This window comes from Panthera onca, chromosome D3 (assembly GCF_046562875.1).
Source record: "Panthera onca isolate mPanOnc1 chromosome D3, mPanOnc1 haplotype 2, whole genome shotgun sequence".
NCBI lineage: Eukaryota > Metazoa > Chordata > Mammalia > Carnivora > Felidae > Panthera > Panthera onca.
The window spans coordinates 73,119,039-73,191,127 of NC_138350.1; the positions used below are offsets into that span (position 1 = coordinate 73,119,039).

General features: G+C 42.2%; 1 long non-coding RNA gene across 3 annotated transcripts; it reads right to left on the bottom strand.

The window, feature by feature from the left end:
- Nucleotides 1-12,153: 12,153 nt before the first annotated feature.
- Nucleotides 12,154-51,119, bottom strand: LOC144613944 (uncharacterized). Of its 3 annotated transcripts, none has more exons than XR_013551444.1 (4): nt 50,917-51,119; nt 46,211-46,294; nt 21,510-21,629; nt 12,154-12,274 (listed from the first exon to the last, which is right to left on the bottom strand). It is a non-coding gene; the product is annotated as an uncharacterized LOC144613944 (long non-coding RNA). The 3 variants fall into 3 exon arrangements; XR_013551443.2 differs by lacking the exon at nt 12,154-12,274 and adding an exon at nt 21,079-21,230; XR_013551445.1 differs by lacking the exon at nt 46,211-46,294 and having other exon boundaries at nt 12,154-12,297.
- Nucleotides 51,120-72,089: the final 20,970 nt, after the last annotated feature.

Consider the following 72,089-nt stretch of genomic DNA (forward strand, 5'->3'; position numbering starts at 1 on the left):
GAACTGGGACCTACAACAGCCTTCCGAGACGGGAGCAGGTAGGTACCAGAGAAATTGTGCTCTGTAGGAACCTGGCGGGTGAAGCACACCAGAACACGGAAGAGAAATCCGTATCTCCTCCAGTGTCCCTCCAACACCCTCTAGAACGACAACATTTAATACTGTGCCAGTTGGCAAAGAAGAAGTATTCACAAAGGCCGCCTCCGTTATTACAGAGCAGCAGGCTAAGAAGGGCATATTTTGAGCTAAGAGGTAATACATCAGCACTAGCACACTCGGTGTTTGTGAGTATGCCTTCAGTGTGCCGTGGCTCTTCATCACGGTTGCAAATTTCATAATTGTCCATTTCTCTATGCAACACCATAAATCTACCTGGAAGCCTTTTTGTAACCATTCATTCGACAAGTACTTACCGAGTGCCCTTGGTGAGTGCTGTGTTCTCAAAAATCAGGAGGAAAAGACAAAAAAATTATAATCCAAGCCATAAAAGATCGTACACTTGAAGAGTAAATGAATCAGGGGTTGGATGCAACGGGCTGAGCGCTCTACCAGAGGTATAGATGCCCGATGACCAAGCAGCACAGAGGAGAAGCTAAGTGTGCCCTGGAGAAGAGAGGATGGAGGGTGGTTACGGTTCTGAAGAGAAGGTGGCATCTTATTTGCATCTTGAAAGATGACTGGGAGTTTTCCAGGAAGACAGGAAGTGAAAGGTCCTCCCTCTGAGGGTACAGAACGTGCAAAGGGTCAAGGTCCTAAAAATAATGACTTACTGACTGAAGGGCCAGTGTTTCCAGGATGCTAGAAACTGCCAAGGTAGCTAGAAGCGAGATGGAAGGCCTTCTGATAAAAAAAAAAAAAAAAAATTAAAACTTGACTTTAAAGGTTATCCTTTCTCCATTTCCTGAAACGGTTTTGTTGTTTAGAGAAATTACTATTTTCATTTGTCTTCGTGGGGAATTGAAGACGGTAAAATTAAATCCTTTAGATCTGTACTTCCTGAAAGAAGCAGACTGAATGCAAAAAAGAACAAACACTACTTAAAAAGAAGTGACTTGCTCTGTTTTGTGTGTGTGGTTTTTTTAAATTCAAATGTGACTCTGGAGTGCAACCAACATAATATATTGGAGGATCAGAACATCTGAGCCACATCACTGATTAGCTTCTTTTCACCCAAACTGAAGGGGAAAAAATATTGATGAATTAAATAAATGACTCATTGAAAATGACTGAGCATGCAACATTTTGGTAAATGTGGCATGGCAACTGTTCTGAGCCATATTTTAATTTTGCACCACAGCAGAGGGCAATACAATTCCCTGGTTTTCAGTTTAGGATTTTAGAAAAGCTAATAAAGGTTTAGTGCTATATTATGGAGATCTGAGTTGCTGCCCAGCACAGAAGAAGAGGGAAGTCTCCAGATTGATTTTGATTGTTGGGGAAGATCCTGTTTTCTTGTCTTCTTGACTGCAGGAAACATGTGTGGTCTGAGCATAGTGAGACTGAGGGAGGGGTTCTTGCATCCAAAACTCTCACTTATAACTTTAAAGAGAGGTCCTGTAGCAAATCCTGTTCTAAGTCAGGTTAAAAATCCGGTGTTAGCTCTAACACTTGTACATGGCCCTTGAGAGACCCATCAAACTAGCTATAAAAGCTGATTAAGGTTCAAGGCTAGTTTGACCCATGGGTAGAGCAGGTAATCACTTATATAACCCTCTCTGCACAAAGAATTCCCCAAAAGCCTTGAATTCCCTGCTCTGTTGCCTAGCCTTTTACCATATTACATAATGTATTTTATAATATCGATTAAGTGATTGGGTTAACCTATTACCATTTCCGGAAATCCCCTGCAAACAGTATGTACCTCTATGATAGATGGTAATATCTAGTATTTATTTGGTACTTACTATTTCTTCCTATGTCTACATTATTAAAAACAATATACTCGTTTAGTCTTTTACTTTGGAATAGGTTTTTTCAGTAACTCTATTTTCCAGATGAGTAAATTGAAGCACAGAGAGATTAAGTAATTTGTCAAAAGTCATACAGCTAGTACACGTTGAAGCTGATACCTGAAGGCAGGCAGCTTTCACTATGCCAAGACCTTATATAGACCCAACACTTGCCACTAGAACCTTAATTAGGATTACATCATAGAGGAATGAGTGCTTTTATGAACTAATCACTGTTTTAAACATTTTAGATACATTATTTCACGTTCTCTTTAAATGTAATACTCCTCAAAGATGGGTAAATGTTCTATTTTGTAAAAGAGGAAACTGAGGTACAGTAAGATAAAGAGATGATCCCAAGATCACACGATTATTAAGGACAAGAGCCAGATTTAGGACCAAGGTCAGCCTGATTCCCAGTCCTGCAGCTCAAGCCAATTTCTCGGTTCTCCCAATCATTACCCACTCACTAACCCTCCCCCAATATATACTTTGGCCATACATATTCTTACTTTTACAAATTTTAGTAAGATTCTTAGAGCTATAGTTGGCAATATAAATGGAAGGGGGGGGGTGCTAAGAATTTTTCTTAAAGTCGTATTTGTATAGCAAACCCATTGTGTTTGGCTGAGCTGGAGGTGATTATGAAGGGTGGAGGTTAAGTGATCTGTTAGTGACACTATTTCCAGAATCTCTTTGCTTATCCTTTTTTTCCAGTTGAGGGCATTTCTCCCATGAAGCAATTTCGATCTCTCTACTCTTCCTCCTCCTCCACCATTTTGATAGCTATCATGTATGCAAAAAAAGAATAAAGAGGGGCACCTGTGTGGCTCGGTTGAGTGTTGGACTTCGGCTCAGGTCATGGGGCTCAAGGTTTGTGTGTTCGAGCCCCACGTCAGACTTGCTGCTGTCAGCACAGAGCCTGCTTGGGATTCTCTCTCTCCCTCTCTCTGCCCCTCCCCTGCTTTGCTTGCACTTGCTCTCTCTCTCTCTCTCTCTCTCAAAAATAAAATAAACATTTAAAACAGAGGAGAAAGAACCATTATTTTAAAATCACTAAGTTTTGGTGACAGCACTGTACTCTATAGATCTGTATCTCATGGATTCTGAAACATACAATATTATTCACATATTAATGCCCCAAAATTGGGATGCTCCTCACAATTCACTGTGTCTGATCATCACTGCTGGCCAGCCAGCAGTCATGACACAATTATCATTGTTCAGTTATTATTCTTTTGTTAATATGTTTTATTTCTTTATTTTTGAGAGAGGAGAAAACATAAGCAGGAGAGGGGCAGAGAGAGAGAGGGAGACACAGAGTCTGAAGCAGACTCCAGGCTCTGAGCTATAAGCGTAGAGCCTGACGCGGGGCTGGAACTCACAGACAGTGAGATCATGTCCTGAGCCGAAGTCGGTTGCTTAACCAACTGAGCCACCCAGGAGCCCCTTGAAGGAATGACTAGACAACTCCAACCCTTTGTTGACACTTTAGTCAGCAAAACACTTAAGGACCATTTGAACATGGATGACCATTTCAGCTGGTGTTTGAAAACCTGATGCCCAGCGTCTAAGCTTGCCCTTGAGTGAGATCATCACGGCTGAAATCCCAGATATAAGAGTCATTCGCTCTTATAGGACATAGGCTGCTTCAGCATTGCTCCTGCAGGCCCGGAGAAGGATATTGTAGGAAAAGCATAGATATCAAGATCTCTGATTCAGAGTACCACTGAATCAACCTCTTAGTGCCTCTGTATTTCCAGAATCTCTCTGCTTATCCTTAACTACGGGAAGGTCAGATGTGAAGAAGTCTAGAAATATGTAGCTCATTTATTTCTCTCATATTTCCCCTTTCATGTATGCCCAAGAGTCATATTTGATTTTTAACATTTATTTATTTATTTTGAGAGAGAAAGAGTTGAAGCAGGGGAGGGGCAGAGAGAGAGAGAGAGAGAGAGAGAGAATATCAAGTAAGCTCGGTGCTGTCAGCGCAAAGCCCAATGTGGGGCTCGATCCCGCAAACCGCAAGATCATGACCTGAGCCAAAATCCAGAGTCAGACGCTTAACCGACTGAGCCATGCAGGCGCCCCGTGTTTGATTTTTAAAAAGAAAGCCTATATCTAAATAAGTTTGAAAGAGCTCTTTGAATAAATAAATAAATAAGTAAATAAATAAATAAATATTCTAAGTAATAAGAAAGATTGTAGATTAATTGGCAATATTTTTCTCTTTTTAGTGAAACATTAAATAATATTGCCATTTACAGTAAGTTATATCTTAGATTTGGGGAAATAACAATGCCCCTCCCCTATGTCTCACACTAAGCCTATGAAGTAGTTTTATTGTTCTCATTGTTCTCTTTTAGAAGCAGCAGAGACTGCTCAGCTGGAAGAAATTAGACCCCATAGTCTTGCCTTTTCGTTATCCCAAGTGGTCTTTATGGGGTTTGGGGTCTGCCACTTACCAGTCTTGGACAAATCATTTAGCTTGCACAAGTTTCTGTTTCTACTTCTGTAAAAACACCAGCTATTTCACCGACTTGCCAGGAGGATTAAATGTGGCCAGACTTCACAAGCTTCCAAATCTGTAGACATGGCAGGCATCCTCCTTGCCGTGAATTAGCCTCTTCCCCATGGCAGTTCTCGAAATGCCTGCCTTTTGTCAGAGCACAGCCGGAGATGTTTTCTGGGTTTCTGTGCACGTACAACGGCAACTAGATGGTCAGCATTTTGAGGACAGGGATTTGTCGTTGGGATCTATTTGAACATTTATAGCATCCCATGCACATAGCTGGCACTGAATGGATATTTGTCTAAAGGAATAAAAAAGCATTTGAAAAGTTGTGAAGTGTTCAATGCTACTGATGTTACTCCCTGTGAACCTGTTGAAACAGAGGATAGGCTGGGAACAGCATATGTTGGTGACGATTTGGCTGCAAAAAGTGTGAGACTTTTTAATAAAACTGCACTAGACCACATTCTCTCCCATGATGATGTTTATGACATTTTAGGTAGCAGGAGAAGAAGACTCTGGAGAGAGGAAATATCGGCACATGAGACAGAACAAAGAGTTGGAAGAGCCGATTTTTTTTTTTTTTTTTACAGAATGCGTGGCCGTGAAAGAGTCCCACTTGCTGTGTGATACACGCCTTTTCATTGTGTACTAAGTCATATGAGACCCTGTAGAAGGAGCTTCTGTCCTTAGAAAGCAATTTCCAGTCAAGTTCCAAAATAATGTCAAATAAGTATCTTCTTAAATACATGTTTATGTATTGTAATTAACTTTAGAATCGGCGTTTCTAATCCCCAGTGCCTAAGAAATTCTCTGGTAGTAAGTTAGTTATTTAGGGAGGGGCATTCATTCTGGGCCTGTAAATTTTATTTAAAATTGAGCCGTCTTCCTGCTGTTTGCTTAACAGTCCCTGTGTTGTTTGCGGGAAAGCAATACATCTCCCTAAATGCACCTAACTCTGTACCAGCGAGTGAGTCGGACACAGGGGCCTCGATGTATGATACCGAGAAGAAATCTGTACACACGAAACATATGCCGACATTGCAGATTTTTTTTTTTTTATAGACAAGATGTATGTGCTTTTTCCTTCTAGAGCCCCTCCACCCAGCTTAACACCCATTCCACAGAGAGGGTGCTTTGAAGTCTGGGTGCAGGGACGAGGATGCTGAACACCCCAGAGACTCCCCAACGGTTCCCATGTGTGGAACGCTTTGACTCGGATTCATGCATACGGAGGCAGGGAGTAAAGATTTGTTTCGTAATTCTGATGAATTGCACGTCTGGGACCCCATGTGAAAGAGGGGAGCTGGGCATGAAATTTGATTTGGGGGATGCCCCCAAGTCCTGGGACCCCAAATCCTCTCTCTATGCTCTTGCCATGGCTTCCAAATCTCCTGCCAGGAATGTCATGCCTTTATATAAGGTCCTCTTGCCAAACACAAGGGACACAAAGGGCTGAGTGAAGATTTTATCAGTTAGTGTTAGTCCCCAGTTATCCTGAATCCGCTTCCTCTATAGTATCCCACAGGGCTCTTTGAATCCCATACATTTGAATCCCATACATCTAAGATTCCCATACATTTTTACACCAAAGTTTAAAATTAAAAATGATGTGGGATCAGGGGGCCATGCTCAAGGAGACCAACCCAGTTGGGGACAGCATCCCACCCTGGCCGCACATCCAGCTTCTCTGTGCCCAGGTGTGCAAGGGTGGGGGGTGAGGGGGGAGTACAACAAGAGGGAGAAAGTCAAAACAACAAAGACAATTCTATTTCTTTAACCACCGTAGCTGGCTCAGGGGGATTCGCCTTTTAGAAAGAACGATACACCCTTCGGAGGACTGACCCATCGTATCTTAATTTGAGCGGTGCTGCAACGTACGGTGAAGCGATGGGAATTCACATCACATGGGAGTAGGAGGGTCAGCCGTGACAGCAAATAACAGCCACACACAGCCCAGCCTACCTTCCCGGGTTGCAAAGCACACTGGCAAAACCAATTACGGCGGGCGGCGCCGCATTACAGAATTCAAAAGCTATAACCAATTGTTATAAAAAGAAAATTGAGCCACATGCTACGGGTTGCTGGTTCCCCCCCCCCCCCCTTCCATTAAATCATAACAGAGTATCTTTGGCCTAATGTCCCCTGTGAGACGGGTTGGGGTGATTTGTGTAGAAATTCTCACTTGACAAGCAGCTGTGAAAGCAAGCTCGCCGGGTTGACAGGCAGAGCAGAGCATCATCCACCCAATAACTCAGGAACAAAAAGCAAATCAATAGACATAATATTGCAAAACACTGCAGCAGGATAAACACAGCTCTCACATCTATTTGATTTTTCTCCCTCATCTGTCAACACAATTGAGAAGTCGCGCTTGCTAATTGTCTTCAATTGGCAGACTCCGCCGACTTTGACGGGACTGCGACACTTGGATGTCACAGTCGTTGCCGCCCGTGGTCGCCAGCCTGGCAGCCTTGCAAGCGGCCTCCATTTTGGGCGGGCTGCGTTCATCTGCACGACTTCTCTCTGTCTGGATGAGGCGCGCTCTCCATTATGCAGTTCTCATCATTAGCACCGACTGAAGAATCTGTGCCATGTTCTCTGTATCCAAAATATTTGAGGGAGGCAAAGAATCCCAGGAAGTCAATGAAAATGCGCTTCTATTGCCAGCTAGCATTTGCAACTGCCAGACTTCCTTGCATTCAAATTAGATTACCCAGCCGAGGAAGGACGGAGAGGGACCGGTTTCAAACCAGGCTTTCTTTTGTGACTAATTGGCTACGTTTGAAAATGAGTACATGATTTGCGCCCTGAGAGGTCATGCCCATCGGCTTCTTCGCTCACTCCATGCAGGACGGTAAGGTCACCAGCAAACTTTTAAAGTCCCCAGAGACAGGGACGGTGATGACTGCGTCCCTCCGCACACACCCAACACGGTGCTCCACAAACAGTTGAGGGCTGGCAGATCCTGGCCATACTGACCAAGGGGTGCTGGCACTACAGAGGACAAAGGAAACTGTCCCAGGAGCTGGTGGGCCTGCGACTTTCTAGGAGGAGGCCGTCCTCCGGGCTCCAACGCTCTAGATAGTGTCTGCAGAATGAATTCATCCGGTCTGCTTGGCATCGATTGTCCAAGCTGTCTTTGCCAAGTCCCAGGCAGGAGATCCCTGAGGTGGACAAAGTATGCCAACCTTACAGGTGAACCGGAGTGGGCAGTGCTGGCCGCCTTGGTGAGTAGAGCGGCTGTAGTCCATTCCACCCTTCAAAGACCTTCTCGGAGATTGCCAGGGGCAGTGCCAGGAGCTTCCCCTGTTGCCACGCCTGCCTCCTTCGCATCCCTGGGGTCACCAAGCAAGAACCGAATCTCCTTGGGTTTGCATATTGATGCCTTGAAACAAGCTGTCCTCTCTTGGCTACTCCACTGCTCTCTCCCAGGCACCTTTACCTTGCCTTATGATCTCAATCTCTCTCTTTCTATCTCGACCTACATATACGCATACACACAACAGATGTGCACACACGCACACACACACGCACACCTCTTTATTTTGGACAATTTCAAATATACCAAGTAGACAGGGTGTATCATTGAACACCATGTACTCCAACACAGCTTCAGGTAATATCAGCTCAGGGCCAACTTACTCCATCCATTTTCCCTCTCACACCTCTCACACCATTGCGAAGCAAGACCCAGATCTCATGTCATATTATCTATAAATAATTCGGGGACATATCTTTAAAAGGAAACCGAGTAGCATCTCTGAGAAACCTCACAGCCCACCGCACACGGCTTTGGACTCCCTCCTTTGTGCTTCCGTGATATTTTGCTCACTCTCGACTAGAACAAAATTGTTGTCTAGTCTGTTTCCAGATTGTCTCTTTTGCTGGATCGTGGAAGCCTGAGATCCTGGCCTCGCAGACAGAAGCTAGCTGAATTGTACTGTGTTGAATAGATCGGCACCCCTTCTGCCCACCACTGGCTACCCTCCCAACCCCTAAACCTCGTAGGCACAGAGGGGAGGGAGCAAAACAGCCCCCTTATTTCCCTTTGAGATAAACCATCGAGATATGTGAGGAGACAAATGACAGTGTGGTTTTTAGACTAGTTCTTAAGGGTTGTTTTTTTTTTTTTTTTTTTTTCTTTTTCCTAAACTAGCCATCGTTTTGGTGCCTGGCCTCAAAGGCTGTGGGAATCACCAGCTTCATTTCCCCACTTCCTGCAGAGGACCTCATGTTTTCACACTTCTGATCCAGGCACTGAATTTTCCTGCCAGAAAACACAGCTTTAGGTTATAAAATCACAGCCACTGAAACAAACTGCTGCCCATTTCCATCTAGATTTCTCAGCTGCAAAAATCATTGTTTTTTTCAGACAGTGTTTGTACATTTCATCAGTAAGTAGCCACCCTCTGCTTTCATTTTTGATGGTAAAATAATAGAGAGGAGGAAAAATGGTTTTTATGAGAGTATTCAAAGTTGTACATCGCAAGTCTGATTTCTAATTGTAATTTCCCTGGTCATAACCCTCCTTAAGTTTTAATACACGGTCAAATTACTTGGCTATAAAATCACAGAGTGAAGAACAATTTTGATACTCCATGTTAAAATAACCATTTTACAGAAGAAGCAGGAGAGCCAAAAGTGGATTTTATCTTAAGGTCTTTAATAGTGTCATTTTGTGGAATAGAAAAAGTTGTCATCAGACCTGAGACACCTGGAAAAAGAAAGAAAAATATTTTTATTTTTTAAAAAATCACTGATTAAAGATGTTTGCCCATAGGGCAATTACGTAGAGCAATGTGTCATAGAATGGAAATAATTTGATTTTGTGAGACCCAGGTTCTAGTGGTGAATGTGCCACAAAAGTAGCTCTGTGACCTTGAACTTACCACCTGAATGCCCTGGGTCTAGGGTTGCCAGATAAAATATAGGACAACTTCAGTTTGAATTTCAGAAAACAATAAATACTTTCTCAGGATAAAAGTATCCCGACTATTGCATTGGAAAACCTAACCTAAAAAAATATTTGTTGCTTATCTGAAATTCAGAGTCAGCTGAGATTTTCTATATTTTGATTTGTTCAATCTTGTGCTCAGCCTGGGTCGCATTATCTTCAGAGGCCCACGGTTCCTGTCTCAGCTTTTCCTTTCTGCCCTCCTTTATCCATTCACAAGACAAGATTTTTGCTAATTTGCATTTCACTGATCTTTGAGTTGTTAATCTTTAAATTGTTAAAGAAATATTATTTCTATTCCTTTATTTAATTTTCCAAAGGTGTTTTGAATTTATCATATTTCCTATGCATACGTCATCATTTTTGGATACAATCTCAGAATATTAGAATCTTTGCAGTTCAAAACAAATGCTCTCAGGTTATTTCAAGCTTTGTCAAACTGAAACCAAAGAAAGATCTAAACTCTGCCTGTCATTTTATAACCATTTTCCCTTTGGTAAACGTGGCAAGACTGCCAACCATCTTCCCGTGAACAGAAAGGAGAGTCAAGCCCAACAATTACTTGTAAACGTCATGGTTACTAAGAGAACATAAGATCCATGGCCAGAGTCTTGAAAAACCAGCTTGGCACAGCATTAACTGTTCTTTTATTTTTTTAATATTTTATGTTTATTTACTTTTGAGAGAGAGAGAGAGAGAGAGAGAGAGAGAGAGAGAAAGAGCACGAGTGGGGAAAGGGCAGAGAGAGAGGGAGACACAGAACACAAAGCAGCTCCAGGCTCTGAGCTGTCAGCACAGAGACCGCTGTGGACTCGAACTTAACAGGCCATGAGGTCAGGACCTGAGCCGAAGTCGGATGCTTAACCGACTGAGCCCCCCGGGCGCCCCAACTGTTCTTTATTTGCTATTGAAATCCGGAAGTTAATAGCTCCATGTTTTCTAAGTCAGTTTTACCTGAAAAACAGGTTAGTTGACATTAAAAAATACAAAAATTGCATTGACTTTGAACAAGTGAGTTTACATCTCACAGGTTATATATTCCATTCTTGGCAGCCTGCATTAGTTAATGCTTGAAAGCGAGGTATAAATATATAACATCCTCAGAAAGAATGAGTAGGAAAACATTTCCCCAAGACCTGATTTGGGTTTCCCCCATGATGGTATATTCCTTGTGATACTCTTGGGCAAAACATATCTTTAGTGTTTGTGCTTTTAATAAATTATAGAACACGTTTTTTTTCTCTTTGAAATCTCTATTTCTCACAAAGCTAATGAAAACAATATGGTATGGCTCTAATTATAATAACAAAATAAAATGTTTGGGATTCGTTTGGTCTTATTGAAGAGAATGTTATTGAGACATCCTTGATCTTGTATTGTAAAGATTCAAATGGAAATCTGAGCCTCATCAGGACAGGTGGCAACTAACAGAGTCTTTCCTGAATTCTTAGTTTTAATGATATTTTAAATTCTGCCGGTACCCCGGGCAGAGAAGGATAAAAAACAAGCTCAGTACTGATGGTGTATGAGTTAATGGCAGGGTAACTGATAAAATTAAACCTTTGCAACCTGCTGAGCTAACCTAAACTTGCTAAGCTATGAGAACATTAATGAGTAAGAGATCTTAATTAAATTGTTTGTAATTAACTCTCCCAAGAGTAAAAAGTGTAAAAGTAGCTCAAACTAAATACCTGTGGTACATGCTTGCAATAGACAAAGCAATTTCGACACAAATGATATGCATAAATACATGTAAAATATGTGTATTCCCCACGTATGTCTATGCCATACAAACGACAGTGATTTCTTTTCTCTTGCAATTCCCCTGAGCTACCGTTTTAGAATATTTGTATTAATATCTACCTGCTACTTGATGGAAATAATACATTCTGTCTTACCAGAGATAACTCTGAGTCCTAAGATGAACTAAGGATTCCTAATTAAAGGTATACCATTTTCTATCTAAATTTAACGAGAGGTAGATCGTCTGAAGACTGTAAGACAAATTTACACACTAAAAGACCTGGTTAGGAAGGGCCCAATGAGCAGTGATGTTTACAAAAGTATCAACATCATCTCGGGCTTTTCCACGGGATCAAGACAGCCATTCAGGTGACAGTTGTGCAGTCCCACTCTGGGGTGGCCTGGCATGACAGTCAGCCAGGTGGACTCTAACCCACTGAGCCAACCAAACTTAGTACACACCCTGTGTCGTGAATGGCTTATTCATGAGCCCAGGCATTGCATTAGGTGCTGAGATGCCAAAGTGCAAAAGACATGGCCCCTGGCTTAAGCATATTGCAATCCAGTGGAGTGATGGCACGGAGAGGAAAAAGTTTTGACCAACTGAATTCAATTCCATTTTTGTGGCTTTTCACATGTTCTTACAGAAACTACATTGCTTATTACATGAAAACTTATAAATGATGAAAAGCAAAAAAAAAACCAAAAGTGTACATGGGTATGTTTTAGGAGCTATAAGAGTCTAATGCACGTATTAATATTATGCCAGTGTAACCCAACTTATTCACACTGTCTTTGACCTTGACTCTGGCCGTGACACTGCCGTAGGCCAATGGCCCCCAAACTTGTGTAAGCCTAGTAGTGCCTTAAGAAATAGAATAGCAGACTGGGCAGACTGAGCTGACATGGGCCCCACTGTGCACTGCCTTTGCCAGAGTAAACTTCAAATGGCCACCGTCCCCACTGTTCAATGGGTCCTTCATTACCTTGAGGCTGCTGAGATCGCCGAACCTGTCCTTCCAAAGACTTGAGGGCCAATTGTGGCCCCGAGGAGTCACATCTGCTCCATTTATGTCATCATTACTCTTGATCTTGGAGCTGTCTCTGCATTACCTGCTGGCAGCAGTGATGTTAAGCTGAAAGAGAGAGTCCTCTGCAGAATACAAGGCACTATTGCACTAATCCAGGGACTGGCTGACTCAGACAGCAAAGGATGTTCAGCCAGCAGCTTCATTGCCCCTCTCTTCCCTCCACTTCCAGAGGTGAACCGTTTCCCTAATGCATTACATCCATCACAGGTGCAACTTTTCTCAGCTCCTGTTTTCTCTTAGCAGAGGAAGCTTCAAGGTAGGCTCCCTGCTGCAAAGTCACCTGATATTTTATTTACTTATACTTGTTCTCAACTTCCAAGAGACTTGCTTCTCTGGACACCTGCGCCCTCAAGTTGCCTTAAGCTTTCCTCCATTCCCAATTCTGAGATTCCAAAATCTGGTCGAAAGCCTGTGTTCACCCATGGCTTTATATTCCTGAATCATCTCACCTGTGAGCCTATGGTTTCCGAGCTCAAGTTTCAGATTTCTTTTTCTGTGCTTAGTTTATCTTTCTAAGAAACTCTGCCCCTTCGAACATTCAAACTTTGGCCAAGTTCGTTAATACCTCTAACCCTGAATTCCTCATCCCTGACATTGGAAAAAATTCTATTTCCGACTCTGTTGACTTGCCATGAATTTGAATGGCATCAAATGTGCACGAGGGTTGCAATGGCATCTGCCATATCGGCTATTCATATCCCCCATTCATGTCTTTTGCTCGTTTATATTTAGACATAGCTGTGATGATTAATATTATGTGTCAACTTGACTGGGCCTTGGGGTGCCCAAATGTTTAGTTAGACATTATTTCTGAGTATGTCTATGAGGGTGTTTCTGGATGAGATTGAATCAGTTGTCTGGGTAGAGCAGATTGCCCTTCCTGATGTGGATGGGACTCATCCTGTTCATCGAAGCCAGAGTAGAAGAAAAGGCCAAGTAGCAAGAATTCCTTCTCTCTGCTTCACTTTCTTTGGGGTGGGACATCTGTCTTCCACCTTTAGCCTCAGACTCAGACTGAAACCATAACATCAGCTCTCTTCGATCTGAACTTAGCCTGCAAAATTGCGTGATCCAATTCCTTATCACTGTAAATGTATTTTCCAGACTGGTGCCTCACTTTTGATCTCATTAATCCTGTGTTTGGACTTAGTAAGTTAAACATTTTTGTGTAGCTACCTATTTCACAAGGCTTCCTCTTAGCCTTCGTGGAACTGAATGAAGCAATTCTGCTACTTTAATAATGATGTCTCTAGTACACCTTCCTATAATTAGCTTCTAAAAGAGAACTTTGCCCAAAGATCTGCCCTCTGACTTGTTTTCTTTTTATAAATTTTATCTCAGTATAGCATATATACACATTTGAATCGTAAGCATTCAGCTCAAAACATGTTAAAGTGAACACACTTATGGAGCAAGCAATGAAATGAAATGAAAGAAATGAAAGAAATCAAGAAATGAAAGAAAACCCAGGATGCCAGAAGAATCAAGAATCAAGAAATGAAAGATCAAGAAATGAAAGAAAACCCAGGATGCCAGAAGCCCCTTGTGTCCCCATTCCAAAGGCAACCACTTTGCTGACTTCTAACAGTATACGTAACCTGGCCTGTCTTTGACCTCAATAATCACACAAGGATGCACTTCTTTGAGTCTGATCTCATCTACTCAGTGTTACCCCAGCGAGATTCAGCCATGCTGTTTGGAGTTATCGCCTACCAATGCTCTCTGCCTACTAGTATCCTCTTGAACAATAAGCCATGATTCATTAATCCGTCCACCATTGGTCAACTCTTGGGTTGCTTCCACTTCTCACTGTCACGTATGGGCCTGTTAAAAACAATCTTATAGACATCCTCTGTGAGCCTACATGTCCATCGTGGTCAGGTAACTCTAGCAGCGGAATTGTGGGCTTGTACAATGCTTCTGCATTTGTGTACCCTATTTCAATATATTTTGCTTTATTCCATTAACACTTATGTATTGGATTATCCTCTAAACATGAGTAACTTGGAGTTTTGTATCCCCACCTTTCTGCTCTCTTATGCACCAGCAGAATTATACATTGGTCATAAAAAAGTCCAGGTTCAAGTCTTTGACTACCATCCTTCCCCCTGCCATTGTGGACTGACCCTCCCATGGCCTCCCCAGGCAAAGGGGCATTATGTACAGCTGGAAGTTTGAACTCAGACACCCACCTAGCCTCCCACCTCTGGACCATATGTCAAATATAAAGATTAATTTTGTCCATTTATTTAAGGCCTGGGAGGGGAAGAAAAAAGCCAGGGTGAGACTCCCCCCACCTTCCCCACTTTCTGGAAGGCCCTGCCCTGGTTCCTCTCTGGGTTTCTAAAGTGGGAAGGGTTTAAAGATAGAATGGAATGCCTCCATAGCAGGGAAAGTTCCAACGCCTGCCTCACCACACCAGCTGCATGAGAGACAGTTCCAAGACAGAGACGATTCAAAGAGGAAACGGTCCTTGCATGCAGAAGAGAGAGCACTAACCACCTCACTCCTCCCTTAGCATGCTTACGCCAAATGCCTGAGTCTGCTTATGATTTTGACCATATCCGGGCTCCTCCTTGGATACAGAAGGAGGGGAGGGAAGCTCAAGTTTCGTGTGTTCCACCAACCCGGAGTCCACGTGTAATAGTTCTTATCCGGAACACCTTTAATCTAACATATGCAAAAACAAACCCTTATCTTTTCCCCCAAACCAAATTCCCTTTCAGACTTCTCAGTTTCTGTCAGCTGTAATATCATAATCATGCTGCTCAAAACCTTAGAAACCATCTCAGATTCTTTTCCTTTATCTAGTCAGTCAACATACATTTTTTCTTCTTCATTAAAACTGTCCATTCTTCCTCAAAACGCCTTTTGTGTCCACTTGATATTGGCTGTTAGCACCTCCCAACTGAATTATTACCAAGGCCTCCTGACTATTTTCCCAGCTCAGTCTACTACCCCACCCAGCTTTGCCACCACCTTAACATCCATCTTCCTAAAACGATGATGTCCTGACGTTACTTAGCTGACTACCCTGGAGTAATGGGCTTTTCAACTGAAAATGAGCAGCTATAATTTACATAATCAAATAGTTTTTTTTTTTCAAAAAAATATAGATGGGGTGCTGTTGAATGATGGAGTCTAGAAGAATCAAAACTAGGAAAACTTATCCCATTTTCGACTTCCAATTGATCAGTGCACTTTTGAGAACAGTCACAGTAGAACATTGCAGCTGAAGGCCCAGGCAGATGGCGGTGAGGTGAGAGAACAGAGATACCTTGTGGACAGCTGGAATGCAGGCTTGTGAGGACACGTGGCTGGTGAGTTTTGAATAATGCAGAAAAAACAAAATTTTCCCCCATGGGAAGCCCAAAATGGACAGTCTCTCCCTGCATCTCCTTAAATAGTACATGAGCTTGAGCACCTAATAAATCTCTCCATGCTAGAAATGGCCAGTTGAACTCATTCCCCTTCCTGTTCCTATCACTTATGGCCAAAGCTCACATAGGCGACCTAACCCCCAACCCACTCATTTCTGGTCAGTCTCTTTATAGTTCAAGATTCCCAGCTTCAACTTCTGTCTTTTTCACTCCTGTGCCATATTCCACCATATGTACACAAGCGTATTCACAGGACTCTACTAGGAATCCCACAAGGGATGTAAAATTCAGGCTGGCTTGACCAATCCTTCACTTCCTTCTTCTGTTTTCCTACAAATATAAGGTGAGGGCCTACTTTCTGCCACATTACTATGGATTTTTGTGAAGGCAAAATTAAACGTCATATAGTTCCTATCTTCAAGGAACTGACCTGCTAGGTGATGACTTCAGACTCTCTCTCTCTCTCTCTCTCTCTCTTTCTTCCTTTCTTTCTCTCACTCATTCATGCTCACAGGAGCATATGCACGCACACACACACACACACACACACACAATTATGATATTGGGGTTAAGTAACAATTGCATGTGATCTGTTTGTCTAGTGTACCTTGTATTATAGGGTTAAGTAAGTGGCAGAATGCTTTGGGTATAACAGGCCTCATTAAACTTAAACTTCTGCAAGTAGAGTCACTTTCACAGGTAATCCACACAGCCTGGGGACTAAGCAAGGTGGAGGAGGTTAGGAGCAGAGAGAGATGGGAATAGCAAATGGAAGGGCCGAAAGAGCAAACAGAAAATACAGCTCCCTTTTCTCACGCCTTTTGTTCATAGAGCTGATGCTTTAGGAGAAGTGTGCTCTGAAGGACACCAATTCTTCCAGAATTTTTGTTCTTCCAGACTACTCAGCCTGTCATTGAGTCTCATGTAGGCAGCAAATACAGCAGGTGAGGGCTTCCTTCAGGGCTGCCTTTAGGAGATACTGAAGGTGAGCATCTTTGGGAGGCTGCTAATTGCTGAAGCATGAAGATGACGGCTAAGACAAAAAACATCTGCCAGCTTGCTGACTTGTAAAGGGGTCCTGTCGACCCCTTCTCATCTCCATTTAGGCCTCCTGAGAGGTTCCTGGCATGGAGCTGGACACTGCATGGGCCAGGACTTTGATCTCTATGAATGTGGTTTCAACCTTAGAACAGGCAAATAGGCGGTTGTGAGTGTTTCTCAGGGGATACCTCACACCTGCCATCTCTGTCTGAGCCCTAGAAACACAGGAGTAGAGGGTGGCAAAAAGTTGAGATTTTCCTTATTTTCTCTATCACTCAAGAGGCGGAAAGGTAGAGTGTTAGTTGCTGGGTTTTTGGCCACACGTTATTTGATTAACCTCACGTCAAGAGCTGAGGTCTTTGAAGCCTCCCCTGGAATCTAGGTAGACCTCTGTGGTTGCTTTGACCATTTGGACTATGATGGAAATGATACTTTCAAGGTCAGGTCCTAAAAGACCGTGAGACTTCTACCTCATTCTCATGGGACACTTATTCTGAGGGAAGCCAGTGTCCATGCAAGTCTGAGTAACAGGCAGCCATCGTGCTGCAGATGCTACATGAAAGGACTTCAACTATCACTCCCAGCTGAGCCCCACTTTCCAGTCAAGCCACCAAAACGCCAGATACATATGGTTGTTCTGGTTCCTCCAGACCAGGCCTTCTGCCAGCGAGAACCACTTACGGACCTTGGTAAATGCCAAAAGGAACAAAAGAATCCCTCAGGTAAGCCCTGCTTGAATTCCTGAACTATAGAATCCAGGAGATATAATAAAATGCATGCTATATTAAGGTTCTGTGTTTGGGGATAGTTTGCTACACAGTGATTGTAACCAGCACAGAAATGTATGCAGTCTGGGGATAAGTGCCAAAAGTGGGGTTAAGGGTGCTCTGGGAGTAGGGAGGGAAGATTGTGTGTAAGTTGATGTTGCTGAGTACCATGATCTCTGCCTCCGTCCTCACATGGCATCCCCCTCACATGCATGTCTATGTCCAAATTTCTCCTTTCTGTACGGACACTAGGCATATTGCCACAGCTGGACTATATATTCTTGACTATAATGGAAAGTACTAATGCCTTGACTACCCCTCCAAAGAGATGCTGTAAGATTTAAATAAAGTAGGCAAACTCGAAGGACTATGTGCTGGGTGTCGATGCCTCAGTCTTCCTGCTCTTGTCCTGAGCAAGGCGGTTTGTGAGGTGTGCAGTGTGATGTCCCACATGCCAGGTGCTCAGCTGCTGTGCCTGTGTGAGGGTGTGGGCTGAATGGGAGTCTCGGTGGCATTTTGTGAGGGGATTTTTTTGGCTGGTGTTTCTGTGCTGCGTGGGCTGGAGCGCATTTGTGTTATTTTCACTTCCTACATTAGCAAAGGCAGGTGCACAATTATGGAGAACTTCATCCCTCCTTGTCTGCATAGGGGGTTTGTGTGTGGTCAAGTTGTTATGATTAAAAGCAGCATGCTGAACACAAGGGGGCACAAAGCAGCAAAGAATTCAACCCAGGCTACTTCCCTTGCCCTATTCAGCTGGGGCTTGGCAAGTCATGATGAGAAACGAGCAGCCACTTCTACACAGAGGCCCTAAGGCAGGGGTCTCAGTACCCAGAAGGCAGAGATGCCTGCCCAAATTCGTCATCTATAGCCTCGTCCGTCCTTCTCCCCTCACGCCCAGTGGACGCTTGACCCAGTGCCTCACAGAGTCCCAACATCTGCATTGTGTCCATGGCTGCCAGTGGGGAAATGTCTTGGGAAGCCTTCTCAGAGGGGCCTGAGTTTACAGAAAAAGCCCAGTTTTCCAGAAAATAGAGACATACATGACTTACTCATTTTGCAAAGGCCAGGTCGATTCTGAACCAGTGTCTACTGAAAGCCCGAGTAGAGGTGCGGACTGTGTTGAAAATCATTTCTCTTTAAGCATTTGTGCTTCTACATCTGAAAGCCAAATCTGACCATAGGAAAAAACTCAGCCTTAGTGAGGGCATCTCAAGTGGCCTGGGATGGGATTATGCCAGGAAGCCCATAGAACTCTGCACACTGGGACCAGAACTCCCTCGGGATTCATTGGAATTAGTTGAGGATTAGTTGAGGAATTAGTTGAGGATTATTCAAGGAATAATGTATTGAGTGACGTTCTCTGGGGCTACTATCTCAAAGCCCAATGAAGTAAAGGCCCATGATCCTGCTTCCAAAAAAGTCTTCTCACTAGTGACAAGCAAATGTACATTTCAGTTGCAGACTATACACTTGATTCAACCCCCACCCCCATGTTGATGGACATCCTCCCACAGCTCTATCCTACCCCTCCCCGTGCCTTTTCTATTCTCCTCTAAGATCATGTCCTCTCTTTTCACACAAGGCCAAGAAAATCCCTGATATGGGAGCTAGGTTTACCAAAGTATGTTCTGAGGTCGCCTTATATCAGAATTACCTTTCTAGGTGGGGAAGGAAATCAAAAGGCAGAGATCTCAGCTCTATCTTAAACTCATGGAAACAGAGTCTTTGGACGTGGTGTTCTGTTTAGGTCCTAGGTACTTAAAGGATGGTCCAAGGACCAGGAGCACCAGCAGCACCTAGCGCCTTGTTAGAAAGTCAGACTCTCTGGCTATACTCAGGACCAACTAAATTAGCAATTTCATTCTATCAAGACTCCCCAGGGTGAATCGCAGACACATTTATGCACATTAATGCTCAGAGGCCTATTCATTGATCTGACTCTTCATAGCCAGATTTGGGTTTCCTGCCTGACTTTTGGTATTAGTAGCAGGACAATAATTCAAGAAGAAGCACTTTAGCCAGTTGCCCTTAATTTCCATCTCCCTCTTATTTTATCTGGATAAAATAATCAGAGACTACAATAAAGGTTCTCTAGCCCCTAAAGAGTCAGTATCATATCTCCCCTCCCTGCATCCTGAAATTACCTTTGGTCTTCACATTTTCTGACTTTCAAAGCACAAAGCACCTTTTATTAAAGCACGAATAGAATTGTTGCCTAGAACAAGGCACCGAGCTTCATGTACTGACATAACTATCTGGCACCTCCTTTTGAATGCAGCCAGTGTTGTTTCTTGGTGCCTCATGCTAACCTTCCATTGCAACACTTACATATGGATAAAATATCTGTATGAAATGATAGAAAACCGATGATTCCCTCCAGGGAAGGAGGGAGGAAGTAGGTGGCTTTGGAAACAGGGGTGAGTGGCGTCTCCCTGTATTCCCATTTGTAACTGTTAGGGTATGAAGCTTTACAAAGAAAAGAAAAAAAAAATTTAAAGTAAACATGAAGCTGAAAAATCATCCTGTCCTTTAATTATCCTGTGCAAAGGCTACATAGTTGTGACTGTTTCTGGTGGCAAACCAACAGTGCTCACATGCCAATCAGCCAAACGTGTGTATCGATTAATGGATGCATTCTTGGAGGAGAAAAGAAAGCTGAAGACAGTGGAGGGAGAAAGAAAGGAAGAGAAGGGAAGAAATGAAACTTATCTCAGTACAAAGGAATTAGCTGGAAAATTAGGGGAAAAGCTGGAGGTTTAGGGAAAGTGCAATGCGTATGGTCTTCCTTTCTTCTCGCCCCAGCTAGCCCGTGTTCACCTTCTTCTAAAATCTCTGCATGATGCTCACAGGAGCAAAAATGTTCAGAGTCACCTGAGACTCATCTTCCTTGGGTGAATTCCCAAACGTTGCCCCAAATCACTGTTGGACATTTTGGAATTCACCGAAGTGGCCACAAGACCTTTAGTGAGAGTTTGACGGAGATATGGAATGATATGAGACATAGGACAGGAAGAGGGTGGAAGAAAGTTACTTTCGGGACCTTCTTGGAAGAGGTCCCATGCTCATGACTTCATTTTGAAATGGCAGGAAAAACAAAACACATTGAAACAGGGCTTCAGTAGCAGTCCCAACTCAAAACGGATGCACGGAGAGCTGCTGAAGTGTTCAAAATACTGCCAACTGGCACTTACATATGCAAATGAGCTACAAATGTGACGGTCCAAATTTTGGGTTATGTGTGCCAGGACAGAGGGGACAGAGGGAGCATGTGTCTATTTCGAGACTGCACCTTTTTTAGAAGCGGATTTCTACATTGTCAGCTTCCCTGAAACCATTATCTCACATTTTGAATTATAAACATATCTTTAATTCCATTGCCTGATTCACATTTCAGAGAGACTATCATGTGTATCTGGAGGATGTAATTGGTATCGAGTGCTATGATGTTGAACAACACTGTTCTCAACAATAGCATCTTTTTTTTTTTTAAAGATCATCAGGATCTGATCTGCTGGCAAATGCATTTGCTGAAAAGTATAAATGTCAGTAGACCCAGGGTTTAATGAGGACACACTAAGAAAGACGCACTATATTTTTATTCTCCTCTAGGAAAATCTATTATAGCATCTCAAAAATAAGATGTCATCCTCAAAGCTTCTTTTCTATCTTGTCTTCGCATGCGTGAGTTAACCCAGGACTAACTTGCAAAATGCGGGCTCCGTCTCCTCACTCCCAACTTGCCGCCATTTGTAGCCCTGCTCAAGTGGCACGTGGGGACTGGCTCTGCCTGGGGAAAAAACACAGCATCTACCCTCCTGCTGGCTGGGCACTCACCTCTGCTACCAAGGTCCCCCCCAAGCCCTGCTCACCCTGCCCTGAACCTGTCTTGCCCTTTCAGGTCTCCTGGCTCTCCAGGGTTACGCAGCTCTGGGATTTGCATCTAGCCTTTAACCTGGCATTTGTGTCCTGGTTCTTATCTGTATGCCCGGCCTCTGACCTGTTCCTGGCTTTAAATGTCACACTTCCTGGCCGCCTCGTTTGACCTGTGGACCTCTCGGTGACTCACCGTGCTCTCGGGGCTTTATGGTGCCAACTTCTTGCATCAGCAAAGTTGCTTCTGATTCTTCGAGCTGCATCCAGTTGGTGGGCACCCATGCCCTGTGTCATGCCCTCAGTTTTATTCAACCTAAAATTAGTAACGAAGATTTGACTGACACAGAACCTTCTTGCCAGTTGTTGTCCTCAACCCACAAACACTACAGAGATGTGGAAAGGCAATAAAATCTTCAGGTATAAGACGCTTCATAAAAAACTACACATAATGAATGTGTGCCATCCTACCTGAGCCGTGAACAAAAGTGGCTCATTTGGAGAAAGGGGAAGAGAGGAACCACAGGAGTGCAATTCTCCACTCAGAGCACACCTGAGAGCCAAACAGGTTCCAGAGCCTTCCTGCTTTCTCAACGCAACCTGTCTTCTCAACTTGAGCTCCCTTTCTTATCAAGAACCGGGCAGGGTCTGGGATTTTACCCCAGTCTAAGCTTATAAGTACTTGTTATCATTTCATGGCTGTTGGTAGAAGAATCAAGTCCCCAGGGACAGAGACAAAGGACTTTATCATTTCTGGCAAAAGCAGTTCCTGTTCCTGTTCCTGTTCCTGTTCCATGTGTTCCTGTTCTCACAGATACCCTATGCACCCCATGTCCCACACGGTAGTGCAAGGGCCCACTGTGGATGGCCGCACGGGCAGTGGGCCACAGTAGAGGACAGGAACAGAGATTGGAGGATTCACCTCTTGTATGGCAAGCAGCCACAAGCCTGCTCTGACCCCATACCTCAAGAATGCACACTGCAAACGCTTCGAGTTGCCCGGGGGGTCTGCGTCAGAGGTGGTCGGCACCTCGCCTTCTTGGCATTCTCAGCAAGGATGAGCCAGACTTCCAGGACCTGGGTTGAATTGCCAGCCCTCTCGCTCTTACCCCAACCACCTCCAGGTGTGCGGGCCTCAGGGCTCTGCCCTGCAGACAGTCTGTGCACCTGGATCCCAGGACACACTGTCCCCCAAACTTCTACCCAAGGAAAGTGATCCTTCCTCAAGCATCTCTGCAGAGATCTCTCCCCCCGACCCCCACCCAATGAAGCCTTCCCTGATTCCTCTTCCCATCTCTAAAGGATGCTTCTCCTACAGCTCAGATTATGTGCAACATTCACTTCTTGTTTGGGCATTAGTTGCATGTGTGTCTGACTCTCCTCCAGACTAGAAGGCCTGTGTGCAGCTCTGTGTCTCGTGTAAGCTCATGTGCATGTCAGATAAACCAAAATGACCAAGGGAGAGAAAAATGTTGAAATCCAAGGAAAAAAACTATAAAGATATATTAAAACCAACCACCGCCCTTTCGGATCTTGATTTCTAAACACCGTTCTATAATAAAAGAAACTAGAACCCCTTGGAGAAACGGCTGGTTCCAGGCCTGGGGCAGGGACAGTCTTAGATGCACCTGGAATATCCAGTGGTGTCAGAAGGCAAAGAAGTGCTCAGAAAGGATGGGGGCATGTTGGAAGGACTCAAGAGTCAAGTCAAGGAGCTCCAATGGCCACAGCCAGAACAATTTGAACAAGTAAAAAACAACAATATTGTATTATAACCCAAAATCTAAAAGAAATATCCATGAGTCCATATCGATAGAAATCAATGATTGAATAAACCAACACAAGGGAAAGAAGGGACAACTCTTTCTTATAAGAAAATTCTGATTAATAATGTAGAAAGAATGATCGTTCTCAGAACGCCACAGTAATAATGCTAATACCAGCATGCAACTGTTTAAGGAGAACCAGAATTCTGGCATAGTCTCCAAGTACCTCCCCCAAGCCATTTGTTACACACAAAGGGAAAATGATGGCTTAAGGTGGAGAAACCGAGCAGATACCACCTCACCTATGTGATCAACGGCACCTTCACCAGTAGCAAGACATAGTGACACACGCACCCCTGGTAGGATACACGGAGAAAGGCGTGTCACCTCTGCCATATTCTTTCCTCAAATACATAACTCGAATCTGTTCACAAGAAAAAAATCAGACAAACCCTAATTGAGGGACTTTCTCCAAAATACTTGACCAGTTCTCTTGAAAAAGATCAAGGCTATGAAAAGCAAAAGATTAAGGAACCATCACAGATTGGAGAAAATTAAGGAGACATGAGAAATAAACATAATAGGGTCTTTTGATTAGATCTTGGGGGTGGGTGGGATACAAAGGACATGGGTGAAATTCCAGTGAAGTCTGTTGTGAGTTCATAGTGCTGTTCCAAAACTACTGTCTCAGGTTGAATCACTGCGCCATGGTTGTGCAGGATGTCATTAGGGGCAACCGAAAGGAAGACCCATAGGAAGTCTCTATAACATATCTGCAACTCCTTTTTAAGTCTAAAATTATTTCAAAATTTTATTTTTTTATTTTTTTTCTTTCGTTTTTTTTTTTTTTTATTTATTTTTGGGACAGAGAGAGACAGAGCATGAACGGGGGAGGGTCAGAGAGAGAGGGAGACACAGAACCGGAAACAGGCTCCAGGCTCTGAGCCATCAGCCCAGAGCCTGACGCAGGGCTCGAACTCACGGACCGCGAGATCGTGACCTGGCTGAAGTCGGACGCTTAACCGACTGCGCCACCCAGGCGCCCTCAAAATTTTAAAAAAAAGTTTTAGGAAAACAAGTAGTGAGAACTCAAGGAAAGTAGCTAAGCACTTTACTTACATATATGAACTCCTTAATTTATACAACAACACTAAGAGGGAGGTACCTGTATTGTACCCATGTTATACCTGATAAAACTGAAACATAACTGGTCCTGGCTATTAAGTAATAAGGCCAGGATTGAAACCCAGGCTCCTGACTCCAGAATCTGTGTGCTTAGCCTCTTCAGGCAAAGCCATGTGGTTCTTAGGGACATTATTTTGTTTTTTTCCTCAGTGCTCTAGGCTCCAGAGTAGAGGTTATCAATAACTGAGAACCTACTTTGTTCTAAGCACAAATAAAAAAATCTCTGCAACCATTTTACTCCTTTGGGAGCCTCATTCCCATTTTACAGATGAAGAAACTAAAGCCCAGAGAGGTGTACCAGATACTATTTTTTGATAGAATAGTCTCTGCTTTTCTAAGGTTCCCCCCCTCCACTCCGTAGCCAGGTTCACAAAGTAAAAACCCAGTTTCCCAGTGTTCTGAGCCAACAGGTCCCACACTAGATTCTACGCAGGACAGGCCTTTGTGCGGGGTCTGAAGATGAAAAAGAAGAAGCCTTGTCCTACGGCTGCAACCCAGCCAAGGCGCAGGCTGCAGGCTGCAGGTGGGAGGTTCTGCCTGTGGCTTCCAGGCGGCTTCCAAAGAATCTCCCCACCCCCTTCAGATGAGTCAGCTGGAGTCAGCTTCTCCACAGCCCCGGTATTTACTGATATTTGTTTTCCCAGCCTCTAATTCCCTGTATGAAACTTTTTTGAAGTACCTAAGTTGGCTTTTGTTTTCCTGACCAAACGCTGCCTACGAATTTAAATGACTTTCCCCAAATCACACAGCTGGTAAGTAGCAAGGCTACATCTATGAATCTGCTCTTGTAACAAATATTTACTGAATACCTAAACTTTTCCAGTTCTACACTTGGAAGAGAGCCTTTCTTTTTAGCCCCCAGAAGACCATTTGGTTGGAAGTCTGACAATCTTCCTAGCTTTCCGTGTCTCTGTCCACTTTCACCCCCTGTGAATCCCGCTTCAAACCATATGAACAACTCTCTAGGGAGGACGCTAAATTCCATTCACCTATGAGCATCACCATGGCTGAAACCCATCTACTGCCTTTGACACTTTCAATCACCGTGGATTGAGCTGCATTTTACTACTCATCCCCTCTTTGGGACATATGTTCTTCTGCTTCCCCTCTTCCAGAACAGTATTAGAAACAATCATTCCTCAATTCCTGCCTATTTCTTTTTGCTGCTGCTGAGGTTCCAACACACATCATTGCCAAAGCCAAGTTGTTGATGACAGGCAGCTAACACCAAGTGCAATACTCACACAGAGGAACTTTGCAAGCTTTGCAAACTGTGAAGTGCTAATAAAAATTAATTCTTTTCTTTTATGGCATCAGTCACAGTCCAATTCTGTCACTAGAGACCTGGCTGAGAAAATGTAATTTAAAAGGAAATATTGACTTATTAATTAGTGTTAGGAAAGCATCAACCACAAGCTCAAAGTATTAATAGGCACGGGTCTGTCGTGATTCTAATTAAGCAATACCAGTGTTGCAGATTTCTGGTTTATTGTGCCAAATTCGACATAAGCAGCCATTTCTGGCTAACGCTACTAATACCCAGTTAATGTAAATGTTAGCCAGGTTTATTCTTCAACACGAACAGTTTTAGATTGAATTTGATAATTATAAAGCTATGTGGGAAATAATGTGAAGACGGGAAAGAGGAAGCAGAGTTGGAAGGAAGCACAAATTCACAGCAAGGACTCATCCCTGCTGTCCCCCGAGCCAGCTGTCCCCAGCCATAACAGAGTTTTGTGATGTCCAGAGGAAAAAAGACAGGATGGGCCACAGCAAGATGACAGAACACACATGCCTTGTCCAAAGAGGGTAACATCTGCTGAGCTCCAGCCAGAAGTGACTGGGCTGAAATGTGGGTCCGGCATGGCCAGACTTTCCAATTTTTCCAGAGAAGTTAGAGTCGGAAATATACATATACATATTTACATATATATACACACAAATTTTATATATAATATATATATTATATATAGAAATTATATATAATGTAGAAATTATATATATATGTGTGTGTGTGTATATATATATATATATATATATATATATATATAATCTTCTCTTTGAATGTTGACAACGAATCACATTTCATTAAAACAAATAAAACTGGGGGCGCCTGGGTGGCTCAGTCGGTTAAGCATCCGACTTCGGCTCAGGTCACGATCTCGCGGTGTGTGAGTTTGAGCCCCGCGTCGGGCTCTGTGCTGACTGCTCAGAGCCTGGAGCCTGTCTCAGATTCTGTGTCTCCCTCTCTCTGACCCTCCCCCATTCATGCTCTGTCTCTCTCTGTCTCAAAAATAAAATAAACGTTAAAAAAAATTTTTTTTTAAATAAAAAAAAAAACAAATAAAACTGGGCCTGTCACCTCTGATTTTCTGACTTCCTTGAGGTTTAAGACACCTACATATATTTAAAATAAGAGGACCTTGGGGCACCTGGGTGGCTCAGTCAGTTAAGCATCCACCTCTTGATTTCAGTTCGGATCATGAGCTCCTGGTTTGTGAGTTCAAGCCCCAGGTCGGGCTCTGAGCTGGCAACACAGAGCCTGCTTGGGGTTCTCTCTCTCCCCCTCTCTCTGCCCTTCCCCAGCTCATGCTCTCTTTCTCTCTCAAAGTAAATATAAAAATATTTTTTTTAAAAAAAGAGGGCCCTTAAGAGGAAGCTGGAAGAAGGAATCCTCCTTTCTGAAGCTTCCATTTGTTAAGCACCACATTAGTGTCAGGCTCTGCGTTATCGCATCTGTAGAAGGAAGCAACTGAGAATGGAGGTTGAAAAACAAAAGAGGGAAGAAAGGAAAGAAGAAAAGGCTTTGATGCCCCACTCTGTGCTAGGGGAGAAGGGGCGCTCTGGTGAGGACACGAGATTTCTAAGGCAGGCAAAGCGGCAGCCTCTTCCTGAAAACTTGGCTAGTTTGTTTATTAATTTATTTCCTTCACATGTTTGCTTTTATTTTTAGAATAACTGATATACTTGGAATCCTAATGTATCATCCCTTAGGGAATTAAAGTCTGCAGCTTCCTGGCTTCAAGTCGCTGATTAAATTTCAAAGGAGCTGGTCGACAGGTCTCATCTGTGTGTGTGTGACCCGGCGTTCTCGCCCCCTCGGTCTCTCGCCCGTCACCTCTGCCCTGCAGGGCTGTGACGACATGCACTGGAAGGGAGTGCTTGCAAACAACAGTCGAGGGCAGTTGGTGGTGTCAGTTCCCTGGAGGGGGTGGGGCATGTGCCAGCCTTCCAGACTTCTCCATTGCAACCCCGCTGGGGAGGACCCAAGATCTGTGCCTCCACGCTGCCAGCCCACTCTCTGCCTATTGTTCCCCAAGTCTGATTTCATACTTAATAATGGGGAGTGCATTCATTTTCCAGGCTGCTGGAGCGAAGTACCCCAAACCGGGAGGCCTAAACCACAGACAGCTATTGTCTCACTGTTCTGGAGGCTACTAGTCCAAAATCAAGGTGTTGGCAGGATCGGTCTCTTCTGAGGGCTGTGGGAGAGAATGTGTTCTGTGCCTGTCTCGTAGCTTCTGGTGCCTCGCTGACAATCATTGGTGTTCCTTGATGTGTGGAATCGGCGCCCCAATCTCTGCTTCAAGTCCACATGGCCTTCTCCCTCTGCTCATGTCTCTGTGGCCAACTTTTTCCTTTTCACTAGGATATCATCCTATTAGATTAGGGCCCACCTTAATGACTTTATCTTTTTTTCTTTTTTAATGTTTATTTATTTTCAAGGGAAAGAGACAGAGAGAGAGAGAGAGAGAGAGAGAGAGAGCATGAGTTGGGGAAGGGTAGAGAGAGACACACACACAGAATCAGAAACAGGCTCCAGGTGCTGAGCTGTCAGCATAGAGCCCAATGTGGGGCTCCAACTCATGAACCGTTAGATTGTGACCTAAGCCTAAGTCGGATGCTTAACCGACTGAGCCACCCAAGGACCCTAATGACTTCATCTTAATTTAACTAATTACATCTTCGACAGCCCATATTTCTAAATAAAGTCACATCCTGAGGTACAGAGACTTCACTATATGAATTTGGGGACACACCCATTATATGGAAGGAGTCTCCCCCAGTTGCTAGAGACAAAATAGAAGTTGCAACCCCAAGAAGACTGAGTAGGGTTGAGATCCAAACCTGTTCTCTGCTGTTCATGGGGAAAATTACAAATGTCTAGAAGCTGGGAACAATCCAGAAGCTCCCCAGCACCTCCCTGCAACCCAGGGGCACTGGCAGTCTCCAAGGCTGAGAGCCACTTGATCATGCAATGCCAGAACTGTCCCTGCTCATAAAATTCCTTGGCCTCCCTCGCCTCCCCACTTTCACCTTGAGCGTGGACAGCTCCCGTGCCCATAACAAACCTGTGAAGGGGACATGTGTGCCTCTACTAATTGCTGATATGGCCAGTGTGCCATTCCCTGTGGTGGTCAGTTGACAAGAGCTATACACATCAAGCTGCATTCTGTTTATTTTTGTCAACTCCACTATATGCACATCTCTGATGTTGAATGTTAGTCTCAGGAGAATGGATAAGACCTTCCATAGTGGGTTGCAAAAGATTGGTCTCTAGTCACTACACAAATTATTTTAGCCATTTCGAAGTGAATTCTCTTCTTCACTTACATGCCCCTAACTACTCGGAAGCTGTTGGAATTCCCACTTGCATTCTGTGAATTCCTTCTGGAGTGATCCTTTTGGTTGCTTCTAAGCAGAGCTGGGGGAGGCACCTGGGCTGTGAGACGATGGACCTGGTTGGGGTCCAAGCCCTCTGGCAGTGCATGCCCCACCCTCTCCTGCTCTCTGAGCTATCACAATTCACTTCCAAAATCGTCCCCAGCCCTGCTGTCATAACACAGAGCTCACTTCTCACTCCAAAGTACAGCATCTAGACGTGCTTCCTAAAGTCCAGAGGATCTGGCAGGCAGGAGAGCCAGAAGGGATGTTCCTACATTTTACTTTTGTCTTTGGGCCCAAAAGTGCATATATTAATATTTCTACTGCTGTGTGCAATTCTCTCACTGCGTGTCTACAGCTATACCCAGTGCAGGGAGTGACAGATCTACAACTCTTGGTCATGTGTTCCTATTGACGTTTAATTAAGACCTCTCTTAATTTTACATTTGAGGCCATTCAACAGGGAATGGAACCAAAGTTTATCTTTAGATTTTATGTAAAATATTCATTATGCAAACTGATAATGCCAACCATATTTCCAGGGAGAACTTTTAAACTGTTTTTCCCCCCAGAACTACCATTAACAAAGTACCACAAACTGAGTAGCTTAAAACAATAGAAACTTATTCTTTCATGGTTCTGGAGGCTAGAAGTCTGAAATCAAGGCATGTGCTGGGACTTCCTTTCTCTGAAACCAATAGGGAAGGATCCTTCCTTGCCTCTTTCCAGTTTCTGCTGGTGGCCATCAATCTTTGGCATTCCTTGTCCTGCAGCTACACCTCTCCAATCTCTGCCTGTTGTCACATGGCATTCTCTTCTCTCTCTGAGTGTCTTTGTGTCCAAATGACCCTCTTCTTATAAGGACATTAGTCATATTGGATTAGGACCACCCTGATGACATCATCTTAACTTGATTACACCTGCATTTACCCTATTTCCAAATAAGGTCACATGCATAGGTACCGGGGCTTAAGACATAAATATATCTTTTGGGGGGGGGGCACAATTCAACCCCTAACGCTGTTTAAAAGTAAAATTCTCTTTAGATACTTCCAAAACATATGTTTAAATACTGACAATAGCCACACAAACTAAAAATAACTTGGTTCTGAAAACCTCAGTGGTTTCCCGTTATCTACATAATGTTGAAATACCTGGGTCTAAGCAATAGATCCAACCCATCTTTCTGCTCTTCTAGTCCTTGCCAGTATGAGAGCCATCATTTTTGTGAGCACATGTGAGAGTTTGCCACTCCTGATGCACCCTGCTGGGAATACTTTTCCCATACACCAACATCTCTCAATATCTCTCCTGTGAAATCTTACCCAACTGCTCAGTTTTTGGCTTATAAATATCTATTGACTATATACTATGTGCCAGGCAGGGTGGGGGCCGATGGAAAGCACACACCCTTCCTTCCAGGTGTCCCCAGTCCAGTGGAGAACACACGAAACAATTGTGGTGCTAGAAACCAGCTTCCAGGACCATGGAGGAGGCAAAGCTGACTGTATGCACCGAGTCCCTCTCTCACATAACAGACCCTGGGCCAGGCACATTGCTTTCATTATCTCTTCTCATCCTCACACACACACTGTGGGTGGCATTAGTAACTCCATTCTGCAGATAAGAAATCTAAAGCTATGAGAGAGTCAGTGACTAGACTCAGTCACCCAGTCAGCAAGTGAAGACTTACTCTTACATGCATCTCACTCCCCAATCCTTGCTGTTAACGCTTGAACCTGTTGAAGTTGAATGGCAGCTACCTAGGGATCTTTAACCCTGTTCTAATACTTCACATTTGAAAGTGTTTGTACTGAAAATATTTCAGAAACAAAGAATGAAAGCCTTGCTATTAACCACTGCATGGAACCTAACAGGCAGGGCCTTGGATGTCAGCATCCAGAGGTTTACTTCTGAACTCTCCTTGCTCCTGTCTGGACCACTCATGTACAGCATCATACTTATATGTGTACTCTATTTTCCATCAATATCAACTCCCAACACACACACACACACACACACACACACACACACACACAGGCAAGTCTGAAAAAGAATAGAGAAACAATATACTTACTATACAATTGTAAATATATATGACTATTTATTGACCAGCATGGTGATTTGGATGTATTACTAAGAACAAATATTAATTAATTAATTACTTAATTAATTAAAAGACATTGCCTAGAGCTCATTTGTTTTATTAAGCCCTTGAAAATAGCAAAACTGTCTTATTTACAATGTATGATTTAGACCTTTCACTGTTATCACTATAGTACCTTATTTTATATTAGTTTATACATCTTTAATTAAGTTGTTAATACAAATTAATGATATATGGTCACTCGCCCCCACATACATAAGTACATACTTGTTACCCATATGAATATAAGCCTCATATGGGGTGATTTGTGTCTGCTTTTACTCATTAATGATTCGCAAGCATCTGGACTAGTACCATGTACACAGTAGGTGTTTAACAATTACTTGTTAAGTGAATTAATGGATGGGCCAATAACACATAGGTCCAATGGACAATCGTAGGAAAGAAGTGCAAATAAGTCACTAATTTTGTATCAGTCTGTAAACACCATCCACGTATCAGCAGTCACGTATTTTGGGTTGCATTGAAATAGTACTTCAGCTTAGGTGATTTGGTTTTACTTAACAGTGATATCTTACCCAGATATCATTTAATAGGTCACCCTTGACCACCCAGAGTTCAATCTAAAAAGAGCAGCAAAACAGAAAATACCATGGAGTTACCATAACACATATTACAAAGCTTCTGTCCTTATGAGCTATTCTAATAAGGTTGGCTATCTGTTTTTCTGTATCTCAAGAGAATGCAAATATTAAAATAAGAGGGCCATGATAACATCAGACCAAATGGACATCCATACATAAAAAAAAATCTCAAACTACAACCTCACATCTTATACAAAAATTAACAGATCAAATACCTAACCACAAAACACAAAGCTATCAGCATTTTAGAAGAAAACATAAAAGAAAAATTTCATAGCATTGAGTTTGGCAAGCATTTCTTAGATACAGTACCAAAAACATAATCTACAAAGAAGAAAGTAATAAATTACAATTCCACAAAATTAAAAACTCTGTGAAGGTCATTGTAAAGAGAATGATAAAACAAGGCACAGATTGAGAAAAAAATATTTGCAAATCACATATTCACAAAGGGCTTCTATCCAGAATACACAACGAAACTTAAAGCTCAGAAATAATAAAATATACAACATCATCTTTAAAATGGACAAAATTATTTGAAGAAACACTTCACTAAAAAAGGTACATGGGGGCACCTGGGTGTCTCCGTAGGTTCAGTGTCCAACTCTTGATTTCAGCTCAGGTCAAAATCTCACAGCTCATGAATTCAAGCCCAGTGTCTGTCTCTGCCCTGACAACGTGGAGCCTGCTTGGGATTCTCTCTCTCTCTCTCTCTCTCTCTCTCTGTCTCTCTCTCTCTGCTCCTCCCCTGCTCATGATGTCTTTCTCTGTCTCAAAATAAAATAAACAAAACTTAAAAGAATTTTTTTAAAGGTACATGGATAGCAGGTAAGCACATAAAAACATGCTCATCACCATTAGCCGCTGGGAAATACAAATTAAAACCGCCACGAGATACTACCTCACACTCATCAGAATGGCTAAAATAAAAAGTAGCAACAATACCGAGCCATGGGGAGGTTACAGAGCAACTAGATCTCTCATTCACTGCAGGTAAAAATGTAAAGCAGGATAGCAACTCCGGAAAACAGGCAGTTCTGTAAAAAGTTGAAACATACACATGCTTCCCATATGACCCCCAATCCCAGGAGAAAGCAAATTTACTTCATATAAACCCCTACACACAGTACCCTTCAATGGAGGAATGAATAACAAACTGATGGAATTCCTCTGATGGAATACTACTCAGTAATAAAGAAAAATGACTTGTTACATGCACCAGCTCGGATGAATCTCCAAGGCAACATGCTAGGCGAAAGGGTATGACTCCGAAAGCGGACAGACTGTATGATTCCATTTATATGACATTCTCCAACAGATAAAACTGTGAGGACAGAGAACAGATCTGGGGTGTTGGGCTTTAGGGGTAAAAGGAAGGTCTGACTACAAAGAGCACAAAGGATTCTATTGGAGTACCCTAACTGTGATGCTGGTTAGCCAACGTACCCATGTGGAAATGTGTAGAATTGCATGCCGAAAAAAGCATCTAAGTTATTTTAATAGATGAGGTTTTAGAAAAGGTCACTGAGAAGCTGAAGATATGATTGTATCAGTAGTAGTTGATAGCTGACAGGCCAACTGAGGGCGAGGTTGCTACAGCAATCTGGGGCTAAGGGAAGACTAACATCCAGAGGACACATTTCCACGTGCCTACGGCCATTGGTATGCTCTAGTACAGAGAAGGCACGGTGCTGATGACCTTGCTAATTCAATAATGGCAGATAATATTATTTTCAGCATGGAGTTTTTATTTTCTGGGGAAAAATATATATGCATACCTATGTATATGAATATGTATGTTTTTGAGGATAACAATGATTCATCATGAGCTGTCAGAGCCAGAATTCCCAGAAGACAATTCATGACAGAATTTCCTTAGGTCAACTTGGCAAGGTACCGCCTCAGCATGATCAATACCAATCTAGGAGATAGGGCACCATGAGTCAAGGAAAGCTCTAGTTCAGAGGCAAGAGACTCAAGCGACCCAAACAACTGAGCTGAATCACCTGGACACAGGGGCAAAGCTCAAAAGAGGCTTCAAGTAAAGAGGGTGTCCCAAACAGGAGCACATGAGGACAGAGTGACACATGGCCATGGGCCAGCCCGTCCCAGAGCTACTCTCTTCTTCTTTCCCGAAACATCTGGTTTTCTCTAACCATCCTAAGAATGGGATTTTTAAGTGGCAATCTCCTGCCAGACTAGCCTAGAAGTTTACAGTGCTTTTTTTTTTAAAGGAGATTTCTATGCCAAATGATTAATACTAATATTTTTAAACTCATAATATGGTACACTTTGTTTCTTGACAAAACCACTTACAAGGAATAGCTCATTTGCTGACGAAACTGGATTATTGATGTGTTTCTATCTCTGCCTTGTGATTTCTATAATAGCAGAATAATGAAGTATTATTTAGCTTAATACAATCACTCGAGTTTCTCTATGGTCTTGGAAGGAAGAGATACAAGCTAGGAACCTTTTTGAGGTATAATCAGTTTCCTATACAAGACATTATATAAATAAAAAGTGGAATTAATTTAAATGACAAGTGGACGGCCGTATATCTTCATTATGTCCTAGGACTAGTGGTACCAGGAAATTACTCAACTGAGAACACTTTGTTATTATAGAGGCTGTGAGAATCAAGAATAGATCTATATAAAATAATCCTCTAAATAAGATTAAGGTTAAAGAGCCTTATGAACTTTTATGTTTCATAAAACAGCAAAACTCTGTTAAGTGAGAGAAAAAAAATACAAGTATGTAACATTTAATAGGACAAGAATACTAAGTCAGAGTGGACTTTTCATTGAGTCAAATGAAGTCTCAATTCCACCGTCTGGCATTTTGCATTTATCTGTCTGCAATGTAATTTCTAAATGAGTTGACTGATTTTTAACCAAATTCAATACCCTCCCTAACAAAGAGTAATAAGATACATCTTAAACCCCTTTTGCTGCTCAGTTCTTTTCTTGCAACAGCTGATAGAATTCTGTAAACTGATCTTACCAGGAAATTGTACCAGCTTGTTTTGCAAATAACTGGTTATTATTTAAAAAACGATCTGTGTGAAAGATACGTGTATGGCCATGGCTTATTTGCAAATTGGGTTTACTGCTATGTCCCTCAAGTAGGACTCTCACTTGGGGTGAATACATTCCATAGCTCAGCAGCCTTTCCCACAGGAAACCTGTTGAAAACAAAGATAAAACATCTTGAAAACTTGCCTCAGAGTCAAAGTGATGTAGATTGTCGCCATGGGACAGAAGTCCCAAAGAGCTAGTGATTTCTCCATAATTGAATGATTCTTTAGAACCGCTGGTTAGGGAAACCAGTGACAATGGAAGCTCGAAAGTTGGGTTGCACATATTGGACAATTAGGGGTTCCAGAAGATAAGTAAGTGAATGCAGGCTTTGTTGATTAAAACAACAACAGAGAAGCAATTGATAGTGAAGCATTTCAGATTCTCCTTAGTCAAATGATCACATGTCGTCGTTATCTGGAAGGCTGCTCGGTTAGGATGGAGACTTCAGGTTGTCCGGTAGAATTGCTGGGTGGCGGTGGGGCTCGTGTTTTCTATGGCAGATACAAAATAGTTATGCACTTCAGGTTTAGGGTCAGAGCAAAGGAAAGCTACTCATCAAATATGCCTTCAAAATGGATGTAAACTCCAGAAGTGTGTAGGCTACAAATTGTGGGGCACAGAACTGCAGAGGAAATGTAATGAGCAAGGGAGGAAAGGTGTCAATTGTAAGAGGCTATAAACTGTGATGCAGTCATTTTAATTAGGGGTTTCCACTACATTCTCTGGGCTATTTTGAAAATGTGAGAATGTGTCATGGTATACCAGTTGGATCTTTTAAACTGGATCCTAGAATTAGAATAGGAAACTCAGTAAACACGATGCATCTGAATTTAATAAAACACCCGAAAGTAAAGTGTTTTCCTCCAATGTTATTTGAAGAATTGGATTGAACTGGGTCGGATGGAGGCCAGCCACAGAAGCAGAAAGTTGGCCGGCGGTCCACACGCACAACAGGGGATGCTAACCCGCCAACTGTGGGGAAGGAGGGAACAAGGAGAATAGGGTGAAGGCCTGGTTATGCCAAAATATTCATTCGTGGTTTCAAAGGGCTCTGAAAGTATACATATGTAAAATAATTAACCTGAGAATACAAAAGGGGAACAGAAAACTATTCATTCGTTCCTTACTGATGGCAGCAAATTCACACCTTGGTTCTGGACAGAGATCTGGAAAAGACGAAATCTACACCTCTGTTTAATTATCCTTGGCTGCATCACCCTTTCTCTGTATCCTTTGAGAGCCTCTCATCTCCTATTTTAGTAGTTATACTTTGAACGATGCCAGCTTACATTTAATATTATTACCTCATATGTATTAAGTGTTTCCATTCAGAGGGCATTTTAAACTTATTTAATCCTTATAATAGCCCTATGAGGTAGAGATTATTATACTTAAAAAAATAGATGAGGACAAAGACTTCAAGAAATGAATTGCCCACAGTCACAAAATGGGCACTACTTAGATCCTAGCAGTCAGCCTCCGTAGCCCAGAACCCTAACCCCAAACTGTCTCTCATGTCATTATTCCATGTATTTAATATGTTTTTTTTCCATTGAAATAGCAGTTAAAAAAAAAAAACTTTTATCTCCTTTGTCCTTGCTTTCTCTTTCACGTTGGACAAGCCATAAATATTTGAAACAAACCCAGAACTGACAAGCAGCCATCAGGCACAATGAGAAATATATCCTCTTATTAGAAGGTGGAGGCGACCGCCTGCTCGTAACTACAGTTCTGGGGCAGGAAGCTTGGAGAAGTACCTAATGCCTTCCTAAGCACTGCTGGGCTTATTTCTGAAGGGCAAATACCTTTCAGGGATATTGAAAATCCTGTGGGACTGAAGGGGCAAAAGAGCAGGGGAAGGGGTTAGGGCTGAAAGGGCCTTTGGAGAAAACCTCCTCTCTTCAATAAAATCAACATGACATAAATTGGGTCTTTGGATCAAACTTCAAAATGGAGCATTCAGCAATGTCTCTGATCTTTGTAACATGTTGTCGTTTTCAGCTGTCACTCTGCGTTCAGCTGTTCAGGTCTCCAAATGTGATTGGTTCTTTGCCAGAAAATAATTGTGCAGGTCCATTCTTAGCTTCTTTCTGAGGGAGCGCTGTGTTCACAGGAAAACATGTTGTTTCTAAATAAAGGCTCCATCTTATTAAATTCTTTAGCCTATGCTTTTTTTTTTTTTTTTTCCTGAGTGAAAAAGACTTTCAAGAGTTCCTAGAAAAAAAAACCCAACTCCTGTCATGGCCGTACATGGCTCTGTGCCTGTGTTTTTTGGGTTCAGAACATGAAGGGGAGTATAAAGCACCCAGATCAGTCTGTTCTACAACAGCATTGAGCACCTTACTGGCTTCAATTTCCTTTTGAGATTCGCTCTGTTAAACTTCGCAAGGATAGGTTTGCCTGTATTCCCTGAGTTAAAGAACGTGATATTTTATCCAATTTAAACAAGGACCTCATAAAAGCCAACGTGGCAATATGTCCTCCAAATGGTTTCCTGACCTCAGCAGCCACGTGCTCCAAGAGGCAATTAAGTACTGAGTAAAGGGTAGTAAATGACACGATTCGAGGGATAATGGAAACTCCTTCCCCACCCCAAATGATTCCCTCTCTACGTCACCCCCAACTTGCATGAACGGAGGTTTACTTCTTTGCAGAAAACAGTTTTGTAAGTGCAACTACTCTCAGGAGCGATTAAACTATTTGCCATCATTAATAACTTAATGAATTAATTGAGGGCATAATTGAGAGAAAATCAGGCATAGGACAGAAAAAGAGAATGGGTCATCGTAAGGCACTGGCCCAGAAGTCGTGAGGACAAGTGTGTTGGTCTCTTCAAAGATGCATCTAAGTGATGTTCAGGATGGGGGTTGAAGCAAAAAAAGAAGCACAAATAAGAAGAAAGTCAGCAATTTGCACAATTGCAGAATGCGCTACTTTAGGTCACCCCTGAACAAGACCACTGGTGTCATTCACTTAACTACCGGAAAATCTGTGGAAGGCTATGATTGCAATGATGATAACCACAGAGTTTGAAAGCCACCAAAGAACTGAGGCTATATTTGCTAGCTAATTTACAATATTTGAATGACTGCAACACCACAGATTATAAAAGTGAGTCACCAGAGGCCCCAAGTCAAATCACTGAGTAGCTTTCTAACTGCCTGTGTGGTGCCAGACCAGAGTTTCTCCCCTAACAAGGGAAGCTGAATGGGAGCGGGGCACACCCACACTTGGCTAGGTTAGAAGCACGTACACCTTATGATCCTATCCACCTCATGGGAAAGCTTATTGAATTTGTGAAGGCCAGACAGAGGAATTACTGGCAATATCTTCCCTTCCTCACAAATCTGTCATTAATCTCCAAATCTATTTGATTCAGGATGGCGTTCCTGGGTCATCGGTAATGACTGCAATTACAGGCAGATTCCAAGTTCTAAAGCATCTAGAAAAAAAAATCTAAAAGGTTATTTGTTGATTAGGTATTTTCTATTTCAATCTTTGTCACATCTCCTGCTAGCTCACTCCCTGCTGCTTTGGTGTGGTTATCAAAAGCAGAGTTTGCAGGATTCAAGTTCAGCCAAAGCAAACAGACCAAAAATTGGGGAAATGATTTATCTTAATCCAAAGGTGGTAATCCAATTTATTTGACTTGAATGCTTTAGATTTCATCAGCTAAACTAGCAGCGCTAGGGCTTGGCAAAATGATGTCTAGCGAAAGCTGGCCCTGCAGTGTTGACCGCTTGTGAACAGAATGATTTTCATCTTAAAAACACACATTGTTCTACCTTTTCATGTTTGTGGCTAGCTAGCACAGTTGGTGATAAAGAGGTTGAAGTCTTTCATTTTGATGCCCTGTATTCCCAGTCTGACCAGTCACTGCATAAATGTAGTCGCTGATGATAAGGGAGTGAGAGATGGTGAATGAATTGATGCACGTCTATCTTCACACATGGAAGACTCCCAGGCCAGAGTGCAATGTACCTTTCATGAAGATAGTATACTATTTGAATGGAAGAAGAGATTGTTTGGTCCATGTCCCCGAGGCTAAGGAAGGCTGAATCCATCCTACTTAAAGAATCCACAATACAGAAAGAATGGAGATTGCATCCCAGATCTCATGGGATCATTAATCTGCATTTATTTAAAACTGCTTTCACGTCTTTGGAAAATAGCAACATAAATAAAGTAGCATCAAATGGGACAAAAGGCCTCTAATTAGGAATCTATTGACCTGGGTTCTAGTTGTGCTCTGCCCCAAGTTTTACGTAATTTCTCTGATTAAACCCCTTTACCTGGAAGTCTCTAGGTATGATATGAAGACATTCCTAAAGTCTTTATAATGATAATTCTAGGCTTAACTGAAGTAACTTTTTGTGTCCATTGTCATATTGCTAGATTCCTACCACTATCATGTTTAGGAAGTCCTTCCCAGTTTTGTTCTATTTAATTTCTGTGGGAGGTAGTCAAAATACAGAATGAAGCATGCCCTGGGCCAGCGATGGTGAGGAGTAGGTTGTTGGCATCTTGGAAGATGCATTTAAGAGGTATTTGAGATGGAGGGTGGTGAGAGGTACTCACAAAAGAAGAAGAACAAATAAGGAAAAAGTAGGCAATTTGCCTACTGCACAATTTTAGGTCACTTGTGAACAAGACCATTGCTATCATTCACTTAATTATCAAGAATCCTGCATAAGGCTATGATTTCAATGATACTGCAGAGTTATCATGCCATGGCCAAGGAAGTTAGAGCAGTGATGAATCAATTTGGATTATATCCTCCCTTATTCTTCTACACCTTTGATCTATGGGCCAAATCAGTCTACTTCCTGTTTTAGTCAATAAAGTTTTATTGGAACACAGCCACACTCTTTCTTTATGGATTGTCTGTGGCTGCTTTCCCACAACTCAACTATAGCAGAGTTGAATGGTTGTGATAGAGACTATATGGCCTGCAAAGCCAAAAATATTTACCATCTGGTCCTTTGCAGAAAAAGTTTGCCAGCCCTATTCTACACACTTAACTCTATATGCACTGTTTTTCCATTGCAATGTATGCTGGTTTCTTTTATTTTTCTTGGACTTTGGCTTCTCATCTAACCAACATCTTTGACCTCATTAATGTCCCAACCCTTCCTAGTATTTTTATCCCAGTTCTCCTTGTCTTTCTGTTCATTCTAAGGTCATGCTTTGTGTGTTCATACAATCCTTTCTTTTGACCTAGACTCATTTGCCAATTTAATATCAGCCAACATTCCTCCCTTTAAAACCTTTAAAACCCTCTTAGAAAGTTGGCACTGGAGAAGGATTTTAATGACAATGCCTGGTAGTTAATGCGTCCTTAGTCTGTGCTGCATTGTTCTGAGTTCTTAGGGCATTTGTAGTGATAGATTGAAAATTGTTCAGGGTCAGAGACTAGGTCCTTTGTTTGTTACCTCATATACACAGAACTGCCTTGAGCTGCCAGTGTTTACAATGCTATGTAAATTACTTTTATTTTCTGTTGTGAACAATTCTTCTCCGTGAATTCTCTTATTGACCCCCAAACTTGGCCTATCCACAAGCATTTCCATTTCTAAGCAAACACAATTCTAACACATTTGAATTTGTTGCTTCAAAAAATTGGTGTAATTCTTTTTACAGAACTTTACAGAATGGTGGTTGTATGCAAGTCCATGAAAGAGCCTTGTTCTCAATTGACAAATGAAGAAATTTGAGCTTGGGAGCCGGCTTGTGCTCTTCACTAGGAAGTTTGGTAACATCTATTATCATATGTAACCTGGTAATGAAAGCATGACTCATCGCAGCTTTAAGTTTGATAAAAGGAGGCAAGTGAATTTTTTTAAAACATTGCAGAAGAATAGAAATGCAATATGAAAAATAATTTGCCATCATATTGTATCCCATTGTTAGCCTAGTCTGTCTTGATGCAAAGACACATATGCAAGAAACACCTTGCTCTTCCCCAATATGCTGAACTCGGCCCTTATACAATTAGCTCTGATGCTGGGGACACTTGAAATTTCACAAATATTAATGAAAATACAAAGACACACCCAAAAACTACTGACTTATATAGCTCAAGCTGTATTTCCATTAATGGAGTGGTTCTTCAAAGGGAGAAAGGCATGTTGACTTAGACTGCAGTAGGTGATAGTTCTCTTTGGGAACATAACTGATCTATAATGAGGATTGATTCTGTATCTTGGCCACTGTGATCAGAAGGAGCTTAAAGAAATTGCATGATTGCCTAACACAAAAATTTAATGATAAGAAATGTCTGGTTTTTTGGTTTTGTTTTTTACTTTCTCGTTCAAAGATTCTTAAAAGTACAAGTGTAATAACTACTCAATAGTAGACATAAAATTCATTTAAAAAAACACTGAGTGAGGGGTGTCTGGGTGGGTCAGTCGGTTAAGCGTCCGACTTCAGCTCAGGTCACGATCTCGCTCATGGTTTCGAGCCCCATGTTGGGCTCTGTGCTGACAGCTCAGAGCCTGGAGCCTGTTTCAGATTCTGTGTCTCCCTCTCTCTCTGACCCTCCCCCATTCATGCTCTGTCTCTCTCTGTTTCAAAAATAAACAAATGTTAAAAAATTTTTTTCAAAAAAAAAAAACACTGAGTGAGTAGGGGCAAAGGAGTAAATACAGAATGGGGCTCCTGGTGCTCTAGTCACATCATAGGCTCTATTATTTATGAGATATTTTTGCTGTATCTTCTCTACCAAAGGGTATTTACTGTATTACTAGACAGGTTTATGTGTAAAAAATTTAAGATGGCATTCAATCCCAATGCAGATTTCCCCTCCAACAAGTAGTAACAAACCTTTATTTGACCACTTCCCAAGGCATCATGGGAAGTTTGTTATGAAGGTTGGTTGTTGTTTTTTCCCTCTTTGGTTGTATTTCTATCATTTATAACTAAGAGAAAACCAAAATAAGCCCTTTTAATGTATTTGAGTCAAAGGTTCTAGTAAACCTTTGTCTTCATACATGGGATAGTCATTCATGAAGCATTGTGTCAGTTTCTACTCAGAGCCAGGGACTGTGCTGGGTGCTGAGGATATGAACAAGAAGATAGCTTACTACCTGACTCCTAAGAGTTCACAGCTAATTTTTGAGAAGGCAAATAAATAATTCCAGTCAATAGAAGTATGTGTGAGTACTATTGGGACACAGAGAGTAGAAAAGTTTTCCTGGAAGAAGTCTCAGATGAACTGCATCTTGAAAGTCAACTCAAAATCTATTGGGTAGAGAATGTAGGGAAAGGCATTTCTTGACCTGAGGAACATCATGGGCAAGACCATGGAGATATAAGAGAGGGCAACATGATCAAGGAAAGATCAGCAGTTTGGAGTTGTTTGAGCTAAAATATGTGATTAAGGAAAACCATAAGCTAAAACCAACCACAGATAGACTGAGATCAGACAGAAAAACAAAAATCTTTGTGATTTTCCAAAGAAATTTTAACTTTATCCACTAGACAATAGGTCTCCCAAAGCAGGGCTGTACCTTGAACAAATTTACATTGTAGGAAACATCTTTTAATGTATGAATATAACTAGAATCTAGAAAACCTGGAGACGGAGTCCAATGAGAAGACAGAACAGTATGGGTATCTTTTTCACGGTGAACTTCGGGATGCAACTCCCTGGCATAATTGGCGAAGTAAACTTTTTAAGGTTCAGACCTTCCCCTGCTGAAGAGCAGCATAGTGAGTGATGACCTGTGTGTTCTTCCTCTGGCTCTCCACCAAGCACTTTTCTTTCTCACCATCTTTTTTTTCAACCTTTCGCTTTTTAGAAGGAGAGTGCATGGTATTGATGGCGACTGATAAATTAGTTTGGTAATGGGCACAAAACTAGTAATGAAAATTGAAGGGAAGGGGTAGATTCAAGAGAGACTTAAATGATAAGGTTAATTGAATTTGGGGAAACATTGGACACTTGGTGGGGAGGCAGAGTGTGGCTGAGGATCACCAGAGTTTCTAGCTGGGGTTAATAAATTGCACCCCAGTAAAAGTGGACAGTAGAAGAAAGAGAAATCAGAAAAACATGAGTTGGTTTGAGATATGTTGCAGTGTGGTTTCTTAGCGATGTCTGGTCTGCACTGTCTAGGTGTTCATTAGAAATATAAGTCTATATCAGCAGAGAAGGGGGTAAATATATTTATTTGAGAGTTGATGTTATTTCATGGTGGTCAAAGCCATCATAATGAATGTGATCATCAAAGAATACGTTCAGAGAAAGAATGAAAACAGAACCAAAGGTCACAAATAAATCCATAGGGATTATCAAACTTTGAGTAACAGGCAGAAGATCTATAGGAAGTGGAAAAAGAGAGAGAGACACAACCCTGGAGTGGTATTTCTGAACTCAGAGAGAGTTTTAGGATAATGTTATCAGTGTCAAGCCATGATTGATAAATACAGTTTAAGTATGACAGGTACTGTAAAGAGAAAATTAAGTAGCTGGGTACTCCATCCAAAAAACATTCAGAGTAAATGATTGTGGTGGTTGAGTGGGATGGGTATTTGAGGGGGTAGGAGCCCAACTGCAGTAAATTGAACAGTGTGGGGAATGTGGGAAAATAGAGACAGAGGGTCTGAATGCTCTTAGATGATTTCCAAGAAGCTTGTGTTTTGAACCACGGATTCAATCACCACAACACCGTGAAAGGGTAAAACAATAGGAATTGAATGAAAAGGAAAAGATCCCACAGAAGCTGCGGGTTAGAGGGCAAGCTCTTTGGGCCCAGAGACCATGTACCATGTGGCCTTTTGCAGGGCCAGCCTCATAGGCAGGTAACCTGTGTGGTCACACAGGGCCACATGCTTAGAAGGGCCCCCACATTCCATTTAATGTTTTACTGTTTTCATCTTGAAATTCTTTTTTTTAATGCTTATTTATTTATTTTGAGAGAGAGAGAGTGAAAGCAGGGGAGGGGAAGAGAGCGAGACAGAGAATCCCAGGCAGGCTCTGCACTGTCAGCACAGAGCCCAACATGGGGCTCAAATTCACAAACTGTGACATCATGACCTGAACTGAACTCAAGAGTCGGACGCTTAACTAACCGAGCTGTTCAGGTGCCCTGTCATCTTGAAATTCTTAATAAGTTTTGGGAAGGTCGCATTTTTTATGCTACATGGAGCTTTGCACATTATGGAGCCAGCTCTTGGCCTTTGTATCTCCCAATTGGCCCAAAGGAAAACTGATTGCTATATAACTTAGATGATCTACCAACCTCTGAATATGAATATGGTGAAAAAAAATTGAGCGTTTTGTCTTATCTTTTGTTACCTTAAGAGCAGCCAGACCCCATTTTCCCACTAATTTGAACAATGACATAATAATTGCTAATGTGTATTGACCAATTACTATGTACAAGACACTTTCGATGCACTTTCCACCTACTAATTCGTTTAACCACTACAACAATCCCGTGAGTAGGTATCATTATCACTATTCTTTAAAATGAGCAAATGGAGGCAAAATGTGGTAACAACTTACTCAGGGTCACACAATTGGTAAGGGGGAAAGCTCAGGCTCAAACCCAGATAGTCTTTCTTCAGAGTTGTTGAAATTAAACACACTGCTCGGTCATCTTCATTCTCTGGGTTCACAGTCACGGAGATTTTTCTTACCTTTGTCCCCATATACCTAACACACAGCCTATCACCAGATATCTGCTCTGGACACAGCTCCTTCAATGCAGGGAAGGAGGAAAACATTCTTCTCCAAAGGAATTGTGGAAGATATCCTATGTGTGGGTTTAGGGATCCATAAACCACTAAAATATCCTGAATTGGAGAACACGTCTCTCCCATGTGACATGGAGTAAGATCATTGAGATGGAGTATGAGTGGACTATGGTCCCTACCCTATGGTCCTGTCCCCTCCTCTTCTCCCTGTCCCCTCCTCACACCTTTGAGTATCGTCAAAACTTTTAGTTCTCTTCCAGAAAGGTCGAGATTTGCATTTAAGCATGGGATTGCACATGTGGTCACTGTTCTCTGAGAGTTGTACACTTACTATTTTCTCCCAACTTCCCCCATTTCTCAGAGAGTTAAAGTAAGGGCAATCACACTTACATGTGGAAAATAAATTAGTCAAACCCATAGAAACAGAAAGTAGGATAGTGGTTACCAGATCCTTGGGGCCTGGGGAAGGGGAAGATGTTGGCCAAGGGGTACAAAGTTTCAATTGTGCAAGGCAAATAAGTCCTGGAGATCCTAACGTATGGCATGGTGACTACAGGTAACCATGTCATACTGTATACTCGAAGTTTGCTGAGAAGGTAGATTCTGAGTGTTTTTACCACACACACACACACACACACACACACACACACACACGGTAACTATGTGAGGCAATGGATATGTTAATTGGCTTGAGTGTAGTGATTATTTCACAATTTATACATCTATCAAATCATCTAGCCGTACATCTTAAATATATTACAATTAAAAAAAAGAATGCAAATAGGTCAAGGCTTTTTTGGAAGACAGTTTGATAAAATGTATTAAAAGTGTTCAAAAGCACAACAAAGAGTAAGACAGATCACCAGCAATAGGATTTGCAGAATGAGGCTAAGATGGGATCCGTCAGCATTTCTAAGAAAAAATCACTCCAGATAAAAAGGGGTAGAGATGGCAGGGTGTTCTTTAAAATTCTCACCACTAGATGCTTTTGAGGAAATGAACATATACACATATACACATATACTGATGTATATACCAGTATTTGAGTAATATAAACTTATTATTTCAAAGTTTTAGAACTCTGACATTGGCTGCTTATAAAGTCAGTCAAAGGGGCCATGAGAGAGTTTCTAACAACATAAATATTTTTAGTTTTGCAGTAAAGTTTGTGGGTAGCAATTTAAGACTTATCTCTGCCTCAGTATCCATGTGAGTATAATAAAGTTTTGAAAAAGTTTTGAAGCAACGCCTCCATTTTAAAACTATGGACTTTGATTATAACAGAAGATCTCAAAGGCAGCGTTCAGGGGGGAAAATGACAACAGTTCCGTGCTTGTGGTTGCCTTTCCAGGAAAGCTAAAGAAGCACAATGTGTTGGACTTGAAGCGTTAGGTAAACAAAGCCATGAGTATTAAAGTTTAGGCTCTAGTGATTAGTAGGGAAGCACAGGATAATAAGCACAGCAGGGTGTCCCTCAAGGTATTTTAGACTCCGACTGTGTTTATTATCCAGTATCAGTATGGAAATATATGCCTGACTACATTTATGGTGCCATTTAGAACTTTAAAATAGGCTCTTATGCTCAGAAAGAGGTTACTAAATTACTCACCCTGTAAGGTTTTCCTCGATTAGCATAATTCTACCCATTCCGTGCCTTATCAAGAATACGTTTCCATTGTGGGCACGTGTTTTGAAGAGACATTTGAAGAGACATCAGGGGTACATATTCATGTCAATCCTGAGGTACCCACCTTCCACCGATTTCATGGTGAACTTCGCGAGGCAACTCCCTGGCATAATTGGCGAAGTAAACTTTTCGAGGTTCACACGTTCCCCTGCCGAAGAGCAGCATAGTGAGTGATGACCTGTGTGTTCTTCCTCTGACCCTCCACCAAGCTCTCTTCCTTTCTCACCACCTCTGATTTCAACCTTCCGCTTCTTAGAGGGAGAGTGCCTGAGTATGGATGGCGAGCGCGGTAAAGCTGGAAGCTTCGCGTGGACTTCAGGATTCTGTCGTAAGTGGTGAGGAGGCAAGTGGGAGAACCGACCATGTCTATAACCAGAAGTGGGGCTGTCATGAGGAGAAAGGCGGCCATGGTGCTGCCACCACTTAACAGGAGTGGTGTCGCTTCCAGTGGGAACTCCTGCCCTGGGTTCTCTATGTTCATCAGCATCTCTTCAGCACATCATGAAGTTCCTGAGTCCACACTAGGTGGCAGCATGGTATACAGGTCATGTGGGAAGAGCTGAGGCCCCAGCAGCCAGAGCCTACAGGGCTCAGTCACAGAACACACACGCGCGCGCGCGCACACACACACACACACACACACACACACACACACGACTTCTAAAGGGTCCCCGCTTCTCCAGTGTCATCTGTGACTCTACTTCACCTGGCAATGTGGGTCTGAGTGCCGGAAAACCCACCCCAGGACTGCAGCCGCCCTCTCTACTGAACCGTGGGTTTCCCTCAAGCATCGTGAATGGACTTTTACTCTGTGCAGCCCTGTTCCCCATCTCGTCCCCGGATGCCTGTGTTTTTACAAGGTGAACGAGGTCTGCAGTTGCTCTACGTTCACTTTGTGAACGCCGACAGGCTCCTTTGGGTTCAGTGCATGCAACGTGCATGCTGGACGTGTTTGGCTCTGCAGGCTTTCTTTGCAGAACTGATGATTCCATTGAAAAACAACCCCCACCCAGTTGCACAGTGATTCAACATCCCTGACTCAAGAGGAGCTGAAAGTCAAAGGGGACCTCTGCTCAGATCAGGAGTTCATACTACAATTTCAAGGGCCGAGGGAGGGGAGTCTGACCTTGGCATCTTGGACACGAATAGGAGCTTAGAGTTCATCCAAGTCAGTCAACCCCATTTGACAGATAAGAAAACTGAGGTCCAGAAATCTGGATTTCCCCAAGGCCACACAGCTTGGTAGAAGCCATGCCAGGACTAGAAAACTGGTTTCCGGACACCCTGTCCAGCGCCTTTTCCATCACTCCTTGTGTGACTTATAGAGAGTCATAAATACACAGCAGATGAAACCTCAGAAGCCTCTGAGCTGGTTTTCCTCCCCTCCCCGTACCTGGCAACTCTGTACACCCCAGCCCAGCCCGGCCTGGACACCGGATCTCTCTGCCCCCAGGGTCTCCTTCTCCATGGGCAGGAAGGGGGTGGGACAAAGAGAAACAGAGAATCGATATTCATTGGGAAATTGGATGACAGATACAGAAGTACTGAAATACTGCAGTCCTTCCCTTGGCATTTCCTCTTGACCAGAAGAAGGAAATACCAGAAATCTCATAAGCGAGCCCATTTGGGCAATTTTTTTTATACTCAGCATTCATATATTTCACATTTTTCTCCAAACCTTTGAGTACTAATTCAAACCGTCCAGCCTCCAGACCCCCTAGGGGTTCACCTATCACTAAATGTTGTTGATTTGCAAAACACACGGATTCTTTTCATAGAACAGGCTCTGCTTTCATGGCTGTCTTCAGACGCTGAGCCTTTTCCCAATTAAGCGATGCCCCAGCTTCTCTCTGGTTAGGATTACAAACAAACACCACTACCCTTTGCCTTTGCTCCAGCCACCCCTCCCTTCACTTTGACACATGGTTCTTTTGATCTCAACCCCAGACCATAGCAACAGCCTCCTAATTATTCACCAGCCATAAATCATGGCAGTAATGTGGTCCTTGCTAAGGAAAAGGAGTATTGCTGGGCGATCAGAGTCTGGAAAGCTGGGTGTGTTTAGCATTTCCAAAAGCAAAGCAGTAGAGGAAAGGAAAGCAGGAAGAGAAAAGATGTTTTAAATGTTTGTAGAAATAGTTGCTTTGATGTTAAACCCTCTCCCAGAGGAAGTCAAGAGTCTGAAAACGAAGTCTATATTTTCATATTCAGAGGAATAATAAAATCCACAACCCCCATGAAGAGGCAGGTGTATGTTAGGGCCTCCTGCAGTAAATGTGAAGTACATTTCCAAGTCATCAGAGCAAGCAGAATAAACATGCTTCTCTCTGTCCACCTCCTAATTTTTTTTTAATTTAATTTTGGCTATTCACTTGCATGGGAAATCTTAATTCCTCTGTGACCTTATCGAATAGTAGTTAATCTGGTTAGGTTTGGCATTTTCACCAGGAGGAAATTCTCTGGGAATCCAAAATTATTTTTTTAATTTGTCTTGGGCTGGGATGTGCCACTGAGTCCACAGAAATCCCAGTATTGGTAAGACTGGTCGGTATCAGTCTAACCTATGGCTAGACCACGTGACTATAATATCTTTCTAATGAGGTTTGTGGGTTCAATTGAACCGGAAATCATTCTCTTTTTACTTTGGGATGTGATATGTGATAAGAGAAAGCTAAGACTACGCTATAGATATTCTTTACTGGTAAAGTCTTCCTCAGAAACAAATACAAAATAAGACATTTTTATTCCTTCAATTTTGTTATGTCAGCCACTCTAATTGGCTGTAGCATATAGACAAAATGGGGCTGGAGGAGTATCGTGAGGTTTGTCTTTGTTCAACAAATATTTACTGAAAATCTACTCTGGGCTAGATCCTGGGGTGATGACAGCTATGAATTCAAGAACAGATTAATGCACATATTGCTTATGGTACACTAGAGTGGAGGCTCTAGACAAATGCCTAGTCTAGAGCTGGGTTGGCAAACTTTTTCCTAAGTTGCCAGATAATAAATATTTTAGGCTCTGCAGGCTATAGGATCTCTATCATGACTTCTTGACTCTGCCTTTATAGCATGAAACCAGCCATAAACAATACATAAAGAGCATAACTGTGACCCAATCAACTTTATTTAAAAACATAGGAAGGGGGCCAGATATGGCCCCTGGGCTCTAATGTTCTAACCCTCGGTCTAGAGGGGGATACCTTTAACTTTGGAGAAAACTGCAATGAAGAGGAAGTACAGAAAACTAGGCAAAGTCAGAGAAGGGCAATATGCCTAATTAGAGAGTTCGTAGAAGGCCTGGGGGGAGGGTGGCGCAAGCAATAACAATATCTAAGTTAAGACCTGCTGGGTTCGTAAGAGTCAATCCAGTGAAGAGGACTGGGGAAGAATGTTTCAAGGCAAGGCAATGGCATATGTTACAACTCAGAGGTGAAAGCACAATCCACAATCCAGAGCGGGGAACTGAAAGTTCTGGATCCCTGGTTGGAGAGAGCAAGGATAGGAAAGATGAAGCGAAGCTGGAGTCAAGGCACAGCATAAAGAGGTTCACCCAGGGGGAGACGGGAGCCAATAAAAGGTTTGAACAAAAAGTCAGAGATCGGGCACATACTTCTGAGAGATCACTTTGGCACTTGTATAGCAAATATTTTCAGGATCTTTTCAGCAACCTCACTGCCTCCATATCCAAATGAAACAGAAAATGCTTTACTGTTCCTTTCCTTCATCTCCTCTCCAAAAAGTGTTCCCAGGGACAGCGAATACAGTTCCTAGAATTCTTCCCACAGCATCTGTATTTTAATAGAAATCAAAGCCTAGGCTAAATGGATGAAATTCTAATGGTAGAATTTTAGGCAATAGCCCATGCAAGGAAAGGATTTGGTTGTGGGAGGAGAGGAGAGGAGAGAGACTAGAGCAATCTCAGCCTCCTTGAAATCATACCACATAGTCATTTTTTCCACCAAAGCATCAGGTTCCACTTATAAGTTTCTCTTCACGAAGTTTTCTAACTAAATTGTTCAGTTGAATCATCAGAAATTGAGATTTTATGTTAACCAAGTAATCAAGATTAACCAGGATTACTAATCACATTAATAATGTGAACCCCTCAATATGATGCACTGAGAAAGGTACAAAGTAATTTCTGTGATATTCTTATCAAAAAATGTGGAAACTCATCCTAATCATGAGAAAAAATCAGATGGACCCAAACTGAGGAACATTCTCCAATATTAACAAATACTTGTCAAAAGTATCAGGTCATAAAAGACAAAGAAAGACTGAGAGGAACTGTCACTGATTGGAGAAGATGAAGGAGAAATAACAATTAAATCCAATGTGGGATCCCGGATTGGATTCTTGAATAAAAAAAGGATATTAGTGGAAAAAACTGGTGAAATCCAAATACAGTCTATAGTTTAATTAACAGGACTGTACCAATACTATTGTGCTGGTTTTAAAATTTACACCGTAGTCATGTTAACACGAGGGGAGCTGGGGGAGAGGTATATAGGAGCTGTTATTTTTGCAACTTTTCTCTAAGTCTAAAATAGGATGAAAATATTTTTTTAAAGAAATAGAGATTTCTAATTGAAATAATCTTGATGTATTCTCCCATTCTAGACAAAAATGATATTAAGTGATATTAATTATTTTCTTGTCCAGTTGTTAGTTTCTCTGTTAATAACCATGGCGATTACCAATTAGCTTTCAAGTTCTTCAGGTCTCACAGCACTAAAAGTCATTGTATGGACACAATAGAGAATCTTACCAGTTAATTACCCACTCGTTTGGAGTCTCCCCTTCCATTTGGTGCTGACCATGCCCTGAAGAAGCTTCCCTAAAGAATGCCACCTCTACCTTTCTCTCCTTTGTGGTCTTGGGACAGAGCTTACTCAATGCTGTGTCTGTGTCTTCAATGAGTAACAATGGTTCTCTACTACCTTGCACGGTTGGCGGAACATGGCGGAGCTTTGTGAAGTAGAGAATTCTGGATGGGAAGTATGGAAACTGGGATTCTTGGGTAATTATTCCATTCTTGGGCCTGGAATCTTGGGTAATCACTGACTTCAGATTCCTCACCTGTAAATTCAGGTCCTTTCATGAAAGATCTAATATCTAGATCAATAATTTTTTTTTTATCAATAATGCTTCTACTTGCCTAGGCTTTGAAATCATCCAAGAAGCTTGCTTTTTTTTTTTTTTCTTTTAATGCTGGTACCTGGTCCCACTCTCAGACATCCTGATTTAACTCCTTTAGGATGCAGAGCAGGCATCCAGATTGTTTTAAAGCTCCCCAGAGTGGTGTTAACAGGTAGCCAGGGTTGAGAACCACTGATCTAGATGATCTCTAAATTCTAACCTCCTAAGGCTTATCAGTAATTATTATTTAAACAAGATGAGTCAACAAAACCAGGTCCTGGAAACTATTATCTCACATCTAAAGGAATTCTGGCCGTGGGTAGATAAGACTACAGTAAGTACTTTGCATCATTTCTTCAAATCTCTGTGGTCTGTGCCTGTCTGATATGTTATCATCTTGACTAATGACTTACACAAAAACTCGAGTATTTGGCTTGTGGGACATACCGTGAAGATCACAAACTGTATACAGATACTTTAGGACAGGGATGTGGTTTTTACTATCCTTACCACTTCTGTTACCACGTTCTCTTTCTGTCACCTTTCCTTCTTCCTCCAGCTTTATATTCCGCTATTTATACCTACATAGAGATTGACATCTAAAAATAAGGTGAAAATGGTTGACGTTGGTGAAGTGTGTCTATTTAGGTGGGTTGAGAGAGGAAGAAGGAAAAAATCGCATTATTGAAAAGATAGCAAGAAGGTAGGGCAGCAGCAACAAATCCAAATATCTACAGGGGGGCCAACATGGAAGGCAGACAATAGAGAGGCGAGGCCTCATGGGAACCAGAGAGCTCATGACCCTCCTAATGGTCCCTGCTAAGGAATCACTTTTACTCTGCTCCAGCCCATGGGAGCCAGGGACCTGTTGGCTCAGTAGTGCCTGAACTTTCAATCTTCAAGAGAATCAAGAAATCCATAACTGATTTGTAAATGCTAAAAACAATTTTTTTAAATGTAAACACTATGTAGGCCAGAGCAAACACTTTTATAGACTAGATCTTGCGTTTGTAAGTTCTTCTTTAAAGGTTAAAAACTGTGATAGGTAGAATTGTAGGCAAAACTTAGGGTGAAAGAGGTATATTGTTTTAATTGGGTTTGGGTTTTTTTGATTGCAGCGGGGGGGAGGTTGAGAATATAAGAATCTTTCAGTTGTTCTAAGACATGCCGGACCCTCCCAATCCAGGCTTGTTAGGAGCAGGATATTAGTGCCCGGCCAGATGGGGACTGGGTAAATGAGCTCACATACAGAAGCTGCCTCTGATGAGAACAAATCGACAGTATCCAGCACAGGGTTCAAGCTTAGCTGTGGTGCAGCTAATTATCAATGTCAAGGGCTGAACATAAGACAAGCAGGAGTTTGAGAGCCAAAGGGCACGGAGGACAGAGGATAGATGACCTGGAGCCAGGTGATTCTGAGGTGATATCAATGCCCTTAGAACAGATGCCTTCCAGTAGGTGGTGCTATTGTAGGAAAATTGTACCAACTCAGGCAAGAAGGGGAGTGAAGGGAAGGGTCTTGGCCCCAAACAAAAAGCCTATAGCTCAAATGCCAGAGAGGCAAGACTGGGTAGAGTGTTCCAAGGACTAGAGCAATGATAGCATGGACACGGCAAGAAGCAGGAGCCAACCTTTAAGGTTGGCCCACAGCAACAAAGGCAGCTGGTCTGCCCTGGCTTATCAAAAATCAAACCTATTGGGAAAAATTTTTCATTCCAAACCCTACCATTTGGAAGACTGGGACTGTAAGTTAACTTTTGCCCTGATCAGGACTAACTCCAGAATGGAGATAGATCTTGGTGTACAGGTACAGCTCATTCGTACATAGATCGGTGGAGAACTGAGAATGAACATGGCAGAAAAAATGATCAGGTCCCCTGAGATTACCCCAGTGGGCAAGGTGTTTTCTCTGCTTGTGTTTGAAATACTAAAAACACAAACAAACAAAAAATAGAATTTTCACATGACCCACCTTTGCCAGCTCTCTTAGGTCACAGTGAATCTTCAGCTTTACTTATTCACATATAAACCTTGTCTCAGAATAACACACAGATAAATTCTAGATAGACTGCCCCAGAAGCACATCGGGGAACTACCCAGTCATCTTTGCAGTGATTTTTGGTTTTTCGTTTTTTGGTTTTTTTTTACTTTCTGAGAGTGAAAGGAAGCAAACATGGACCATTATTCTTCAAAGAAGTAGCATATTGGCATCAGAGGAATTATCAGATTCCTTAGTGTGCTCATCTACAAAGTCCCATTCCCAGAACAAATGCCACCTTCACTCACATAATCCTTGCTTTGGTTAACCATGCAGTATGCCAGAGTGGTAAGAGCATAATGGAAAAAGTCTTAACCTGTGAGTAGGTTCTGGCTGCACTGCTTAGTGTAAGCAGGTCATTTGGGAAAGTAATTGTATTTTTCTGAGCCTCAGTTTCCATGTGTTCAAATGAATTTGACAACATATATTCTACTTCCCAACTTCACAGGGTTGTAAGAAAACTAATATGATGACTTGGTTAAAGCACTTCATGATTGCCAGCAATCTCTGTTGTCAACGCAGAGGGGCAAGCCCTCCTGGAAAGAGTATATCCAAATTTGTGGGCAGTTTGAAAAAGGATCGAAACTACACTTTTATTTAGGAAAGCAAGTTCAATAAAACCTTCAGTGTTGATTTTCACCTTGTGGCAGCTCCTCATGTGCAGATAAGGCTGTGACAAATATTTTGGTTTTTCCAAAAGAGATAGGGTTTTGAAAAGATGCACAACACTGGTCTATATAAATATCTCAGTTGGTTTATTTCCATCACACTTAGCGTTCTTATTTGCCTTGTGTTCGCAAAGGGGTGCATATTATAAACAGGAGGCAAACACTTCTTAGGCTGCTTTAATCTGGTGTTTTTGTTTATTTGGTCGGTTGGCTGATTGGTTGTTTAAAGCAACTTTCACACTTAAAACCTTGAACCTGACTCTCCTTTAGTGTCCCTACCCTTTGAGAAATTTCAAAGGAAACCTAACAAAAATACGGCCTTTGAGCAGGTCACCCAAAAGGATGGCAATCACACATGAGGTTTATTTTATTTTATGCTATGTTATTTGGGAGAGAGAGTTGTACACATTTTATCCTCAATGGTAGAAACAGTTTTGTTGGCTTGACTGCAGCTGTGATAAACAGAGAGCTCCTTGCTGTTTTGCATGTAGATGTTTATGCATGGCCAGGGAAGTGCTGAAGCATTCCTCGTTAACCCACACACCTACAGATTTCATAAAATCTGAGTAAAAACAATCAGTACAAAGGTTCAAATTCTGAGTCACACTTCAAAAATCTCAACCCAGTCTCCATATCATTATAGTAAAAATGCTAACATTACTTTTCTGTAAAACATTGTTTTTACCTGCCTTATCTTTCCACAAGCATTCATTTCTCCCTGCATTTAAGAAAAGATTAGGTATGATGGAAAGCATTTGTTGGGGGGGGGAGGTGGATTCTAGATAAATTTGGGCTGTCTCCATTGTTTACAATTTATATGGCTGGGGTCAATGTATCTTAAATTCCCTCCTGTCTTCTTCTGTAAAATGTGGATCAACTCACAGTGCTTTTTTGAGGAATGAGAAGATATATGTGTGTGTGTGTGTGTGTGTGTGTGTGTGTGTGTGTGTATACACATATATATGTATATACACACATACATACAGGGGCGCCTAGATGGCTCAGTCCATTAAGTGTCTGGCTTCGGCTCAGGTCATGATCTTACAGTTCATGAGTTCAAGCTCCCCATCGGGAGTCTGTTGTCAGAGACTCCGATGTGATATATATATCACATGGAAGATCATAATAAATACTTCGTAATAACTGTTAATTTCCCTTTAACTTTTTTTCTATGAACTCATCTGCTATCTGGTTTTCATTCTCTGTTACTCAAATTTCAGATAAAAGATGGTTCAGTGGTGGAAATAATCTATTACGACACTTATTTTATAGACTAGGGAAGACACTGGGGGCCAGAAAACTGAAGGGCTTTTCCCAAGATCACATGGAGAATCTCAGAGCCAAAACCAATCATGTCTCCCAATTCCCAGACCAGAGATCTCTCCATGAAACAATATTTAATGGTTTCTTCTATTAATCAGCAGAACTTATTTCAAGGCTACTTTGCCTAAAATTATTTGTAAGACAGTCCTAAAAATCTTTTGTTTGAACTTTTTATTACTAATTCATTGAATCCTTTCAGTTCTTGGAGCTTCATTGTGCTGCTATCTTCAGCATATATGCCAATGAAAACACATGTGTCAGAGATTATTTGCAATAGATACTTTTGCAATAAACTATTCTTAGATCATCCTCGGCATGGACCAAGACTTCCAACACCTATCACAACCACAAACTCTTCTAAGGATTCATGTCTATAACCTCTCCTGAGCAAGGCTGCCCTGGGAGATTCTTTACTCATTCTCTGGCCGTGGTTCTCTACTACATCCTGGCCTCAGCTCATTGGACAAAGGGTGGACCACCTGACCAAAGGCAAACAATTCATTGGTTTGTCAGCATCCTATAAAGGGGCCTGTGATGGATGTTTTAACCAAAAAAGATGAAGAATAATGGAGCCAATTATTCTGTTTCAGGGGGAGGAAGAACCAATTAGTTGCTAACAAGTGCTAGACTATTCTATATGAAAGCTGAAAAAACAAGTTTTTTTTTTTTTGAAAACAAAAAAAGAGTCGTTACTTCATTAGCCATGATGATGGTGATATGAGTGGAAACATACAACAGGGTCATAAAAAACATGGAGCCGTAAACTTGAAATACATTATCTTTAAGCTTTGGTCCAGATATCTCAACAAAGAAAGAATAACATCAAAAAATGTCTAGAAACATAAACCAGTAGATATCCTTATATCTTAAAATTTCTAATTTAGAAAAGTGTGATTTGTGTTATGTTCCATTTTATCAAGGGTTTCAAACTTTAATCAAAGACACCTTTCCTTCCCAGGCAAGGCACACATCATGACAGATATTTATAAAAGTCTTCAATATTTTCAGTAATATTTTCAAATTCACTGAAGGATCTGTGACAACATTTTGTAATAATATTCTGCATATCTTAGTGACAGAGAAGCCAAACTAGAGAAGGGCAAACAGCACAAGAACCAAGGTCAGGTGCAGTCCAACAGGTGCCCCGGTCTGCATCAGGATATGTGAATTGGACAATTTTATGATCACAGATGAAACTGTCTTTGTACGTTCATGAAAAATATCATTTAAAATTTGGCAGATGTTTTAAAAATGATGATTCTTTTAAACTACCATACTACACAATGTCATTTGTAAATCAATTTGTAATCAAACTAGTAACATTTTGGAAAGATGTCTATATCAGGGCTCCAGATTTTCTCCACATTTGGTCAACTTAACCCTCAGATTCTTGCGTAGCCTGTTGACCACTTTGACTGAAGCAGCACCTCCCCAAAGACAAATACTGGTCGTTTCAGTCCGGAGATATTTCTACATACAAAATTAATCTGCAAAAATTCTTGATGGATTTCAGGATATATTTGGAAATCCAATTGATAGAGAATTTTACTGTTTTATCAAATTTTACCCCTTAATTATTTATTCTAACTTTTCCATGTGGTTTTATGCAGTAATGATTTGAATGTAATATGTGAAGAGATGACAGTAAAATGAATTTGGCATTATTTGGATCAAGCACCTGGTTGATTTAAACCAGTTATATCACTTGTCTCCAATCCACTGCCAAGTACTAGTCTAGGCTCCCATTCCCATCACCTGGATACTTCCATCTGGTTTATCTGCTTCTCCTCTCACTCCTCCAATCTATTCTCAACAAAGAAGCACAAATGAAGAGATATTAATTGTATCACATCACTCCCCTTCATGCATTTAATAAGTCCTAATCACAACTCTCCAGTAGCTTCCCACCGTCTTAAGAATAAAAACTTGAACTTCCCACTCTGGCTTTTAAATCCATCCTTCATCTGACCCCTGTTCCTCTTCCCCTGGGTTTCTTTCATTCAGTTCCTAAAACACATGCTCTTCCTCACCTCAAGGCAGTGGTAATGCTGTTTGCTCTCCCTGCAATGCTCTCTCCCATCCCTCCCTTCTTTTTGCCTAGAACATTCTTTTTCATCCTTTTCAACTTAAATGTCACCTCTTCAAAAAGGACATGACCACCTAGCTAAAGGATTACCTCCCCACACCTCAGTCCCTTGCTGGTTACCTTCATGACACTTATCACAATTTGTAATTATTCTTTTGGTTTATTGTGTTTTATCTATAGGGGCTGACAAATGTCTGTCTTGTTGATTTTTATATTCCCAGAATCTAACAGGGTGCCTGGCCCTCAGTAGGTATCCAACAAGTATTTGCTGAATGAATAAATGACATTTTCCCTTCTCAAATCTTTGCCATCAACCAATCTGAAAGTTGAGGATGCAATAGATGAATTTTCCAAAGATAGTCTAGATATCTTTATCTTTCTTATATTCAGAAAATGCCCATGCTCGCTTCTGGGGCTGAATGGTTAGATCTGTTTTCCCAAAGGAGGAGGTGAGGGTCCCAACAAACACATCGAGTCCATCATGTCCCATCTTGTGTCATAACTACACTCAACTCTTTGTTGTCCTGCTCTCAACATAGTCCGGAAGTAATGGGAGAAAGTGAGGACAGGATAGGCCTGAGGTGGAGTTTCCCGTGCTCCATGAGGGAGTGGAGGGTGGTTTAGAGTAGGTTCTCTGGACTAAAGTTCAACAACTCAAATGCAAACAGTCAGAACAATGGTAGGTGGGTACACCCCTGAACTCCTCAGACTGAGTTTGGGAGCTACTTGAAGAATTTGGAACACTCTGCTGCATTAACCGAGGAGAACACTTTCAGGTTCTGAGAACTTCCCATTTTCCAAGGACACATTTGTGAACTGTTCTTTCTAATCCCCAGCACTCTTGCACATGGGGTCACAGGATTCTGGGTGGTATCGTCTGAACCATAAGCTCTTTCTGCCTAGTCTATATAGACTGGGATCTTCCATGGGAAATTCATTTTCTAAAGGGGTGTATCATTCTGTGGTTTCTTCGTAGATTTGAGGGGTGACGCTATCAATTGTCCCTTGGTGCTAAGAATCAGTGGTGAGGGGAATTTCAGGCAGTCCAGAGAATGCTGGGAGTTTCAACTCCCTCCTTTTGGCTGACTGAAAGGTCCTTCCTCTTTATGTACCACCAGAGAGTGGGTAGAGCTTATTAAATAAGCTCCTCTGGGCAAGATGACTTGGTGAGACTGGAGGCCCAGAGAATCTGAGTAGGGCCAAATCCAGAAACTACGGCTCTGAGTTATAAGCCAGATGTCCAGTGGGAGAATTCGCTTGAGAGAGCCCTACCGAAAAGTCCCTCAGTTTTTGTAGCTGTTTTGGATCGTTTACTTTACCAAGCCCCTCCTCAACTTCACCCCCACATCTACCTTTGTTTGTTCAACCTTTCCATTTATTGACACTAAATTAAAAATAAACTTTAAAAAATTTAACACAATAGAGATTCAATGGCTAAGTGATCACGCAGCACTTGCCCTAAAGAATGAAACAATTAAAATCCAATCAGTCCTGATAACGTTCTGTACTGTGATGCTAGACTTCCCTTTGCTTTGACCCCTCTCCTTCCGGCATCCTGTTCTGGGACAGAAGTGACACCACAAAGGTTTCCTGTGCCTGTCCTCTCCACTTCTGACCCCTCACTACATCCTCTCTCCATCTATTTGGAGAGCAATGACTTGGTTCCTCTGGAATTCCTACCATTTAATATATTAGATGACACTTGTTGCTAATTTGAAATGCCAAAAATGCCAAGGAAGTCTGAACCGAGTTCATGTCAGCTGTTAGCCTCCCAGTCACTTGCTTATTAGCAAAATAGGGAAGGCGATATTTCCAGTTATTATTGGTCATGATTTGTTGTGGGGTCCCTTCTCCCTGCAGTCTGCCCAGCCTGGCTATCTGAAACATATTAACTCCTTAAAATCTTTTGGGTAACTTTTGGATGTTCACTCATTCGAGAGGACTTTCCTGAGGTGTGAGAAATCAGTGTCCTTCAGGGCACCCTGAGAGAGGGACCTCTGGACAGAGCCCGAGGCCAAGGCCACTCAGTCCTAGACTCAGTTGCTACTATCCTGCTGTTTACCCTTGGGCCTTTCGAGCCCTCTCTTTGCCCTCTGAGGATCTTGTGTCTATAGAACTAAGATTTCAGCCCATTGCATCACAGCCAACAGCCATGCTTAATCCTGTGGTCTGCAGAACACTTAGCACATTGTTGCCAGTCAGAATACATTAAATAGGAGTCATGCCCATAATACCATAGAATAATAATTAGAAGAAGATGGGCCCCATTGCCATTGCAGCACCCTCCCCCCTAAAACTTAGGAGCCCATGGGGTTGAGAGGCCAGACCAGGTGCAGAAATGAGGTCCCTGGCTGTGGCACTGAGATGCTGTTTGCTGCCTACATGTCTGCCCTGCGTCAGGGGGCCTTGGTCCCAAGCCCTGTGCTGCCTGCCTGCCAGCCAGCCGCCCCTGGACTCCCGCAGCTGCCCCCCTGCCGCTCCAGACACACAACTGGAATTCACTTCCAAACTGTACACATTTGCCACATATTTTCGTCTTCTTCCTTCTTAAAGTGAAATCATCTTTTTCTATCTGCTGAGAGAACTTTCTCTTAATTCACACCTGCGTGTGATCATTTACTGCCCCCCCCCCCCAGAAACCAAGAATGCATTGTCAGCCTTGTTTAGGCCTTCATGTCCAGAGCCCAGAAATGCTAGAAATGTCGAACAAAGTGCCTGCCCCAGAGATAGCACCAAAATGTATTTGCTGAAGAAAGGAAAGAAGAAGGGAGAGATCAGAGAAGTGGGGAGAAATGTTTTCTGACATTCTAAAACCCAGAGACATTCAAGTGTCAAAGCTCTTGTGGGTCATTCCAAGCCTTTAAAAATGAACTAAATCTAAGAGAAAACAATAATTTTACCACCTGCTACTCTGTTATGTGCTTTGTGACAAGCAAAGATATGAGAAAGCTGGGAAGGATAGAATAACAAAACATCAGCTAGAATAACAGTCCCTAACAGTTACTGAGAACTTTTATAAGCCACTCTGTAAACCTTGTTTGTGCAGAACTCACCAAATTCTCAAAACAACCCTATGGATGCAGTAGGTAATACTGTTATCTCTCTTTTATAGATGAGCAGACAGAATTTAAAGAGATTAAGTGGCAGGTAGGAAGTTTGGGGGGACTGAATTAGATTCCACATCTGTAGTGATCTCTTGAGGTCTTTTTCTGAACGTTCTGGGACCCTTCTCCCTCGTGCCAAGTTCTCTTTGGCTTTGAGCTGGGAGAGGATGAAGGAAGTGCATCCAACTAGCCATCAACAATACACTGAGTCCTTCTTGCCACTGGGCCTCAGGACCCCCGGCTCCCTGATCCCGGCAGTCTCTTGAAATGACAGCCACGCTTCTCTTTATGGCCTCCTCATCTTGCGGGGGGTGGGGGGGGATGACAATGGTTCGGTCTGTCTCAGCTGGATGCCATCAAGGCTTTTCTGAGTTGCTGCTATGGAGACAAAGCACAGGTACCGCTTCCATTTGCCACCACTTGCTATTAAAAGACAGGCACGGATTGTGAGCCCAAGATGTTCAGTGAATCAACCTGGAACTTACCCCTTTTTAAAAATTCTAATAGAAGGTAATTCATGCAAGTTTGTTGGCAAGCCATCTGCCTCAGGGACCAAGCACAGGTTAGATAATTAAACTCAACCTGTTCCTGCATGGCTGTCTGACTTACCATTTACCTCATCTCAGACTCCTCGCCTCCAAAAACCCACTCTCCAAACTGGTTAACTCATTGTTCCCCCAAAACACCTGCCTTCCCATCTTATTTTTACTCATGCTATTCCATCCACCTGGAATGAATGCCCTTCCTTTCCTGTCCCTCTCGAAATCTTTCTCATTTGATTCACAATATGGTCACAATGATCAGTCTCTCTCTCCTGAATTCCAATAGTAACGGATTGTATACAATTCAGCTGGTAATTAATCATATGCTGCCTTATGATATTCCTTCTATTGTTACCTTGAACTGTTATTTAAATCTTTAATTTTAACATAACTGTCTCCATATGTTTATCTTGTTTCCATAATTGAAATATAAGATCTTCAAAAGCAGGAGATATATTATAATTTTATCCCCTTCAGTACCTAGCATGGAGCTGATTTGCTGATACTTTTTCTTTTTTTTTTCTTTTTTGTCTTTTTTTTCTTTTTATGACCAAAATTATAAAACTTAACCCAATTACTTTGGTAATAATAGATTGTATTTACTGAGTGATAAATATGTGTGGGTGATTACAGAATGTGGTCTGTGGTCCGTCAGGTACCTCTTAACCCAAAGAACTGAGAAATGAGCAGGAAAGGGGGAGCCATACTTGTGGAATAGCAGGAACAGGAAGGAGTTTGTGAGATTCAACCAGCCAGGACTGGTTGAAGATTCTCCCCCATTTGAATCTTCAGGTCAGACCACAGCCCCAACCAACACCTTAATGGCAGCCTTCTGAGAGACCCTTAGCCAGAGAACTGAGCTAAGATGCTGAGATTCCTGATTCACACTAACTTTGAAATTATAAATATTTGCTATTCTAATCACCAAGTTTTTAAAGTAATTTGCTACATAGCAATAGACAACGAATACAGTGTTTAATTATAGGAAACTATTCAGGAAATGGCCAAGATCAACTGAATGCCTCTGATTATGTGTATGACATTTTCCTTCTGTGAGCTTGAAAAACAGGGATGGTTCATTTCAAATACAATAACTGAGTTAACACTGAGGTGGTTGCTATGTTTCTTATTTGCTGCCTGTCTTTCGTTGTAGTGAAACTAGCTGATAGTAAGCAACACAGATCATGAACCGGGCAAAGATTTCACAGCTAGCTAAATATCTGGTAAAATAAGCAGTGTGAAATAAATCAGTTAGCCTGCTCCAAATCTCAAGATGTTCAGGGAAAGGCTGGTATTCTCAAGGGCTTAGTACCCAAAAGCCAGTCAAATTCTAGTGATTAATCACAAACGAATTAAGCAATTATTTCACTATTTGTGATTATACCTTCACTCATCTGAATACATTTCACTAGTTTAATGGAGGAATTGGGGTCAGCAAGCCATAGCCCATAGGCCAGATCTTTATTATTGTTTTTATAAATGAAGTTTTATTGGAACACAGCCACACCCATTCATTTAGATATTGCCTATGGCTGGTTTTGCACTGCACTGACAGAGCTGAATAGTTGTGACAGAGTCAGTGAAATCCACAAAACCTAAAATATTTATCATCTGGCCCTTTACAGAAAAGTGTGTTGAACTCTACCAGAAGGCAATTATTTGTAAAAGGTATATTCAAAGGAACTCTATTTCTGTGGAATGTTAATAAATATTATATGGGAAAACAATGTGTTCTGTGGTCAAATGTTCAGGAAACACTGAGTTAAATAAAGTTATACAAAATGCTTTGTGACATAATTCTCTGAGCCCTTAGTGAATGTCCAAGAGGGGAACATGGACTACTACATTTTAAAAACGTTTTTGGCCATGAAGCTCTTTGTTTCAGATCACCTCTCAAGATACTAGTGTCCAACTCGCTGGGAAATGCTACTCTAGAGCTATGAAAGCAGCAGTTTTCAAAGTATTAACTTTGCAAAAAATGCACCTGACGTAAGCATCTATAAACTTTGACTTTTAAAAGCCTCCATAACAATTTGAAAATGCACGTGGAGATGGCCTTACAGATCATGAGCCCGGTATGAAACTGACATTTGGGAAGTGGCGTAAACATAAATATATAAGTTGTGTGCTAACAGCAGGCTCTGTTTTTGCAGGGCCGGTCACACTCAAAATAATTTTAAAGTTGGAAGGAGACAACATAATATTCTACTTCTGTAGGTCTCAAATTTTGAACCATGGAACCACCATAATTCACATAAATGCCTTAAGGACTCTAGCTGGGAATTAAGGAGGATCTAAGTTTCATGAGCCAATTTTAAAAATCAGGTCCTATTACTCAAAAGCAATTTGAAAATTATTAATCTATTCCAAACGATTTTTCTAGAAATGAAAAACAGATTTCTAAAAAACCAGAGAGATCATGGTCTCAGGTGATCAGCCACTGACCCATGGTCAAGGTTCAGACCTATGTTATGACTGTCCTTTCCCTTACATCCTGCTTATGGCCTTTGGGACACATTTTTGTGGATGACTGGCCAGGGTTAGGTAGGTGCCTAGTCCCTGAGCCTGGGAAACTGCTAACTCACAACCTCGGTCTGAATCAGCTTGGGATAAGAAGACAGGAACAATTTGGTAAGCTCAAGTGAAGAAAATAAATCACAGTGTATGACACTAATATAATAGGATGTAGCGTAGGATGTTTCCTGCTGTCCCAGAACCATGGCCAAGGTCCAAAGCTGAGCTTAAGTCTATTGGTGACAAGTACTTCCCTACTGTGCTTACTAGAGACTCCAACTCTGAACTGTCTCCAATCAAATTAAGGAAAGAACTACATTGGTGGGTAGTAACTAGCCTTTGGTGATGTCCATGTGAATGAAGAAAGTCTTTTCTCTCATTTCTCTGTGGTTATGGAGGGTGTCTCTCTCTCCCCAAAGCCACATAAGAAAGCCTGCAAGAGAACTGTGAATAAAAACTGAAGGTGACTCTGTGAAAGGAAGAGATGGGCTGAGCTGCAGGCCTCAGGTCTTCTCTGATGCAGCTACAGGAATGGGGCCTTGAGAGTTATTTAAAAAAATTTGTTTTAATAGTTTATCTATTTTTGAGACAGAGAGAGACAGAGCACAAGCAGGGGAGGGGCAGAGAGAGAGGGAGATGCAGAATCCGAAGCAGGCTCCAGGCTCTGAGCTGTCAGCACAGAGCCGGATGCAAGGCTCAAACTCACAAACTACAAGATCCTGACCTGAGCCAAAGTTGGACCCTTACCCGACTGAGCCACCCAGGTGCCCCAAAAAGTTATGGAGTGGACAAGGAAACAAAAAGTATGGCATGCTGTCCTTTCCATTTCTTTAATTTTTTTTATGTTTATTTTTGAGAGAGAGGGAGAGACAGAGCATGAGCAGGGGAGGGGCAGAGAGAGAGGGAGACACAGAATCTGAAGCAGGCTCCAGGCTCTGAGCTGTCAGCACAGAGCCCCATGCAGGGCTCGAACTCACGAACCGCAAGATCATGACCTGAGCCAAAGTCAGATGCTCAGGCAACTGAGCCATCCAGGCACCCCTGTCCTTTCCATTTCTTAATAACAGCAAGGCAAGAGGAGAGGAGAGTGTTTATTTGATACCTATCACCTAGAGTCTTTTTCTTGGGTGGGGGGAGTATATTTGAATATAGAGAATAGTGTTCACTTAGAGACCAGAAATTTCTCAAGGCAGTTGGTCTAGGTCAGTAGGTCCAGTAAGCAGGGCTTGTCAGGTTGTATGCCTGGATATGAGATGTGGGTAGCTCCAGCCATCTCAAGTGTCTGTGGACATAGGAAACACAGAAGAGGATTCCAGTAGTTTCCAGAGCTCTATGTGAAGCAACATGCATGATGGTAGGAGAGGGGCCATGGAGCCATTTAGGATAGCCATTGGATAGAGTGATGGGAGGCCCAGACAAGGGGTCAGAGATGTTTATCATTGGCATTCTCAGTGATAGAAGGGACCAGGATAAAGCTGTCCCTCAAAACATAACAAACAGCACACATATACACTCGCAAATACATCACCTCCACGGAGGCTGACTCATGAAATGAGAACACAACATCATAAAGGAGCAGAGTGAAGGAGAGCTAGACTAGAACCACTTCCTGTCACTAAGCATTCCAGCCCATTGGTTCTTTCCTTGCTGACCACGCCACAGTGGACCAGCAGAGGCTCTGCAACCTTCTGAAGTCTAAAGGAAGAAGTTCAAAAAGAGGAGGAAGTGGGTAAGTACTTGAAGAACAGACCGCCAACCTTCAAGCCACTGGAGCCACAAGGGTGGAAAGGAGACAACACTGGGCGGCGGGGAGGAGGACACAGCTTTGAATCTGATTTGAGACTGAAATATCGAAATAAATAGGACCGAGTCTTAAATAACAGAATGGACTGTTCCAATAACCAAAAGTGACAGGGAAGTTAGAGGAGCTGGCCAAGTTGCTGTTAAGGGAGTTCCTTCTCAGCAGGAAAGGTAGGTCAACATATCCTAGTGGAAGAGGCTGTGGCTGGATAAGCATAAAACAGTTTCATTTTTATACTCAAACATGTTGAGACTCCCCAATAAATTTGTTATATAAGATAAACACTTTGGACAGAATTTTAATGTTTTCATATTTCTAATGTTTTTCTTTCAAGGGATTCTGAAGGCAACATGCCAATATTTTCCCCGTTCTGCAAATTAGCACACCGAGAACGGTATTGGTTATCAAAGGGACTCTGGTCTATCCACAGCCTTCTGTCTTCTGCAGCTATCATGAGGCGGCTGACTCCCTCTCAGACCCAAATGCGATCCATTTATAATTGGGAACAGAACTTTCCAATTCTTGAATCCAAAACAAATTAAAGAGGAGAACGAGGAGAAGGAGGGGACAGAAATGGGAAATGTTTTGCTCTACCCCTTATTTGAGAATCTGTGACTTCTCACTGGTTTTATCAGTACTAAGATCTTTTTGTTTTGTTTTGTTTTGTGTTCCTTTAATTTTTTTAAAAAAATTTTTCACAGTTCTCTATTCAAGACTAAAATTATCTGTTTTAAAAAATCCATCTGGCTTTTGTGTTATGGAAACCCACACAAGCCTACACCAACCGTTCTAGAAGCAACAAAGAGTTATCAAATGGAACGAGTTTCCAATGAAGGGACAGCAACCTAATTAAGGGCTGAGTTGCTTAATAAGGGATAAGGCACAGAGGAGAGTTGAATGATGCCAAAACACACAAAAGTTTCAAAGACTAAAACTGTTTGTGAGAAAAAAATACAGCAGAAATGACTTGGCCAAGTTTTCAGGTCCTACCCTCAAAATAAATACATCATATCAACAGACAAGTGTAAATATCACTCAAATAATCTCAAACTAACATTAACATTAGAATGAAATATAAATAGTTCTGAATATAAAGACCAAGTGTAAAATGTACCAAAATATAAATATAATAAAATTAGAAATAACATCACATTACATTCAATGTTAAGAGACTGTCACTGGTTTTCTTCAGAAGCTTTATTTTTCTGCCTCAACCACACTAAGATAGATTTCCCTCTTATACAGTATTCTGGACAGTTTAATTTTTCTTTGACCAACAAATGGATAATGTCCAATAAAATGAAAACTTTCTGCAAGAAAGTCATTTTGTTCAAATGATCTGGTATAAATGAAATGCATTGTTATTTGGCTTTATTGCTAATGTTTATTATTAATGTTAATGGACAAGAAAAATGTGAAAAATTACTTAGGAGAGATCAATATTCCCCCAAGTATTGGAAAGAGTGTAGATTTAAAACATGCACAGGGGCGCCTGGGTGGCGCAGTCGGTGAAGCGTCCGACTTCAGCCAGGTCACGATCTCGCGGTCCGTGAGTTCGAGCCCCGCGTCAGGCTCTGGGCTGATGGCTCGGAGCCTGGAGCCTGTTTCCGATTCTGTGTCTCCCTCTCTCTCTGCCCCTCCCCCGTTCATGCTCTGTCTCTCTCTGTCCCAAAAATAAAAAATAAAAAACGTTGAAAAAAAAAATTTAAAAATAAAACATGCACAATATATTTCTGCCATATTGGCATGGTCTAGAGTGGGAGCCTACAGAAACTAGGAATGAAGAGGTTTGAAAAGGTTTTTTTTTCAGTTCTGCCTCAAATGTGTTTAGGAAAAATGCTTTCTTACATTGTACCTTGGTTCACTCCTCAAAACAAGAAAGCTAACCACAGCAAACCCTCATCGCCTCTAGGAAATGAATTAAGAATCCATTTGTGAAATGTTTCTCTGCATTTCATAAAGCATTGGCATGTTATTGAGTGACGTCACAAAGTATAAGCAGGGTGTGGTTATGTTAGAGCATTTCTTTGGCTAAACTAAAAAGAAACAAGCAGCCCTTACTAGATCTCTCAGTTTTTCTGAAAGTAGATTTCCTGGGGGGCAAATCAAATTGTTGCAAATTATAGAAATGTAGGGAAGACAGAGAGATGGATGGAGAATTCTGAGGAGGGCAGAGACCAGACAAACTCCAAAAGCTCAGTTACCATCCTGTTAAAATATAAGCCCTGAAATGTTACACCATAGCAGTCTTCACAGCCATCTGCTTCTGCCATCGTTTTTGATTCCCACAAACAGATTTTGAAAGTTGAATCTGGCCCTCAGTGACTTTAGGAATATTTAGCAGGATTTTCTGCCTAGGGTCAGAAAAGCCACTAATGAACTCATCATTCCTGTCTCCAGAGACAAACTACCTCTCTTTCTCTCCTTTCAATCAAGGGATAGCACAGTCTCACAATTCCTTGGGTCTCTTCACATCCTTCACAGAACAGAAGAGAACAGATCTAGAGCAGAATTTGAATGGAGCGTGTGCTGCAAACTCTTCTCTCCCCCAGCACCCCTACCCCCAGGTCTGACAGACATCTAGTCTTCTTTCCTTAGCTGGATTATTGCAATAGCCTCCTACTGGTTTCCTGTCCTCCACTCTGGATTCCTTCTATGCTTGCCTCTATGGCCAGAACTTTGTCAAAAGTAAATCAGAACATCGTCTCCCCTGCTTAAAACCTTCCAGGGGCTTTATGTTGCATTTGGAAACACACAAAAAACAAAAAAAACCCAAACTCAATACAATAGCTGCTGAGGCTCTATAAGTCATTTAGCTCTTGCTGCCTTAACAAACCAGCTCCAAATCCAGGGCTGCAAAATATTTTTCTCTCTCGTGTCAATGGGCTAGACATGGCTGTGGTCATGCGTGTATCTGCGGGTTGGGTGGGGTTCTGCTTCACATATCTCTCATTCTCCTACATGCAGACCATGTGCTAATAGGCCAGATGTTAGCGAGGATTTTTTTTTTTTTTTTTTTTTTTTGTAGCCCAACACAGTCTGGGAGTGGATTTACCAATTAGGCAGGATGTGTGCAATGCCAAGAGCCCACAATACTTTTAGGAGTCCACAAAACTGTTGTTTTGGGTTTTTTTTAAATGTTTATTTATTTTCAGAGAGCGTGTGTGTGTGTGTGTGTGTGTGTGTGTGTGAGCGAGAGAGGTTTATTTATTTTCAGAGAGAGAGAGAGAATCCCGAGTGCTGACAGTGCAGAGCCTGATGTGGGGCTTGATCTCATGAACCATGAGATCATGACCTGAGCTGAAATCAAGAGTTGGACACTTAACCGACTGAGCCACCCAGGTGTCCTCACACAATTGTTTTAATTTCATTTTAAAATCTGAAGGGAAGGGGCGCCTGGGTGGCTTGGTCGGTTAAGCGTCCGACTTCGGCTTAGGTCATGATCTCATGGTCCGTGAGTTTGAGCCCCGCATCGGGCTCTGTGCTGACAGCTCAGAGCCTGGAGCCTGTTTCAGATTCTGTGTCTCCCTCTCTCTCTGCTCCTCCCCTGTTCATGCTCTGTCTCTCTCTGTCTCAAAAATGAATAAACGTTAAAAAAAAAAATTAAAAAAAAAATCTGAAGGGAAAATTGGACATGATAATAATGATCATATCTAATCACCATATAATAATGAATCCACAAGTATTTTGTCTTTATTCCAACCCAGTCATAAGTTATAATTTTTAATAGTCTTTTTATGGATGAAGTGGCCCTTGAAGGTAAAAGTGCCTGAGGCCACAGAAGCCATAACGTAAACTTGCATAATCCTAATTAGTCAAACTAAAAACCTAGCAAGCTGATTATTGGACCTCTTTTTTCATTTAACTGAGCCAAGGATATTATGAGATCTCTGGTGAGAGTTTCATCTACCCACTCTCGAAACGGGGTGCCCCAAATGCTGGATGATTCTTCCCTGCGCTCATTAACTTGCTCTACCCTAGTGCCCTTGAATGTTTTCCATCTAGGGGACACACGATGTCACATGAATTCTGTCCTACATTTGGTCTATTGCCCTGAAGGGCTTATCATCCTCACTGGGATCATGAGTTGTCAGCATGGAATAACTCTGTGGAGAGTTACTTTAGTCCTATACATAGAACAGTGGAAGACTCTTTCCTGCAAGAGTTTATGCTATTTTCCAGGCAGATCATTGGCTCATTTTATTTACATAGACGTCCCTTTTGCATTTCATTTACCTAGAAGTCCCATTAATGGTATCAATTCTACTAGGTTTATAGAAATCCAAACATCATGAGACCTGGAAGGGACACAAAATGGAAGTTACTGCTTGCAGGAGAGACGCCAAACCATCCTTCACCTGTAAAGATAATTAGATTCAGTTCGGAAGTAAGAACTTTCTTTATCTGGTATAGTCTCGTCATTCCCACGAGAATAAATGTGCTTAGTAACCATATATATTGTTCGAATTATTCCACCCTTTTTTAAAGAAGCTATGCACCTTTTAAAATCACTGCTTATGGTATATTCCAAAGTTAACTTTGTCTTGTGAAACTCTGAATTAGCTTTACGATTTTAAAATTATTTTGACATAATTCTGTTTTTTAATAGGTAGTTCATTTCCTGTTTCCGGGTGCCTCTTAATGACTGTGTGAGACCTTGGATCACTTCTCCTCTCTGGTTCCCAAACCACAAATGGGAAAAACTGCCGTCCTGCAATAGCCATGTAAGCTACCTAAATATTTTCACAGATCCTGTGATTTCTTTCCTCGCTGAACTGAGAGAGAAACTTTCATGGCATTTTCACCCTTCTGGAATGTAGAATTCATTTAATCTCGCCTCTGTTTACACGCATTCCTCTTCAGTATTCCTAATGCTTCCACTGGGCTCCACAACAGTATGGCTTTTCACACCCTCCACTTCGGGGGCTCTTTGTGCCTTGTGACCCAGGAATCGGAGAAAATGCTCCTTCTTCCGCAGCTCTCTTTTGAATGGGACCCCTAAAATTTCCTAAGCGTGAGCCAGTCTCCTACTCAGCCTCTTCACCACGCCTCTGAAGGTGACACTGAAACACATCCTTAAATGATGTGGAGGGACACTTCGGAATGCCCAAATGTGTCCTCTGTAGCATGGACTCCTGGGCGGGAACCACAGCGGGCCGGCTCCGGCCAGCTCAACTAGGTGTCACCTGGGGAACAAGCTGGAGTCCAAGCAAGGTGGCCGCTTCCCCTCAGTTGCCTCCTTTCCTCACATTAAGGAGGGGATCCCTGGCTTACCTCGTGGGATTAAGGCAAAGGTTCTCAAAGGACAGTCCCTGCACCAGCAGCACAGGCATCACCCGGGAACTGGTTAGAAATGTCAGTTATCAGGCCCTACCTCAGACCTCCTGCACTGCAGACCCAGGCGGTGGGGCCCAGCTACCCGTGTTTTATAGTCCCTCTGGGTGATTACAATGCTAAAGTTGGGGAACTGCTGGGCTAAGACTTTGTTTTTATTAAAACTAAAAGTTAAACACATGAGCTATTTACTTCACCCCACCAGGGCCTTTTGGAAATCTGTGCTTCCTGGTCCCTCACAGCAGCCCGTGTGCTCTTGGGTCACAGGCAGGGTTGGCAAAGGGCCACTGGAAGAAACATGCAGAGCCTGTATTTGACCTTTCAGCGCCTCGATCCCGCACATCCCCTTACTGTGCCACAGCCACACCAAGCGCAGTTCCCTTGATCTCTTAGCCCTACCCCATTCGAGGATGTCTGTTGGTAAAGGCTGAAACTGCTGGTGTTCCAAAGATGGCTTAAACTTTTTTTGTTTGTTTAGAAAGAGAGAGAGTGACAGCAGGGGAGAGCAGCAAAGGGGGAGAGGGAGAGAGAGAGAGAGAGAGAGAGAGAGAGAGAGAGAGGATCTTAAGCAGGCTCCATGCTTAGGACAGAGCCTGGCACAGGGCTCAATCTCATGACTCTGGGATCATGACCTGAGCCAAAATCAAGAGTCAGATGCTCAACTGACTGAGCCACCCAGGTGCCCCCTAGGATGACTTAAAGTATAATGCAGTATCTTAAATGTCTAAAAAACATCATTATCATCTGCATCAGTCTGCAAATCTAGATCATACTTGCTAACAAACAATCCCTAAATCACCAAGGATTATTACCCCCTACACTGCACATCTGTTGTGAATCCATGGAGGACAGAGAGTTCTGCTGATTGGTGTGACCCTCAGTGTGGAACTCAGGCTGGCACAGACTAGAATTTGACCTGCAAATGTGGCAGAGGGAAAGAGTGTGACAATGCACAGACTGGCTCACCAGGCTTCTGTCCAGAGTGACACACATTATTTCTTTACTATGTTGTCGGCCAGACCAGCTAACATGGCCAAACTTGGTCTCAGTGGGGCACTGAAGTTTAATCATCCCCCAGGGAGAAGAAATGGCTACAGCTGAACCATGATACAGTCTTAGTCCATCACCCAAAGGGTAAACCACCAATCTGAGCCACAGTCCATGGTGGGTAGTGAGAAAACTTCTGGATGTGTGTACATGTGGGTATACACCCATTAGGGAGGCTTACAATGGAGAGGGATCCCCTGGGGAAGGCTGCTTCTTGTTGGGCCTCATGCACAATCCTATGGACTATTTCCTAGAGGAAAAGGGAACTAACGTCGATAGATTGCCACCTACGTGCTGGTAACTGTGCCAGACCTTTTTCCTTAATCCTCACCTCAGGCAGAAGAG